The 72,089-nt window shown below is 43.9% G+C and overlaps 3 protein-coding genes across 3 annotated transcripts in view; 2 read left to right on the top strand and 1 right to left on the bottom strand.

The window, feature by feature from the left end:
• LOC129813240 (epithelial cell-transforming sequence 2 oncogene-like) overlaps window positions 1–11,120 on the top strand; it is a 47,339-nt gene extending 36,219 nt beyond the window's left edge. Inside the window, exons 17-20 of the mRNA XM_055865532.1 lie at window positions 301–366; window positions 5,941–6,029; window positions 6,128–6,300; window positions 10,236–11,120. Coding sequence (XP_055721507.1) covers window positions 301–366; window positions 5,941–6,029; window positions 6,128–6,300; window positions 10,236–10,366 — 459 coding nt within the window. The 3' untranslated portion in view covers window positions 10,367–11,120. The remainder of the gene's footprint in view (window positions 1–300; window positions 367–5,940; window positions 6,030–6,127; window positions 6,301–10,235) is intronic.
• Window positions 11,121–23,761: 12,641 nt separating this feature from the next.
• On the top strand, window positions 23,762–28,193 carry LOC129813239 (adenosine receptor A2a-like). The gene is made up of 5 exons (XM_055865531.1): window positions 23,762–24,242; window positions 24,758–24,981; window positions 25,592–25,687; window positions 25,900–26,044; window positions 27,227–28,193. Exons 1-5 carry the CDS (start codon window positions 24,051–24,053, stop codon window positions 27,521–27,523), a joined length of 954 nt encoding a protein of 317 aa, XP_055721506.1. The 5' UTR covers window positions 23,762–24,050; the 3' UTR covers window positions 27,524–28,193.
• Window positions 28,194–43,157: 14,964 nt separating this feature from the next.
• si:ch211-132f19.7 (adenylate cyclase type 8) lies at window positions 43,158–71,546 on the bottom strand. The gene is given in 20 exon segments (XM_055865528.1): window positions 43,158–45,355; window positions 45,533–45,657; window positions 45,774–45,888; window positions 47,418–47,510; window positions 47,837–47,983; window positions 48,069–48,227; window positions 48,546–48,609; window positions 48,726–48,931; window positions 49,054–49,149; window positions 49,748–49,949; window positions 50,477–50,577; window positions 53,806–53,994; window positions 54,517–54,916; window positions 55,478–55,605; window positions 55,778–55,889; window positions 56,339–56,469; window positions 58,768–58,917; window positions 59,862–60,090; window positions 65,826–66,071; window positions 71,359–71,546. Coding segments are annotated over 20 exon segments (3,285 nt in total). The 5' UTR covers window positions 71,472–71,546; the 3' UTR covers window positions 43,158–45,076.
• Between the last annotated feature and the right edge of the window lie 543 nt (window positions 71,547–72,089).

Below are 72,089 nucleotides of genomic sequence, written 5' to 3'. Positions count from 1 at the left end.
GTCTCTCTCTCTGTCTCTCTCTCTCTGTCTCTCTCTCTCTGTCTCTCTCTCTGTCTCTGTGTCTCTATCTGTCTCTCTCTCTCTGTCTCTCTCTCTGTCTCTGTGTCTCTCTCTGTCTCTGTGTCTCTCTCTGTCTCTCTCTCTCTCTCTCTCTCTGTCTCTGTCTCTGTCTCTCTCTCTCTCTCTCTCTCTGTCTCTGTGTCTCTCTCTGTGTCTCTCTCTGTGTCTCTCTCTGTCTCTCTCTGTCTCTCTCTCTCTCTCTCTCTCTCTCTCTCTGTCTCTGTCTGTCTCTTTTCTCAGCTGAAGAGGAACTCAGAGAAAGCTACGAGGATGCAGGAGACCCAGCAAAAGATCCGGGGCTGTCCAGTAAGACCAAAGATAGCACAATGAGGCAGATATTTCACTGGATGTATAAATGTGAGACATACCGGTTGGCGTTTCCACTCACTACCAAATATGGTGGGAGAAGATGTAACGAGATGGATTTTGGACCGACATTCTGCAAATTTTCTCATCAATTTAACATTTTATCTCAGTACAGTTTTCTGTTGCCAAAACTAGAATATGTTACGAATAGTGGATTAAGTGGACTAAGTTTTTAGAATTTACCCTTTGCAAAAGTTTTTAAAAATCGTGTTGTTTATGTAACAGTATAACTTTAAACCGTCCCCTCGCCCGATACGGGCGCGAACCAGGGACCCTCTGCACACATCAACAACAGTCACCCACGAAGCGTCGTTACCCATCACTCCACAAAAGCCGCGGCCCTTGCTAAGCAAGGTGCAACACTACTTCTAGGTTTCAGAGCAAGTGACGTAACTGATTGAAACGCTAGTAGCGCGTACCCGCTAACTAGCTAGCCATTTCACATCCGTTACATTTAGAAGGAGTGGAAAGGCAAATTGAGTTATTCCACATATGCACTTCCCAGAGTAGGTTTCCCTAACGGAAATATGCAGATGTATACTAGTACGCACCAATAGGATATCGGTAGCTTGTCTCTGCCCACCTGCTTGCTTGTTTTACCCACTATGACTCATTTGTTCCCATTGTAAACAACAAGTTGTGATCTATCTTGGTTTAGTTATAAAAATCTTTGGTAAGACTCCAACACTCGTCCCTCTTACAACCATAATTGTCCTAATAAACTAAACTGAAGAAAAATATAAACGCAACATATAAAGTGTTGGTCCCATGTTTCATGAGCTGAAATAAAAGATCCCAGAAATTTTCCATATGTACAAAAACTTTATTTCTCTCAAATGTTCTGCACAAATTTGTTTACATCACTGTTAGTGAGCATTTCTCATTTTCCAAGATAATACATCCACCTGACAGGTGTGTTATATCAAGAAGCTGATAAAACAGCATGATCATTACACAGGTGCACCTTGTGCTGGGGACGATAAAAGGCCGCTCTAAAATGTGCAGTTTTGTCACACAACACAATACCACAGATGTCTCAAGTTTTGAGGGAGCGTGCAGTTGGCATGCTGACTGCGGGAATGTCCACCAGAGCTGTTGCCAGAGAATTTAATGTTCATTTCTCTACCATAAACCAACGTTGATTTTAGTGAATTTGGCAGTACTTCCAACCGGCCTCACAACCTCAGACCAGGTGTAACCACGACAGCCCAGGACCTCCACATCCGGCTTCTTCACCTGCGGGATCATCTGATGAAACTGTGGGTTTGCACAACCGAAGAATTTCTGCACAAGCTGTCCAGAAATCATCTCAGGGAAGCTCATCTGCGTGCTCATCGTCCTCACCAGGTTCTTGACCTGACTGTAGTTCGGTGTCGTAACCGACTTCAGTGGGCAAATGCTCACCTTTGATGGCCACTGGCACTCTGGAGGTGTGCTCTTTACAGATGAATCACGGTTTCAAGTGCACCGGGCAGATGGCATGGTGTCGTGTGGGTGAGTGGTTTGCTGATGTCAACGTTGTGAACAGAGTGCCCCATGGTGGTGGTGGGGTTATGGTATGGGCAGGCATAAGCTATAGACAACAAATACAATTGCATTTTATCGATGGCAATTTGAATGCATAGAGATACCGTGACGAGATCCTGAGGTCCAGTGTCGTGTCATTCATCCGCCACCATCACCTCATGTTTCAGCATGATAATGCACAGCCCGAATGTCACAAGAATCTGTACACAATTCCTGGAAGCTGAAAATGTCCCAGTTCTTCCATGGCCTGCATATTCACCAGACATGTCACCTAATGAGCATGTTTGGGATGCTCTGGAACAACTTGTACAATAGCGTGGTCCAGTTCCCGCCAACATCCAGCATCTTCGCACAGCCGTTGAAGAGGAGTGGGACAACATTCCACAGGCCACAATCAACAGCCTGATCAACTCTATGTGAAGGAGATGTGGATCATTAGCTTCTTTGAAAAAAATAAGCTGTGAATTGTTTGAAATTTGGGCAGCCTGAAGGGGAAAATACCAAATAGATGATTGGTAAGTAGTGACTGTTGAATGTCAGTGAAAAGTAGAGACTTCCAGCCAGGCTTTATCATGATATTTCAAAATACAATCGCGGAAAAACATTGTTTGGAAATCAAAATGCCTCTTGCTGTAAAGAGAAGACAAAATACTCAAAGCGGTCTTTTAGTTTTCCAAAATTCTCATCTTAATTGAGAGTTTATTATTATTATTATTTTATTTATTAAAGTTTATCTTATTGGCACCAGCGCAAAGCATTGGCCAATTTTCCCTTGCAAAGAAAGGAGAAGAATCGTATCTAATATAACATTTACATCGATTTAAAAAAAAAAATTGTATTTGTCACTTCGTAAACAACAGATGAAGACTAACAGTCTCCGGTCTATTATCGTTGTCATTGTTGAAAGTTTGTTTTTGAACCATAATTGCCTCCCTCCGGTTAGATGGACTTCCTGTTGTATTTGTGTCTCTCCATCTGGTTTTATATGGATCAGACAACGGCGTTTTCATTGTCTGTGCCAGCAGAGTTACCCTGACATATTTTACCCTGACATATTTTACCCTGACACATATTTTACCCTGACACATATTTTACCCTGACATATTTTACCCTGACATATTTTACCCTGACATATTTTACCCTGACATATTTTACCCTGACATATATTTTACCCTGACATATATTACCCTGACATATTTTACCCTGACATATTTTACCCTGACATATTTTACCCTGACATATTTTACCCTGACATATTTTACCCTGACATATTTTACCCTGACATATTTTACCCTGACATATTTTACCCTGACATATTTTACCCTGACATATATTTTACCCTGACATATTTTACCCTGACACATATTTTACCCTGACATATTTTACCCTGACATATATTTTACCCTGACACATATTTTACTCTGACACATATTTTACCCTGACATATTTTACCCTGACATATATTTTACCCTGACACATATTTTACCCTGACACATATTTTACCCTGACATATTTTACCCTGACATATATTTTACCCTGACACATATTTTACCCTGACATATTTTACCCTGACATATTTTACCCTGACACATATTTTACCCTGACATATATTTTACCCTGACACATATTTTACCCTGACATATTTTACCCTGACATATTTTACCCTGACATATTTTACCCTGACATATTTTACCCTGACATATATTTTACCCTGACATATATTTTACCCTGACACATATTTTACCCTGACACATATTTTACCCTGACATATTTTACCCTGACATATTTTACCCTGACACATATTTTACCCTGACATATATTTTACCCTGACACATATTTTACCCTGACATATTTTACCCTGACATATATTTTACCCTGACACATATTTTACCCTGACACATATTTTACCCTGACATATTTTACCCTGACACATATTTTACCCTGACACATATTTTACCCTGACACATATTTTACCCTGACACATATTTTACCCTGACACATATTTTACCCTGACACATATTTTACCCTGACACATATTTTACCCTGACACATATTTTACCCTGACATATTTTACCCTGACATATTTTACCCTGACATATTTTACCCTGACATATATTACCCTGACACATATTTTACCCTGACACATATTTTACCCTGACACATATTTTACCCTGACACATATTTTACCCTGACACATATTTTACCCTGACACATATTTTACCCTGACATATTTTACCCTGACATATATTACCCTGACATATTTTACCCTGACATATTTTACCCTGACATATATTACCCTGACATATATTACCCTGACATATTTTACCCTGACATATTTTACCCTGACATATTTTACCCTGACATATTTTACCCTGACATATTTTACCCTGACATATTTTACCCTGACATATTTTACCCTGACATATTTTACCCTGACATATTTTACCCTGACATATTTTACCCTGACATATTTTACCCTGACACATATTTTACCCTGACATATTTTACCCTGACATATTTTACCCTGACATATTTTACCCTGACATATTTTACCCTGACACATATTTTACCCTGACACATATTTTACCCTGACACATATTTTACCCTGACACATATTTTACCCTGACACATATTTTACCCTGACATATTTTACCCTGACATATATTTTACCCTGACACATATTTTACCCTGACACATATTTTACCCTGACACATATTTTACCCTGACATATATTTTACCCTGACATATATTTTACCCTGACATATATTTTACCCTGACATATATTTTACCCTGACACATATTTTACCCTGACACATATTTTACCCTGACATTTTGATCGTATTAAAAAAATATTCTGCTAATGTCTCCGCATATAAAGTGCAGTAGAATTACAAAGAAATATGTTGCTAAAAGACCAACATTTTCCCTTGCAAAGAAAAGGAGAAGAAACGTATCGGATATAAAATAATAAATCTATGTAAATGTTATTTTGTTACATGCTTTGTAAACAACAGGTGAAGACTGACGGTGAAGTGCTTACGGGTCCTTTTCCAACAATGTCGAGTTAAAAATACAAATTATTATCAAATAAAAATTGAAATAGTGACACGAGGAATAAATACACAATGAACGACAATAACGAGTAAAAAACTAACATGGCTATACACAGACCTATAGCCTAAGGCTACTTACTCTAACGCATAGTGCTCAGGTCTTTTTTGCGAACAGTGATTGAGTTATATTTAAGCAATAACGCACGAGGGGGTGTGGTATATGGCCAATATACCACGGCTAACGGCTGTTTTTAAGCATGACGCAACACGGAGTGCCAGGACACAGCCCTTAGCCGTGGTATATTGGCCATATACCACAAACCCCCAGAGGTGCCTTCTTGCTATTATAAACTGGTTACCAACGTAATTAGAGCAGGACAAATACATGTTTTGTCATACCGGTGGTATACGGTCTGATATACCACGGCTGTCAGCCAATCAGCATTCAGGGTAACGAACCACCCAGTTTATAATTTTAGCCTAAATAATGACTATCCAATCTACTCATCACATTAAGTCTGCAAATGCGATGATGGTGCGTTTTTATGGTGAACAATTAGCTTTCCCCAAATGTGAAACTCACAGCCTATGATAGAAGAGAATCTGCATGTATCTAGTTATAGACAAGTTGACTAACAAATAGCCTCCCAAAATGTTGGATATTCTAATCAGAAACACGATCTCAGAAGTCCAAAAATCCCTCCACCACGTCTGGCTGCACAGAACAGTTTCTATATTAGTGGGTCAGATTTTCACTTTAATCACATATAGGGGGGTCCCGAGGGGCTGCATTTTGGGAAACCATGCTCCACTGTCTCAGTAAACCAAACAGTTGTGATTTGATCATGTTTTGTCTAGATATTCATGTGTGTGTGTGTGTGTGTGTGTGTGTGTGTGTGTGTGTGTGCGTGTGTGTGTGTGTGTGTGTGTGTAGAACTTGTGTGAGGGGGGCAGACAGCTAATCACCACTCAGGATGCGGCGCTGCTTAAATGCCCCAGTGATGACATCACAGCCTCACTCAGGTAAGACCACTCGATAGCCTTTGATGTGAATATTCTCATCTGTGTGTGATACTAACAGTGTGTGTGTGTGTGTGTGTGTGTGTGTGTGTGTGTGACAGGATGTATGAACACGTTTCTGACGTGGGACTGTTCTTGTTCAACGACGCAATGGTTCTGACCGAGAGGAGTGTGTGTCACCGACCCTTCACACACACACACTGCGACACACACACCTTCCTGGCCTCTGTCGCCTTGCACAGCCTCACCCTCAGAGAGATCACAGACACGCGCTGTGAGTACACACACACACACACACACACACACACACACACACACACACACACACACACACACACACACACACACACACACACACACACACACACACACACACACTCATCCACACAAATACAGTACCAGTCAAAGTATTATTGTAGAATAATAGTGAAGACATCAAAACTATGAAATAACACATATGGAATCAAGTAGTAACCAAAAAAATTGTTAAACAAATCAAAATATATTTTATATTTGAGATTCTTCAATTAGCCACCCTTTGCCTTGATAACAGCTTTGCACACTCTTGGCATTCTCTCAACCAGGTTCACCTGGAATGCTTTTCCAACAGTCTTGAAGGAGTTCCCACATATGCTGAGCACTTGTTGGCTGCTTTTCCTTCACTCTGCGGTCCAACTCATCCCAAACCATCTCCATTGGCTTGAGGTCGGGTGATTTTGGAGGCCAGATCATCTGATGCAGCACTCCATCACTCTCCTTCTTGGTCAAACAGCCTTTACACAGCCTGGAGATTTGTAGGCTCATTGACCTGTTGAAAAACAAATGGTAGTCCCACTAAGTGCAAACCAGATGAGATGGCGTATCGCTGCAGAATGCTGTGGTAGCAATGCTGGTTAAGTGTGCCTTGAATTCTAAATAAATCACTGACAGTATCACCAGCAAAGCACCATCACACCTCCTCCTCCATGCTTCACGGTGGGAACCACACATAGGGAGATCATCCATTCACCTACTCTGCGTCTCACAAAAGACACAACGGTTGGAACCAAAGATCTCAAATTTGGACTCAAAGGACAGATCTCCCCCGGTCTAATGTCCATTGTTCATGTTTCTTGGCCCAAGCAAGTCTCTTCTTATTATTGGTGTCCTTTAGTAGTGGTTTCTTTGCAGAAAGTTGACCATAAAGGCATGATTCACGCAGTCTCCTCTGAACATTTGATGTTGAGATGTGTCTGTTACTTGAACTCTGTGAAGCATTTCTTTGGGCTGCAATTTCTGAGGCTGGTAACTCTAATGAACTTATCCTCTGCAGCAGAGGGAACTCTGGGTCTTTCTTTCCTGTGGTGGTCCTCATGAGAGACAGTTTCATCATAGCGCTTGATGGTTTTTTATGACTGCACTGGAAGAAACTTTCAAAGTTTTCCCGATTAACTGACCTTCATGTCTTACAGTAATGATTGTCGTTTCTTATTTGTTCTTGCCATAATATGGACTTGGTATTTTACCAAATAGGGCTATCTTCTGTATACCACCCCTTCCTTGTCACAACACAACTGATTGGCTCAAACTCATTAAGAAAGAAAGAAATTCCACAAATTAACTTTTAAGAAGGCAACTGTTCATTGAAATGTATTCCAGGTGTCTTCCTCATGAAGCTGGTTGAGAGAATGCAAAGACCGTTCAAAGCTGTGTGGCTACTTTAAAGAATCTCAAAAATATCAAATATATTTTGATTGGTTTAACACTTTTTTGGTTACTACATGATTCCATATGTGTTATTTCATAGTTTTGATATCTTCACTACTATTTTACAATGTAGAAAATAGTAAAAATAATGAAAAACCCTTGAATGAATAGGTGTGTCCAAACTTTTGACTGTTACTGTACATACAGTGGCAAGAAAAAGTATGTGAACCCTTTCGAAATAGCTGGATTTCTGCATAAATTGGTCATAAAATTTGATCTGATCTTCATCTAAGTCACAACAATAGACAAACGCAGTCTGCTTAAACTAATAACACACACACAATTATACGTTTTCATGTCTTTATTGAACACACGTGTAAACATTCACAGTGCAGGGTGGGAGAAGTATGTGAACCCTTGGATTTAATAACTGGTTGACCCTCCTTTGGCAGCAATAACCTCAACCAAACATTTCCTGTAGTTGTGGATCAGACCTGCACAACGGTCAGGAGGAACTTTGGACCATTCCTCTTTACAAAACTGTTTCTGTTCAGCAATATTCTTGGGATGTCTGGTGTGAACCGCTCTCAAGGTCATGCCACAGCATTTTAAATCTGGTTGAGGTCAGGACTCTGACTGGGCCACGCTAGAAGGCGTATTTTCTTCTGTTGAAGCCATTCTGTTGTTGATTTACTTCTGTGTTTTGGGTAGTTGTCCTGTTGCATCACCCAACTTCTTTAGAGCTTCAATTGGCAGACAGATAGCCTTACATTCTCCTGCAAAATGTCTTGATAAACTTGGGAATTCGTTTTTCCGTCTGATAGCGAGCTGTCCAGGTCCTGAGGCAGCAAAGCAGCCCCAAACCATGATGCTCCCTCCACCATACTTTACAGTTGGGATGAGGTTTCTATGTTGGTGTGCTGTGCCTTTTCTCTCCACATAGTGTTGTGTGTTCCTTCCAAACAACTCAACTGTAGTTTCATCTGTCCACAGAATATGTTGCCAGTAGCGCTGTGGAACATCCAGGTGCACTTTTGCAAACTTCAGACGTGCAGCAATGTTTTTTTTGGACAGCAGTGGCTTCTTCCGTGGTGTCCTCCCATGAACACCATTCTTGTTTAGTGTTTTACGTATCGTAGACTCGTCAACAGAGATGTTAACATGTTCCAGAGATTTCTGTAAGTCTTTAGCTGACACTGTAGGATTCTTCTAAACCTCATTGAGCATTATGCTCTATGCTCTTGCAGTCAGCTTTGCAGGACGGCCACTCCTAGGGTGAGTAGCAACAGTGCTGAACTTTCTCCATTTATAGACAATTTGTCTTACCGAGGACTGACAAACATCAAGGCTAATGAGATACTTTTGTAACCCTTTCCAGCGTTATGCAAGTCAACAATTCTTAATCGTAGGTCTTCTGAGATGTCTTTTGTTTGAGGCATGGTTCACATCAGGCAATGCTTCTTGTGAATAGCAAACTCAAATTTTGTGAGTGTTTTTTATAGGGCAAGGCAGCTCTAACCAACATCTCCAATCTTGTCTCATTGATTGGACTCCAGGTTAGTTGACCCCTGACTCCAATTAGCTTTTGGAGAAGTCATTAGCCTAGGGGTTCACATACTGTATCCAACCTACTCTGTGAATGTTTAAATTATGTATTCAATATAGACAAGAAAAATACAATAATTTGTGTGTCATTAGTTTTAAGCACACTGCGTTTGTCTATTGTGTGACTTAGATGAATATCAGATCAAATTGTATGACCAATTTATGCAGAAATGCAGGTAATTCCAAAGGGTTCACATACTTTTTCTTGCCACTGTACATACAGACGTGCTCACAATGAATGCATTAGATTCATTTATCTTTCTCTTCATTCCTCCCTTTCTTCGCATTCCCTCTCCCTCTCTGCTCCCTCTCCCTCTCTGCTCCCTCTCCCTCTGTCCTACCTCTCTCTCTCTGCTCCCTCTCCCTCTCTCCTACCTCTCTCTCTCTGCTCCCTCTCCCTCTCTCCTACCCCTCTCTCTCTCCCACCTCTCTCTCTGCTCCCTCTCCCTCTCTCCCACCTCTCTCTCTGCTCCCTCTCCCTCTCCTACCTCTCCCTCTCCTACCTCTCCGTCTCTCCTACCTCTCCCTCTCTCCTACCTCTCTCTGCTCCCTCCTCCCTCTCTCTCTCTCTGCTCCCTCCTCCCTCTCCTCCCTTCGTCTCTCTCCTTCCTCCCTCTCTCTCTCCTCCCTTCGTCTCTCTCCCCTCCACCCTCGCTCCACCCTCCATTTCTCCCCTCTCTCTCTATCTCTCTCTTCCCTCCTCCCTCTCCACCCTCCCTTTCTCCCCTCTCCCCCTCTCTCTCACTTCCTCCTTCTCTCCCCTCTCCCCCTCTCGCTCTCTCCCTCCCTCCCTCTCTCTCCCCCTCTATCTCAATCTCTCTCTCCCTCCCTCTCCCACTCTCTCCCTCCCACTCTCTCTCCCTCCCTCTCTCTCCCCCTCCATCTCTATCCCCCCCCCCCCCCCCTCTCTCACTGTAGATGTGTGTCATGGGTTTGTCCTGGAGGGTCCTAGTCGTGTGTGGGTGTGTGCTATAGAGAGAGAGGAGGACAAGGAGAGGTTCCTCTGCACCCTGCGTTCAGCCATACACTCTGCCATCACAGAAAGTTAGAGAGAACCTTCACCATAGACAAGGGAAGTTCTCTCTCTCTCTCGTTCTCTCTCTCTCTCTCTCTCTCTCTCTCTCTCTCTCTCGTTCTCTCTCTCTCTTTCTCGTTCTCTCTCTTTCTCGTTTTCTCTCTCTCTCTCGCTCTCTCTCTCTCGTTCTCTCTCTTTCTCTCTCGCTCTCTCTCTCTCGTTCTCTCTCTTTCTCTCTATCTCTCTCTCGTTCTCTCTCTCGTTCTCTCTCGTTCTCTCTCTCTCGTTCTCTCTCTCTCGTTCTCTCTCTCGTTCTCTCTCTCGTTCTCTCTCGTTCTCTCTCGTTCTCTCTCTCGTTCTCTCTCTCGTTTTCTCTCTCTCTCTCTCGTTCTCTCTCTCTCTCTCTCTCTCTCTCTCTCGTTCTCTCTCTCTCTGTCTCTTTCTCTCACAAAGAACAGTTTAGCTAGATCATTCTTGAAAAAGAGGGTTTTGACCTCATTGGGGACTTCCTGGTTTGACACAATCCGTCATTCTTCAATCAACCACTAGGTGGCAGGAAAGAGGATTTCTGCAACCAGATAGTATGAGTCCCATAGATGGCCAAGCTCCAAGGTTAAATTTGACTGTATCGTATAAAATGTATAAAACATGTTCTTGATTTAAGGTTAGGCATAAGGTTAGCAGTGTGGTTAGGGGTAAGGTTAAAATCACATTTTAAGAACATATTGTAGAACTACACAGAGTTTCTGACTAGACAGGGTTCTGAAATATAGGGACGACCTGAGAGTAACTTGGCCAGATAGTGACGACCTGAGAGTAACTTGGCCAGATAGTGACGAGCTGAGAGTAACTTGGCCAGATAGTGACGACCTGAGAGTAACTTGGCCAGATAGTGACGACCTGAGAGTAACTTGGCCAGATAGTGACGACCTGAGAGTAACTTGGCCAGATAGTGACAACCTGAGAGTAACTTGGCCAGATAGTGACAACCTGAGAGTAACTTGGCCAGATAGTGACAACCTGAGAGTAACTTGGCCAGATAGTGACGACCTGAGAGTAACTTGGCCAGATAGTGACGACCTGAGAGTAACTTGTCCAGATGGGGACGACCTGAGAGTGACTTGGCCAGATAGTGACGACCTGAGAGTAACTTGGCCAGATAGTGACGACCTGAGAGTAACTTGGCAAGATAGTGACGACCTGAGAATAATTTGGCCAGATAGTGACAACCTGAGAGTACTAACTTGGCCAGATAGTGACGACCTGAGAGTACTACCTTGGCCAGATAGTGACGACCTGAGAGTACTACCTTGGCCAGATAGTGACGACCTGAGAGTACTACCTTGGCCAGATAGTGACGACCTGAGAGTAACTTGGCCAGATAGTGACGACCTGAGAGTAACTTGGCCAGATAGTGACGACCTGAGAGTAACTTGGCCAGATAGTGACGACCTGAGAGTAACTTGGCCAGATAGTGACGACCTGAGAGTAACTTGTCCAGATGGGGACGACCTGAGAGTGACTTGGCCAGATAGTGACGACCTGAGAGTAACTTGGCCAGATAGTGACGACCTGAGAGTAACTTGGCAAGATAGTGACGACCTGAGAATAATTTGGCCAGATAGTGACAACCTGAGAGTACTAACTTGGCCAGATAGTGACGACCTGAGAGTACTACCTTGGCCAGATAGTGACGACCTGAGAGTACTACCTTGGCCAGATAGTGACGACCTGAGAGTACTACCTTGGCCAGATAGTGACGACCTGAGAGTAACTTGGCCAGATAGTGACGACCTGAGAGTAACTTGGCCAGATAGTGACGACCTGAGAGTAACTTGGCCAGATAGTGACGACCTGAGAGTAACTTGGCCAGATAGTGACGACCTGAGAGTAACTTGTCCAGATGGGGACGACCTGAGAGTGACTTGGCCAGATAGTGACGACCTGAGAGTAACTTGGCCAGATAGTGACGACCTGAGAGTAACTTGGCAAGATAGTGACGACCTGAGAATAATTTGGCCAGATAGTGACAACCTGAGAGTACTAACTTGGCCAGATAGTGACGACCTGAGAGTACTACCTTGGCCAGATAGTGACGACCTGAGAGTACTACCTTGGCCAGATAGTGACGACCTGAGAGTACTACCTTGGCCAGATGGGGACGACCTGAGAGTGACTTGGCCAGATAGTGACGACCTGAGAGTAACTTGGCCAGATAGTGACGACCTGACAGTAACTTGGCCAGATAGTGACGACCTGAGAGTAACTTGTCCAGATGGGGACGACCTGAGAGTGACTTGGCCAGATAGTGACGACCTGAGAGTAACTTGGCCAGATAGTGACGACCTGAGAGTAACTTGGCAAGATAGTGACGACCTGAGAATAATTTGGCCAGATAGTGACAACCTGAGAGTACTAACTTGGCCAGATAGTGACGACCTGAGAGTACTACCTTGGCCAGATAGTGACGACCTGAGAGTACTACCTTGGCCAGATAGTGACGACCTGAGAGTACTACCTTGGCCAGATGGGGACGACCTGAGAGTGACTTGGCCAGATAGTGACGACCTGAGAGTAACTTGGCCAGATAGTGACGACCTGACAGTAACTTGGCCAGATAGTGACGACCTGAGAGTAACTTGGCCAGATAGTGACGACCTGACAGTAACTTGGCCAGATAGTGACGACCTGAGAGTAACTTGGCCAGATAGTGACAACCTGAGAGTAACTTGGCCAGATAGTGACGACCTGAGAGTAACTTGGCCAGATAGTGACGACCTGAGAGTAACTTGGCCAGATAGTGACGACCTGAGAGTAACTTGGCCAGATAGTGACGACCTGAGAGTAACTTGGCCAGATAGTGACGACCTGAGAGTAACTTGGCCAGATAGTGACGACCTGAGAGTAACTTGGCCAGATAGTGACGACCTGAGAGTAGTCCCTAACAGTCCTCCTGTATTCTATGTATGGTTCATATTTCTTCTGTATCACTAGTTAACATTAAACATGTCATAACTTGTCTGCCTTGTTCATTTCTTTTGTGATGATATTGAATGTGACCAATTATGTTCTATTAAAGAGTGTTTTTATTCACTGGGGACATGTATACAGTAAATATATAAATAAATTAGAAATGAATCAGCTGTCCCAAAAGTCTCTTTGTTCCTCCAACATCCATTGGACTGAGAGTTTGATCTCTTACTCTCTCTCTCTGTCCCCCCTCTCAATTCAATTCTCTCTCTCTGCTCCCCCCTTTGTCCCTCTGCCTCTTCCCACTCTCTGCCCCTCCCCCCTCCATCTATCGCTCTCTGCCCCTCCCCACTCCCTCTATCGCCCTCTGCCCCTCCCCCCTCCATCTATCACTCTCTGCCCCTCCCCCCTCCATCTATCGCTCTCTGCCCCTCCCCCCTCCATCTATCGCTCTCTGCCCCTCCCCCCTCCATCTATCGCTCTCTGCCCCTCCCCACTCCCTCTATCGCCCTCTGCCCCTCGCTCGCTCTCTCTCTCTCTCTGCCCCTCCCCCCTCCATCTCTCTCTCCCCCCTCCCTCTCTCTCTCTCTCCCCCTCCCTCTCTACCCCCCCCCCCCCCCCCCCTCTCTCAGTTCTCCCAGGTGCAGCAAGTGATAGGGTTGTTAGGACTATACAGAGGAAGTAGTCATTGTGATGGAGTGTGCTTTGTGATTTATCTCTAATCACACACACACACAGAGAGAGAGAGAGACATACACCAGGCATGTGGACATACTGATTCTCAGGTGATATCTGCTAGTTCCCAATTAGTGTCCAGTGTTCCATCCCGAGTGTTCTGCAGTCATCTTTGAGATCCAGTCTGAGTGTTCTCGAGTTGCCTTAGTGTTTTTGAGTGTTCTAGAGTTGCCTTAGTGTTCTAGTGTTGCCTTAGTGTTTTTGAGTGTTCTAGAGTTGCCTTAGTGTTCTAGTGTTGCCTTAGTGTTTTTGAGTGTTCGAGAGTTGCCTTAGTATTTTTGAGTGTTTTTGAGTGTTCTAGAGGTGCCTTAGTATTTTTGAGTGTTTTTGAGTGTTCTAGAGTTGCCTTAGTGTTTTTGAGTGGTCTGAGTGTTCTAGAATGGTCTTCACCCCACACTGGAAAGACGGGAGGGGACTGGACAGTGCCCAGCTCCTGCCGTGATGACACCTCTAGGTGACTCAAGTAAGTACATTTCATTTTCTTGTATATTGTATGATTGATTTTCTCTTTCCTATCCTCCTTGTCATGTGTGAAGTATAGGCATGGTGAAAAACGCCCAAATACACATTAATTGTGCTGACTTGCTGCACCCTCGACAACTACTGCGATTATTATTATTTGACCATGCTGGTCATTTATGAACATTTGAACATCTTGGCCATGTTCCGTTATAATCTCCACCCGGCACAGCCAGAAGAGGACTGGCCACCCCTCATAGCCTGGTTCCTCTCTAGGTTTCTTCCTAGGTTTTGGCCTTTCTAGGGAGTTTTTCCTAACCACCGTGCTTCTACACCTGCATTGCTTGCTGTTTGGGGGTTTTAGGCTGGGTTGCTGTACAGCACTTTGAGATATCAGCTGATGTAAGAAGGGCTATATAAATTTGATTTGATTTGAATTGAAATGTGAAAAAAATATAAAATAATTATAATATACAGTACCAGTAAAAGTTTGGACAGCTACTCATTTGCGACTTTAGAGAATTCATTACAACAAAGGATTTAAGAAACAAACTTTCAAACTAAAGGAAACTTGTTGGCAGGGAAAAAAACACGTTTGAAAAAAAAAAAGGGGGTTTTGTCCCACTTGTGTAGGTGTCATAATCAGCCCAAAACACTACGTAAATACTAAAGTATAGTAGTGAATACAGTAGTAAAACTATTAGAATGAGCTTACAGTACCAGTCAAAAGTTTGGACACACCTACTCATTCCAGGGTTTTTCTTTATTTTTTACTATATTCTAGTAGTGAAGACATCAAAATGATGAAAAAAGACAGGTATGGAATCATGTAGCAACCAAAGAAGTGTTAAACAATTCAAAATACATTTTATATTTGAGATTTTTCAAAGTATCCACTCTTTGCCTTGATGACAGCTTTGCACACTCTTGGAAGAGTTGGTCATATAGTACACTAAGGACCCTGGGAATAGTTGATAATATCGTACAAAAGTTTTGAGAATGACACAAATATACATTTTCACAAAGTCTGCTGCCTCAGTTTGTATGATGGCAATTTGCATATACTCCAGAATGTTAAGAAGAGTGATCAGATGAATTGCAATTCATTGCAAAGTCCATCTTTGCCATGCAAATTAACTGAATCTCAACAACAACAAAAAATCCACTGCATTTCAGCCCTGCCACAAAAGGACCAGCTGACATCATGTCTGTCACGTTCCTGACCTATTTCTGTTAGTTTGTTGTATGTGTTAGTTGGTCAGGACGTGAGTTTGGGTGGGCATTCTATGTTGTCTGTTTCTATGTTGGTTTAAGGGTTGCCTGGTATGGCTCTCAATTAGAGGCAGGTGTTTGGCGTTCCTCTAATTGAGAGTCATATTTAGGTAGGTTGTTTCACAGTGTTCGTTGTGGGTGGTTGTCTCCTGTGTCAGTGTTTGTCACACCATACGGGACTGTTCGGTTTGTTTGTAAGTTCGGTCTTTTGTGTAGTCATTTTCCTGTTCGTGAGTTCTGCGTTTTATGTAAGTTCGCATGTCCAGGTTTGTCTACTCCGTTTTGTTGTTTTGTTAGTTTATAGTGAAGTTCGTGTTTTCGTCTTTTCTTTAAATAAATTATGTATTCACAACCCGCTGCGCCTTGGTTCAATCACTACTCCTCCTCTTCGGTTGAAGAGGAGGAGGACTACCGTTACAATGTCAGTGATTCTCTCGTTAACACAGTTGTGAGTGTTGACGAGGACAAGGCTGGAGATCACTCTGTCATGCTGATTGAGTTCGAATAACAGCCTGGAAGTTTCAAAAGGAGGGTGGTGCTTGGAATCATTGATCTTCTTCTGTCAACCATGGTTGCTTGCAAGGAAAAGGAAACACGTGCCGTCGTCATTGCTTTGCACAAAAAGGGCTTCACAGGCAAGGATATTGCTGCCAGTAAGATTGCAACTAAATCAACCATTTATCAGATCATCAAGAACTTCAAGGAGAGCGGTTCAATTTTTGTGAAGAAGGCTTCAGGGCGCCCAAGAAAGTCCAGCAAGCACCAGGACCATCTCCTAAAGTTGATTCAGCTGTGGGACCGGGGCACCACCAGTACAGAGCTTGCTCAGGAATGGCAACAGGGAGAGTGCATTTGCACGCACAGTGAGGCGAAGACTTTTGGAGGATGGCCTGGTGTCAAGAAGGGCAGCAAAGAAGCCACTTCTCTCCAGGAAAACATCAGGGACAGACTGATATTCTTCAAAAGGTACAGGGATTGGAATGCTGAGGACTGGGGTAAAGGTCTTGAAAAAGAAGGGTCAACACTACAAATATTGACTCTTTGCATCAACTTCATGTAATTGTCAATAAAAGCCTTTGACCCTTATGAAATGCTTGTAAATATACTTCAGTATTCCATAGTAACATCTGACAAAAATATCTAAAGGCAAATTAATATTTGTGTCTTTCTCAAAACTTTTGGCCAGAGTTGACTATATAGTACACTAAGGACCCAGGAGAGTTGACTATATAGTACACTAAGGACCCTGGGAAGAGTTGACTATATAGTACACTAAGGACCCTGGAAGAGTTGACTATATAGTACACTAAGGACCCTGGAAGAGTTGACTATATAGTACACTAAGGACCCTGGGAAGAGTTGACTATATAGTACACTAAGGACCCTGGAAGAGTTGACTATATAGTACACTAAGGACCCTGGAAGAGTTGACTATATAGTACACTAAGGACCCTGGAAGAGTTGACTATATAGTACACTGAGGACCCTGGAAGAGTTGACTATATAGTACACTAAGGACCCAGGAAGAGTTGACTATATAGTACACTAAGGACCCTGGAAGAGTTGACTATATAGTACACTAAGGACCCTGGTTATTAGTTGCAGGGAAGAAGAGAAGAATGTGCCTATTTGAAAGCTAGAAAAAAATGACTAGCTCACGTTTAATTTTTTTAAAGTAGCTCCCATGCTAGAAATGGTTGGAGTATGTTTTACATATTTTTTTTTTATTTTTTTACAGTTAATCTAAATTCTGCATTTCTGACTAGATTTGTAAATCTGGATTAAATAAAGATTCCCCACCCCCCACAAAAATACACCTTCAATCTTCAGATCTACAACCAGATCATGAACCCTCTGCTCTACCAGGGGATAGATGTGGCCTTGCAGGGGTGTTTCAGTCTTCAGATTATTAACCCTCTGCTCTACCAGGGGATAGATGTGGCCTTGTAGGGGTGTTTCAGTCTTCAGATCATTAACCCTCTGCTCTACCAGGGGATAGATGTGGCCTTGCAGGGGTGTTTCAGTCTTAAGTGGTGAATCAGGAGGCCGAACACAGTTTTCAGAGTTATTAAAGTGTTCCCATCCTCTTCATATGCTGTGGTACGGTATAACACTGTATTTTGGGATTTTGCTCTTTGTTATTGTTGTTGACAATTTCAATTGAAAACAATCACAGTGAGGTACTTCTTCATTTTTACCCAGAAATCATTTCATATTGATATAAAAACAGCTGCATTGGACATTTTTTTTAAATCAATAAAATACTTTTGCATTTTGCCTGGAATTTAGATGTTGTATATTTATTATTTATCATCCTTTTTCAGAAGGTGTATTGCATGTGTGTTGTATGTGTGCAAATGCAGAATTTAGACAAACTATTAAAAACGTAAAAAAACTTTAAAACATATATTTTTTTTTAACACAATATAAATCCTACTTTGAGACGCTTGATATGATCCCCTGTGTGTTATTTTTCGTGATCTGAATAGCAGAGGTCATCCTAGATCAGCACTCAATAGTTTTGGATACCTTTTTAAATATGGGCCCAGGAATACGCAGCATATAAAGATGGTGAATAACCCAGTTACCAGTATTTCTCTGGGTTAGTTATGTCTGAGAAGGCTAAAAAAGGAAGCATGGGATTCCTGATTGACAACATGACTATATACTGAACAAATAAGCTGTAAGTGAGCTTCCCTGGTGGCGCGGAGGATAAAAGACTTGAGAACAAAACATTTCAAGTTCAAACCACACATGTACAAATTGTCAACATATATATATATATATTGTTGTGTTTGTATGATGAAATGCTGTTCAAATTTCCTATGAATTAAATTAAAATACAAAGTGTCTCTATCACCTGCACATGTGAATTACCATTAAATCTGCAGAGAAACATAATGGGGATGTATTCTAATCTATAGAGAAACATAATGGGGATGTATTCTAATCTATAGAGAAACATAATGGGGATGTATTCCAGTCTATAGAGAAACATAATGGGGATGTATTCCAGTCTATAGAGAAACATAATGGGGATGTATTCCAGTCTATAGAGAAACATAATGGGGATGTATTCCAGTCTATAGAGAAACATAATGGGGATGTATTCCAGTCTATAGAGAAACATAATGGGGATGTATTCCAGTCTATAGAGAAACATAATGGGGATGTATTCCAGTCTATAGAGAAACATAATGGGGATGTATTCCAGTCTATAGAGAAACATAATGGGGATGTATTCCAGTCTATAGAGAAACATAATGGGGAGGTATTCCAGTCTATAGAGAAACATAATGGGGATGTATTCCAGTCTATAGAGAAACATAATGGGGATGTATTCCAGTCTATAGAGAAACATAATGGGGATGTATTCCAGTCTATAGAGAAACATAATGGGGATGTATTCCAGTCTATAGAGAAACATAATGGGGATGTAGTCCAGTCTATAGAGAAACATAATGGGGATGTATTCCAGTCTATAGAGAAACATAATGGGGATGTATTCCAGTCTATAGAGAAACATAATGGGGATGTATTCCAATCTATAGAGAAACATAATGGGGATGTATTCCAATCTATAGAGAAACATAATGGGGATGTATTCCAATCTATAGAGAAACATAATGGGGATGTATTCCAATCTATAGAGAAACATAATGGGGATGTAGTCCAATCTGGAGGGAAACATAATGGGGATGTATTCCAGTCTATAGAGAAACATAATGGGGATGTATTCCAATCTATAGAGAAACATAATGGGGATGTAGTCCAGTCTATAGAGAAACATAATGGGGATGTATTCCAATCTATAGAGAAACATAATGGGGATGTAGTCCAGTCTATAGAGAAACATAATGGGGATGTATTCCAGTCTATAGAGAAACATAATGGGGATGTATTCCAATCTATAGAGAAACATAATGGGGATGTATTCCAATCTATAGAGAAACATAATGGGGATGTATTCCAATCTATAGAGAAACATAATGGGGATGTATTCCAATCTATAGAGAAACATAATGGGGATGTATTCCAGTCTATAGAGAAACATAATGGGGATGTATTCCAGTCTATAGAGAAACATAATGGGGATGTATTCCAGTCTATAGAGAAACATAATGGGGATGTATTCCAGTCTATAGAGAAACATAATGGGGATGTATTCCAGTCTATAGAGAAACATAATGGGGATGTATTCCAGTCTATAGAGAAACATAATGGGGATGTATTCCAGTCTATAGAGAAACATAATGGGGATGTATTCCAGTCTATAGAGAAACATAATGGGGATGTATTCCAGTCTATAGAGAAACATAATGGGGATGTATTCCAGTCTATAGAGAAACATAATGGGGATGTATTCCAATCTATAGAGAAACATAATGGGGATGTATTCCAATCTATAGAGAAACATAATGGGGATGTATTCCAGTCTATAGAGAAACATAATGGGGATGTATTCCAATCTATAGAGAAACATAATGGGGATGTATTCCAGTCTATAGAGAAACATAATGGGGATGTAATCCAATTCTATAGAGAAACATAATGGGGATGTATTCCAATCTGTAGAGAAACATAATGGGGATGTATTCCAGTCTGTAGAGAAACATAATGGGGATGTATTCCAGTCTATAGAGAAACATAATGGGGATGTATTCCAGTCTGCTTTAAGGAGCTATACATTTCCATACTGAGAATGTTGTGGTAATGTTAGGCAAAACTTACATATAACATTTTCGAAAGGTTCTGAGGACCTCCAAGACAAGGTGAAACGTATATTGCGTGAACATCATTGGAATATTATGTTAAACCTAAAACAAATGTGCTATGAACGTCATAAAAACGGACTTGTTTGGAAATTGTGGAACATTGTGCGAATAATCTTATTGCAACATCCAAGACAACTCCCGTAATTTATTTATATGTTCTGGGAACCTTTTAAATAACTTAGACCAGGTGTTCTGTGAAAATTTTTACATTATAGGAATGTCCTGTGCAATTTAACTTAAACATTGTATTAATGTCATCACAACTGAGTATATTTTGTGTTTTGCGAACCTATCTTTTGTGATGTACCCAAACTGTTCCCATAATCTAGTTAAATGTTAAGGGAACCTCTTAGGGATCCTCTTAGGGAATCCCGAATCCCGTTAACGGGATAGATTTGACAACGTCTGGTGAAATTGCAGCGCGCCAAATTAAAACGATATACATATAAATATTTCACATTCATATAAATACAAGTGTAATACATCAAAATAAAGCTTAACTTCTTGTTAATCCAGCTGCTGTGTCAGATTTAATAAAGGCTTTACGGCGAAAGCACACCATGCGATTATCTGAGGACAGCGCCCCGCATACAAAACATGAAAACCATTTTGCAAACCAGGCAGAAATAGCGATATCAGTCAGAAATAGCGATATAATAAATGCCTTACCTTTGAAGATCTTCATCTTTTTGCCATCCCAAATGTCTCAGTGACACAATGAATGGTCGTTTTGTTCAATAAATTCCTTCTTTATGTCCCCAAAATGTCAATTTATTTGGAGCGTTTGATTTAGAAATACACCGGTTCCAACTCCCCCAACATGACTACAAAGTATCTAATAAGTTACCTGTAAACTTGGTCCAAACATTTCAAACAACGTTTCTAATCCAACCTCAGGTATCCTAAAACGTAAATAGTCAATCAAATTTAAGACGGGATAAACTGTTTCCAATACCGAAGAAAAATAACGAGGAGCGCGCTCCTGTTCACGCGCACCAAAAACTTGAGTCTATCTGAGTGACACATAGAAAGAATAGGACTACTTCTTAATTTCTCAAAAGAAAAACATTGAACAATTTCTAAAGACTGTTGACATCTAGTGGAAGCCATAGGAACTGCAATCTGGGCCCTAATAAATCAGGTTTCCCATAGAAAAGCATTGGAAAACACAATGACCTCAATCAAATTTCCCTGGATGGATTGTGCTCGGGGTTTCGCCTGTCAAATCCGTTCTGTTATACTCACAGACATTATTCTAACAGTTTTAGAAACTTTAGAGTGTTTTCTATCTAATACCGCCATGCATATGCATATCCTAGCTTCTGGGCTTGAGTAACAGGCAGTTTACTTTCGGCACGCTTTTCATCCGTACGTGAAAATACTGCCCCCTAGCCCAAAGAGGTTTTAAATGTTCTGGGGAATCTATAAAGAAGTGAAAGGTTGTTCTGTCAACGTTCTAGCAACATCAAAGAAATGGTTTGTGCACCCTGATAAAAATATTATCTGAATGTCAGCAGGACTTGAATGTTTTTGTGTTTTAGGAACATATCTCTTGTCATATCTCCACAATCTTCCCAAAACCTAAATAATGTTTCTGGGAACGTTCTTGTAACATCAGGTGACTGGACAGTTGTTGTGTTTAGGGAACATATCTTTTGTGATGTCCCCACAATGTTCCCGTCAGACTGTTCCCACGACCTAATGAAATATTCTGGGAACCTTTAAATAACAGATTAAATGTGTTCTAGGAACATTCTATACAAACAGTCTATGATCATAAGCACAACTAGACAGTTTTTGTGTTATGAGAACATTTGCCGCGACCTTACAAATGTTCTGTGAACTTTCACAGAACCAATTTTGGTTTTCTGGGATGTTATTAGAGGGATTGTTTTCAATGAATGTTCTGTGTCCATACTGTACATACAATCGACCGTTGAAGGAAAATTAATCTATTCATCACCAGCTGCTGTTTGAATGAACTTACATCCACTATCAGACTGGTTAAATAGAAATGCACACAATGTCTGTGTGTGTCTGTGTGTGTGTCTGTGTGTGTGTCTGTGTGTGTGTCTGTGTGTGTGTCTGTGTGTGTGTCTGTGTGTGTGCTTGTCAATAGTCAGGGTCGATTTCACGGCTTAGCAGGTGAGCACAAGGAATAGGCAGATAAAAGAATGAGTGAACAATTCGTATTTTTTTAAATCATGAGAGGGTGTTTTCAGTCTGTAGACTTACAGGTCAGAAGACAACTGAGTGACAGGGGGAGGAAGTGTTTTCACTCTGTAGAGATACAGGTGAGAAGACAGCTGAGTGGCAGTGGGAGGAAGTGTTTTCACTCTGTAGAGATACAGGTCAGAAGACAGCTGAGTGACGGTGGGAGGAAGTGTTTTCACTCTGTAGAGATACAGGTGAGAAGACAGCTGAGTGACGGTGGGAGGAAGTGTTTTCACTCTGTAGAGATACAGGTCAGAAGACAGCTGAGTGACGATGGGAGGAAGTGTTTTCACTCTGTAGAGATACAGGTCAGAAGACAACTGAGTGACGGTGGGAGGAAGTGTTTTCACTCTGTAGAGATACAGGTCAGAAGACAGCTGAGTGACGGTGGGAGGAAGTGTTTTCACTCTGTAGAGATACAGGTCATAAGACAGCTGAGTGGCGGTGGGAGGAAGTGTTTTCAGTCTGTAGAGATACAGGTCAGAAGACAGCTGAGTGGCGGTGGGAGGAAGTGTTTTCACTCTGTAGAGATACAGGTCAGAAGACAGCTGAGTGACGATGGGAGGAAGTGTTTTCACTCTGTAGAGATACAGGTCAGAAGACAACTGAGTGACGGTGGGAGGAAGTGTTTTCACTCTGTAGAGATACAGGTCAGAAGACAGCTGAGTGACGGTGGGAGGAAGTGTTTTCACTCTGTAGAGATACAGGTCATAAGACAGCTGAGTGGCGGTGGGAGGAAGTGTTTTCAGTCTGTAGAGATACAGGTCAGAAGACAGCTGAGTGGCGGTGGGAGGAAGTGTTTTCACTCTGTAGAGATACAGGTCAGAAGACAGCTGAGTGGCGGTGGGAGGAAGTGTTTTCACTCTGTAGACTACAGATCAGAAGACAGCTGAGTGGCGGTGGGAGGAAGTGTTTTCACTCTGTAGACTACAGGTCAGAAGACAGCTGAGTGACGGTGGGAGGAAGTGTTTTCACTCTGTAGACTACAGGTGAGAAGACAGCTGAGTGACGGTGGGAGGAAGTGTTTTCAGTCTGTAGAGATACAGGTGAGAAGACAGCTGAGTGACGGTGGGAGGAGGATGGTCTATCTTAAGTCAGGTACCATTGTCTCTCAATTCTATCCTCTTTAACAAAGCTCCAGGTAAATGTAAGCCTGCTAGCTGAAAGAAAAAGTATAATAATAAAATGCTTTGAACATGAACGGTATTTGTGTGTGTGTGTGTGTGTGCATGTGTGGTGTGTGTGTGTTGTGTGTGTGCGTGTGCGTGTGTATCAGCAGGTAGTATTCTCAGTATGAACATCAGCACCAGGGATAGTTGTGATGCATTCCAACTGTCCAGTAGCCACGTCCCCGTCCCCGCTATTACTTGGCCCTACATCGCCGCTGAGCTGCTCATCGCTCTCCTCGCTATCGCTGGGAATTTCCTGGTCTGTCTGGCCGTGAACCGAAACCGGAAGCTACGCACCGTCACCAACTACTTCCTGGTGAGAGGCTGAGAAACGTGTTACACTGTTAAATAGGTTCCTATGGGAAGCAGGAAGATCATAGAGATAGATGACTCTGGATGGATAAAACCTGTTTTAGCATGGGCATTGCCATTCAGGACTTCCACCATTTTAAAGTAGTCAACTTGGTGGGGATTCCTATGGTTGGGAGCGATCAACCAATGTTCTGAGGATTGTCTTCGTCAAATTGGATTGTTTATGGTTAGTAAAATGGCTTGACGCTATATCACCGCCACCTAGTGGCCACAATAAATTAACGACAAGATTTGGTTCAGTACTCCAGCACTGCAGGTGGCGGTTAATCACCAATATTAACCGTACGCTTTTTTTCAAACACGAGAACAAAATGTACTACTTTACAAATACCATAATGACACACATACAAATATGAATCCTCTATCTAACTCTGTGGAGAAGATGAGCAAATAGGAACCAAAAAGAACCCAGGAAGAAACTTCAAAAGGAACTTATCTCTCCTCGATCCCCTTTCCCAGGTGTCGCTTGCGGTGGCCGACATCTTTGTGGGCGTGCTGGCGATCCCGTGTGCCGTGTTGACCGACCTGGGCTACCCGCGCCACAACCTGCCTCTGTGTCTGCTCCTCCTGAGCGTGCTCATCGTGCTAACCCAGAGCTCCATCCTCAGCCTGCTAGCGGTAGCCGCAGAGCGCTACGTGGCCATCCTGCTGCCGCTCCAGTACCAGAGGATCGTGAGCCCCAGGTAGGTCAACCAGGTGAATGAGGCCAGTTAGCTGCTGATCATAGTCCACCCAGGTGGATGTAGACTAGTTAGCTGCTGATCATAGTCCACCCAGGTGGATGTAGACTAGTTAGCTGCTGATCATAGTCCACCCAGGTGAATGAGGCTAGTTAGCTGCTGATCATAGTCCACCCAGGTGGATAGGACTAGTTAGCTGCTGATCATAGTCCACCCAGGTGAATGTAGACTAGTTAGCTGCTGATCATAGTCCACCCAGGTGGATAGGACTAGTTAGCTGCTGATCATAGTCCACCCAGGTGGATGTAGACTAGTTAGCTGCTGATCATAGTCCACCTAGGTGGATGTAGACTAGTTAGCTGCTGATCATAGTCCACCTAGGTGGATGTAGACTAGTTAGCTGCTGATCATAGTCCACCCAGGTGGGTGAGGCTAGTTAGCTGCTAGCCATGTATTTTGCTGTGTAATGTCCTGCGTTGGCCGACACCCAGGACCACATTGTAAATACATGTTTTTACGCTTTCATGTGTCATCCTCTGGGCTCCTTTTGTACTTTCAAAACGGTTATTTAAACCATTCTAAATGTTTTACCCCCAAAATAAAAATCTATCAGGAACGCCCGGCTGGCCCTGGTCCTCACCTGGTGTCTGGCCCTACTCTCTGGTTCCATCCCTCTGATGGGCTGGCACGGATCACTGCCACCTTCTGGGTACGTATCATAACATTACATTGTTGAACCTTTTTCATCTTTTAAATCTGTATTTAAATGTTCATCTTATCATCTGTAACTACCTGGTTGTCACCAGTATATAGTTTACTTGAACTTTCAAATTTTAATTATACGCTAACTAATTTCTATCAAAAATAATGCCGTATTAAATTTTAATTATACGTGTAATCTCTTCACTTTTTAATTTGCAGGGCTTGTCTCTTCCCCTGTGTGGTCGATTTGAGTTATATGGTCTACTTCAACTTCTTGGGCTGCGTGCTGGTTCCTCTGGTGGTCATGTTTATCATCTACGGTCACATCTTCCTCACGGTCCGACAGCAGCTCAGACGTATCGCAGCCGGGAGGGGACCAGACAGATCTGATACCAGGGAGGGAGAGAGGGGACCAGACAGATCTGATACCAGGGAGGGAGAGAGGGGACCAGACAGATCTGATACCAGGGAGGGAGAGAGGGGACCAGACAGATCTGATACCAGGGAGGGAGAGAGGGGACCAGACAGATCTGATACCAGGGAGGGAGAGAGGGGACCAGACAGATCTGATACCAGGGAGGGAGAGAGGGGACCAGACAGACCTGATACCAGGGAGGGAGAGAGGGGACCAGACAGACCTGATACCAGGGAGGGAGGGAGGGGACCAGACAGACCTGATACCAGGGAGGGAGAGAGGGGACCAGACAGACCTGATACCAGGGAGGGAGAGAGGGGACCAGACAGACCTGATACCAGGGAGGGAGGGAGGGGACCAGACAGACCTGATACCAGGGAGGGAGAGAGGGGACCAGACAGACCTGATACCAGGGAGGGAGAGAGGGGACCAGACAGACCTGATACCAGGGAGGGAGAGAGGGGACCTGCCAGACCGGATACCAGGGAGGGAGAGAGGGGACCTGCCAGACCGGATACCAGGGAGGGAGAGAGGGGACCTGCCAGACCGGATACCAGGGAGGGAGAGAGGGGACCAGACAGACCTGATACCAGGGAGGGAGAGAGGGGACCAGCTAGACCTGATACCAGGGAGGGAGAGAGGGGACCAGACAGACCTGATACCAGGGATGGAGAGAGGGGACCAGACAGACCTGATACCAGGGAGGGAGAGAGGGGACCAGACAGACCTGATACCAGGGAGGGAGAGAGTGGACCAGCCAGACCGGATATCGGGGATTGTGGGTCTGGGGCTGGGAGCAGAGAGGATGAGGCTGGAAAGAGGACTAGGGTTGAGGCTGGGGCTGGAAAGAGGACTAGGGTTGAGGCTGGGGCTGGAAAGAGGACTAGGGTTGAGGCTGGGGCTGGAAAGAGGACTAGGGTTGAGGCTGGGGCTGGAAAGAGGACTAGGGTTGAGGCTTGGGGTGTTAGTGGGGTAGCAGTGTGGGGAGGAGCTGGAAATAAATGGTCAGAAGGTGAGAGTTGGAGTGGAAATGCTGGGGAAATGACTAGCCATGCTAGTAGGTGTGTTAGAACAGATTCTGGGTCTGTGGTAACCAGTGAATCCAAGTCTAAGTCTAGAGGTCCAGTAAAGGCCAGGTGTGGTTCCGGCGGCAGCGAGTATAAACGAGCGGCGCGTATGCGTCGTGAGGTGAGGAAGGCCACCTCTCTGTTCCTGGTGTTGTTCATGTTCATCCTGTGTTGGCTGCCTCTCCACATCCTGAACTGTGTTACGTTGATGTGCCCGCGCTGCCACGTTCCCCTGCCGCTGTCCCTGGCAGCCATACTGCTCTCCCACGCCAACTCTGCCCTTAACCCGCTGCTCTATGCCTATCGCATGAGGTCCTTCAGACACACACTGAGGGCTCTCTGCTGCACACACACTGCATGATACACACACACTGCATGATACACACACACACACACTGCATGACACACACACACACACACACACACACTGCATGACACACACACACACACACACTGCATGATACACACACACACACACACACTGAGGGCGCCCTGCTGCACACCCACTGCATGATACACACACACTGCATGATACACACACACACACACACACACACACACACACACACACACACACACACACACACACACACACACACACTGAGGGCGCCCTGCTGCACACCCACTGCATGACACACACACTTAATGACACACACACACACACTGCATGACACAATATGGGCTCCCGAGTGACGCAGTGGTCTGGGATACTGCATCTCAGTGCATGAGGCGTCACTGCAGTATCTGGTTTGAATCCAGCCTGAATCACAACCGGCCGTGATTGGGAGCCCCATAGGGCGATACACATTTGGCCCAGCGTCGTCCGGGTTTGGTCGGGGTAGGCCGTCATTGTAAATAATAATTTGTTCTTAACTGACTTGCCTAGTTAATTAAAGATTAAATAAAATGACATACACACACACACTGCATGACACACACACATGCTTAATCACACACACACACTTAATGACACACACACACACACACGACACACACAGGCAGATATCTCATCCAGAGGATTGCAATGTTTATTTAGCAGACAAACAAAATAAAAGCAAATTCTTCAATAACAACAACAACTCTCTAGTTTCTGTGTCTCTAGTTGAATTATTCTGGGTCGGTCAAGTCTCTCGTTGCCATGCCGCCAAAATCCCGTCGTTGTCACGACTGGTTCTCGGTGACGCTAGTCAAGTAGTAATAAACAAGTAGTTGAATGATCTAAAAACAGTAGCACCGCAGACACAGTTCCCGGCCACCAGATGGTGCTGTTTTACTAAACCCTGAGATAAAATAATTGAAATGAATTATTCTGATAAAACTCACCATAACCACGAAGTAAAGTCACAAAACTGTTAGTAAGAGGCATATTAAATGAATATACAGAAAATATTGTGCATAAATAAAACTACATATAATTTTATATTCAATTAAACAATATTTTAGACACATACAAGATGTTGCCTTGATAGAACAGGCATCATTACAGACATTGAATTGATCATGTCAAATGTACATGATATACAGTGCATTCGGGAAAGTATTCAGACCCCTTGACTTTTTCCACACTTTGTTACGTTAAAGCCTTATTCTAAAATGTATTAAATTTAAAAAAAAATCCTCATCAACCCATACACAATACCCCATAATGACAAAGCAAAAACAGTATTTTAGATATTTTTGCAAATGTTTTTAAAAAAGTTTTCAGACCCTTTACTCAGTACTTTGTTGAAACACCTTTGGCAGCGATTACAGCCTCGAGTCTTCTTGGGTATGACGCTACAAGCTTGGCACACCTGTATTTGGGGAGTTTCTGCCATTCTTCTTTCAAGATCCTCTCAAGCTCTGTCAGGTTGGATGGGGAGCGTTGGTGCACAGCTATTTTCAGGTCTCCCGAGAGATGTTCAAGTCCGGGCTCTGGCTGGGCCACTCAAGGACATTCAGAGACTTGTCCCGAAGCCACTGTCGTGGCAATTTCCTGTATTACCAAATGAGGAGAGTTATAAACCACACACCAGTCAGAGTTATACTTAAATTACATCTTTAATATTATGAGCTTCAAAATCGCCCTTTGACTCTCAGATCAATTCAGTGTCTATAATGAATTCTGAGTCCCTACAAAAGAAAACCAAAGATCTTTTATAGCGAAGATACACCCCTCTCAACTCACATGACAAACCACAGATTTTAGGAACAGTTCACAAAGATAGACTTTTACTTGAGAGAGGAGTATCCAATAGCCAGATAGCATTAGCTATAAATTATCGTTCAGTTTGGTCTCTAAGACGAGGTTCTAATCTTGTTCCTGGTACTTCATAGTACCAAAACATTACCTCATCCAATGGCATAACTCAATTGTCAACTCTATATTCTCCCATCTCAAGTAAACCCCCTCTTCTCCCCACTCCTGGACAAGCTCACTGAAGGGAGTGACTTGCGCACAGACATTGTGGAGCCAAGAGATAATTGGTTCCCCCTTAACCATCCCTTCACATGGTTTAACAGATACATTCACATATGAAGACAAGCCTGACCTCTCCCCTCTCTGGGCCCCAAGTGACTTTTCCCTAGCTGAGAAGGGAAAAGTGCAACTGCCAACAGTATAGTCCAAAGGGAGACATTCTAATGACAAGTATCTCACATAAGCATATTATGTAAAGAAAACATCTTATTTATCTATGTTACCCAACTAATTCTGATTCATCCCCCACACCACTCCTGAGGTTTCTTGGCTGTGTGCTTAGGGTTGTTGTCAAGGTGAACCTTCGCCCCAGTCTGAGGTCCTGAGCGCTCTGGAGCAGGTTTTCATCAAGGATCTCTCTGTACTTTGTTCCGTTCATCGTGCCCTCGATCCTGACTAGTCTGACCAGTCCCTGCCACTGAAAAACATCCCCACAGCATGATGCTGCCATCACCGTGCTTCCCCATAGGGATGGTGCCAAGTTTACTCCAGACGTGACACTTGACATTCAGGCCAAAGAGTTCAATCTTGGTTTCGACCAACGCAACCGTTTGTGGTAGATGGTGGCAGATTGAGGTAAATTGCTTCATTCTGGCATCAATGGCTGACACTGAAATGACGTGCCATAGAATTCTGCGGCTCCGCAAGCTGTGCTACAGTACGCCACAACTTTTAAAGGAAGAACCACTGTAGGCAGCAGCCTCTCTGTGCTAGTGATGGCTATTTAACAGTCTGATGCCCTTGAGATAGAAGATATTTTTCAGTCTCTTGGTCCCAGCTTTGATGCACCTGTACTGACCTCGCCTTCTGGATGATAGTGGGGTGAACAGGCAGTGGCTCGGGTGGTTGTTGTCCTTGAGGATCTTTTTGGCCTTCCTGTGACATCGGGTGCTGAAGGTGTCCTTGAGGGCAGGTAGTTTGCCCCCGGTGATGCGTTAGGCAGACCGCACCACCCTCTGTAGAGCCCTGCGGTTGTGGGCGGTTCATTTGCCGTACCAGGCGGTGAGACAGTATGCTCTCAATTGTGCATCTGTAAAAGCTTGAGGGGTTTAGGTGACAAGCTACATTTCTTCAGCCTCCTGAGGTTGAAGAGGCGCTGTTGTGCCTTCTTCACCACACTGTCTGTGTGGGCGGACCATTTCAATTTGTCAGTGATGTGTACGCCGAGGAACTTAACTTTCCACCTTCTTCACTGCTGTCCCGTCGATGTGGATAAGGGGTTGTGTTACAGCCTAAATATAAAATGGATTAAAGTGAGATTTTGTGTCACTGGCCTACACACAATACACTATAATGTCAAAGTGGAATTTAGTTTTTAGAAATGTTTACAAAATGTATTAAAAATGAAAAGCTGAAATGTTTTGAGTCAATACGTTTTCAACCCTTTTGTTATGGCAAGCCTAAATAAGTTCATGAGTAAATATTTGCTTAACAAGCTACATAATAAGTTGCATGGACTCACTCTGTGTGCAATAAATAGTGTTTAACATGATTTTTGAATGACTACCTTATCGCTGTACCCCACACATACAATTATCTATAAGGTCCCTCAGTCGAGCAGTGAATTTCAAACAAATTAGGGAGGATTTCCAATGCCTTATTAAGAAGGGCACCTATTGGTAGATGGGTAAAAAATAAAAGCTGACATTGAGTATCCCTTTAATTATGGTGAAGTTATTAATTACACTTTGGATTGTGTATCAATACACCCAGTCACTACAAGATACAGGCGTACCTCCTAACTCAGTTGCCGGAGAGGAAGGAAACCGCTCAGGGATTTCACCACGAGGCCAGTTACAGAGTTTAATGGCTGTGATAGGAGAAAACTGAGGATGGATCAACAACATTGTAGTTACTCCACAGTACTAACCTAAGTGACAGAGTGAAAAAGAAGGAAGGCTGTACAGAATAAAAATATTACAAAACATGCATCCTGTTTGCAATAAGGCACTAAAGTAAAACTACAGAAAATGTTGCAAAGAAATTAACTTTATGTCCTGAAAACAAAGTGTTATATTTGGGGGGCTGCATCATGTTATGGGAATGCTTGTAATCGGCAAGGACTAGGGAGTTTTTTTAGGATGAAAATAAATAGAATAGTGCTAAGCACAGGAAAAATCCTTGATGAAAACCTGGTTCAGTCTGCTTTCCAACAGACACTGTGAGATTAATTCACCTTTCAGCAGGACAATAACCTAAAACACAAGGCCAAATATACACTGGAGTTGCTTACCAAGAAAACAGAGAATGTTCCTGATTGGCCCAGTTACATTTTGAACATAAATCAGCTTGAAAATCTATGGCAAGACTTGAAAATAGCTGTCTTGCAATGATCAACAACCAACTTGACAGAGCATAAAGAATAACTAAAAAATCGTGTACGAATATCATACAATCCAGATGTGCAAAGTTCTTAAAAACATACCCAGAAAGATTCACAGCTGTAATCGCTAACAAAGGTGACTCAGGGATGTGATTTTTGTTTTATTTTCAAGAATGTCACTTTTACGCAGGGAGTCGGGAAGCAGGTGCAGAAGGAGAGTTTAATAACAATGATGCAAATGAACAAAATAGCAGATGCGTACTGAACATGAAATAAAACCAATACTGTCTGATGACTGGGGAGGGTGACAGTAACCAGGCCTCTCTCTCCCCCACAGAGGGCAGAGGGGGAGCTGCTGGATGATCGACCGTTCACACCCTATCGTAAATTACAAGTGAGGGAGACTTTCTCTCTTTACCCTCCAGTATTGGCTCAAGGAATGTCCCATTGCCTCCAGAGAGTTTTGCCCGGCCAAAACTCTAACGTACAAAAAGTGGATAATGGAACAATAATTCTAACATAAAGAATGTATATATAATATTTATTTTCATTTTGTGATGTCATTAATAACTGTATGGATGAAATACTGTAACTTTGAAAGGAAACCCTCTTGTCTGTCAAGTTTCCATCGAATACATTGTGCATAGGATATGAAAAATAATTCAAGCATTTTCATTAAGATAGGAATGTGATTTGATCAAGTATAAGAGAATCCATCTTCTATGAACTGTTCGTAAGTAAGTAGCCACGCCCCTAGTGAGGTCGGAGAGCGTGTCAGACGGACGGAGCCATCCCCTTTGACGAGAGTGCATGAAAAGAATTGCCAACGAAATTAACATTAGACCAGGAAATATGAGGCGGAGAGCTGCACATTTAGAATGGTTGATGCTTTGAACCTCAACACGAGGTGAATAAATGAACTCACGTTCCTTTGGACCAGAGAGACGAAGAGCTTCAGCTCATGTCCATCGTGTTCCGAATCCTGAATGCCAACACGAGGAGGAAGAGGCGAGAAGCTCACCTCAGACAACCACTGGTACAGCTGATTGGCTGTTCTGAGGAATGAAACACCCATGGAGACCAGACAACTAAGGAGGAGGACATTGTGACCTCTTGTGGACAATCAGAGTCTTACACCTCTGCAGGAAAACCCACCAAAACCCTTTTCCAAGAAGGATTGGTTCCTGAAAGTGATAAACGACGAACAAAGGCATTTCACACGTAAATACATTCATGATTTATTACACCAAACGGGCGGTGGTTTGTGTGCAAAGTATATGATTCATGGGAGAATAGTTATAGAATGTGTCCATAGTAAGTGTACACTTTTCTCCCTCTCTTAATCACAAACACTGCGGGATGACTCATTTATATAGTGTCAAAAGACACACAGGTGTCTGTAATCATGGCCAAGTGTGGCCTAATATCATTGGTTAATTCTCAAATATTAAAATGGCATACAAAGAACAGCATACAAAAAACAAATGGATAGCATACGATCATAGATTCATTTTAGACCACAAGATTACAAACAATTACAATGGCAAAGTCACAATAATCACAAGAATGGCTTCAGATCAAAGTCTACGTTGAGACCGAAGGGAGCAAGGGTCTTTAAATTAAAGATCCAGGCAGCCTCTCGTTTTAACAATAAATTATCAAGGTCACCCCCTCTCCTAGGGAGGGTGACATGTTCGATGCCAATATAACGCAGAGACGAAATCGAGTGGCCTGCCCCCAAAAAGTGGGCCGCAACTGGGTAAGTCAAGTTTTTGCACCTAATGGTGTTACGATGCTCTGAGATACGTACTTTTAATTTGCGCTTTGTTTTACCCGCATCATTTTAAGCACAAGGACAAGTTATAAGATAAATAACTGCCTTAGTGGAGCACGTAATAACACCTTTGATTGGGATCGATTTCCCTGATTTCCCCATTTATAAGTGCCATTGCATTGAGCACAGCCATTACACTTGTAGTTTCCATCCAGTAGGGGTGCAAATAGATGTTGTTCAGGAATATCTTGGGGTGGTAAATCAGAGTGTACCAATTGGTCTCTGAGATTTCTGCCCCGCGAAAAAACGACCAAGGGAAGGTCCGAAAACACATTACCTAGATTATCATTGGATTTTAGAATGTGCCAATGTTTGTGAACGATTCCCTTAATTTTGTTCAGAGCACTTTGAATAGCGGGTAGTTAGAATGCAAGAATGCGTCTTTGAGTGTGTGGCTCTCCTTTATTTTCAAAAGGTAATGATTAATCAGACTGTTCAGAATGATATGATAAGAGGTAATGATTAATCAGATTACTGTTCAGAATGATATGATAAGAGGTAATGATTAATCAGATTACTCTTCAGAATGATATGATAAGAGGTAATGATTAATCAGATGACTGTTCAGAGTGATGATAAGAGGTAATGATTCATCAGATGACTGTTCAGAGTGATGATAAGAGGTAATGATTAATCAGATGACTGTTTATCGATGTAATCGATATACACCTTCTAGAGCTTAATTCAGGAGACGGTAACTCGTTAAACAACTTCTTCCGTGGTGCCCCCAAATCCAAATGTATTTGTATTTTATTTATTTTTATTTAACCTTTATTTAACCAGGTAGGCTAGTTGAGAACAAGTTCTCATTTACAACTGTGACCTGGCCAAGATAAAGCAAAGCAGTGTGACACAAACAACAACACAGTTACACATGGAATAAACAAACATACAGTCAATAACACAATAGAGAAAAAAGTCTATATACAGTGAGTGCAAATGATGTAAAATAAGGGAGGTAAGGCAATGAATAGGCCTTAATGGTGAAATAATTACAATTTAGCAATTAAACACTGGAGTGATAGATGTGCAGAAGATGAACATGCAAGTAGAGATACTGGGGTGCAAAGGAGCAAAAAAATAAATAACAGTATGGGGATGAGGCAGTTGGATGGGCTATTTACAGATGGGCTATGTACAGGTGCAGTGACTGTGAGCTGCCTAAAGTTAGTGAGGGAGATATGGGTCTCCAGCTTCAGGGATTTTGCAATTCATTCCAGTCATTGGCAGCAGAGAACTGGAAGGAAAGGCGGCCAAAGGATGAATTGGCTTCGTGGGTGACCAGTGAAATATACCTACTGGAGCGCGTGCTACAGGTGGGTGCTGCTATGGTGACCAGCAAGCTGAGATAAGGGGGGACTTTACCTAGCAGGGTCTTGTAGATGACCTGGAGCCAGTGGGTTTGGTGATGAATATGAAGCGAGGGCCAGCCAACGAGAGCATAGAGGTCGCAGTGGTGGGTAGTATATGTGGCTTTGGTGACAAAACGGATGGTACTGTGATAGACTGCATACAGGTCACAGTGGTGGGTAGTATATGGGGCTTTGGTGACAGAACGGATGGCACTGTGATAGACTGCATCCAATTTGCTGAGTAGAGTGTTGGAGGCTATTTTGTAAATGACATCACCGAAGTCAAGGATCGGCAGGATAGTCAGTTTAACGAGGGTATGTTTGGCAGCATGAGCAAAGGATTCTTTGTTGCAAAATAGGAAGCCGATTCTAGATTTAATTTTGGATTGGAGATGCTTAATGTGAGTCTGGAAGGAGAGTTTACAGTCTAACCAGACACTTAGGTATTTGTAGTTGTCCACATATTCTAAGTCAGAACCGTCCAGAGTAGTGATGCTGGATGGGCGGGCAGGTGCGGGCAGTGATCGGTTGAAGCGCATGCATTTAGTTTTATTTGCATTTAAGAGCAGTTGGAGGCCACGGAAGGAGAGTTGTATGGCATTGAAGCTCGTCTGGAGGTTAGTTAACACAGTGTCCAAAGAAGGGCCAGAAGTATACAGATCGTGTCGCCTGTGTAGAGGTGGATCAGAGAATCACCAGCAGCAAGAGCGACATCATTGATGTATACAGAGAAAAGAGTCGGCCTGAGAATTGAACCCTGTGGCACTCCCATAGAGACTGCCAGAGGCCCGGACAATAGGCCCTCCGATGTGACACACTGAACTCTGTCAGAAGTAGTTGGTGAACCAGGCGAGGCAGGCATTTGAGAATCCAAGGCTGTTGAGTCTGCCGATAAGAATGTGGTGATTGACAGAAACAAAAGCTTTGGCCAGGTCGATGAATACAGCTGCACAGTATTGTCTCTTATCGATGGCGGTTATGTTATCGTTTAGGACCTTGAGCGTGGCTGAGGTGCATCCATGACCAGTTCGGAAACCAGATTGCATAGCGGAGAAGGTACGGTGGGATTTGAAATGGTCGGTGATCTGTTAACTTGGCTTTCGAAGACCTTAGAAAGGCAGGGTAGGATGGATATAGGTCTGTAGCAGTTTGGGTCTAGAGTGTCTCCCCTTTTGAAGAGGGGGATGACCGTGGCAGCTTTCCAATCTTTGGGTATCTCAGACAATACGAAAGAGAGGTTGAACAGGCTAGAAATAGGGGTTGCAACAATTTCAGCTGATCATTTTAGAAAGAGAGGGTCCAGATTGTCTCGCCCTGCTGATTTGTTGGGGTCCAGATTTTGCAGCTCTTTCAGAACATCAGCTATCTGGATTTGGGTGAGGGAGGAATGGGGGAGGCTTGGGCAAGTTTCTGTGGGGGGTGCAGGGCTGTTGACCAGGGAAGGAGTGGCCAGGTGGAAAGCATGGCCAGCCGTAGAAAAATGCTTATTGAAATTCTCAATTATTGTGGATTTATCGGTGGTGACAGTGATTCCTAGCCTCAGTGCAGTGGGCAGCTGGGAGGAGGTGCTCTTATTCTCCATGGACTTTCCAGTGTCCTAGAACCTTTTGGAGTTTATGCTGCAGGATGCAAATTTCTGTTTGAAAAAGCTAGCCTTTGCTTTCCTAACTGCCTGTGTATATTGGTTCCTGACTTCCCTGAAAAGTTGCATATCGCGGGGGCTATTTGATGCTAATGCCGTACGCCACAGGATGTTTTTGTGCTGGTCAAGGGCAGTCAGGTCTGGAGTGAACCACAGGCTGTATCTGTTGCTGGTTCTACATTTTTGGAATGGGGCATACTTATTTAAGATTGTGAGGAAAGCACTTTTAAAGAATAACCAGGCGTCTTCTACTGACGGAATGAGGTCAATGTCCTTCCAGGATACACGGGACAGGTCGATTAGAAAGGCATGCTCGCTGAAGTGTTTCAGGGAGTGTTTGACAGTGATGAGGGGTGGTCGTTTGACCACAGACCCATTACGGATGCAAGCAATGAGACAGTGATCGCTGAGATCCTGGTTGAAGACAGCAGACGTGTGTTTGGAGTGCAGGTTGGTTAGGATGATATCTATGAGGGTGCCTGTGCTTACGGATTTGGAGTTGTACCTGGTAGGTTCATTGATCATTTGTGTGAGATTGAGGACAACAAGCCCTCAAAGGAGGAGGCTTCTAATGTTAACATGCATGAAACAAAGGCTTTTATGATTACAGAAGTCTACCAATGAGAGCACCTGGGGAGTAGGAGTGGAGCTAGGCACTGCAGGGCCTGGATCTCTACATCACCAGAGGAACAGAGGAGGAGTAGGATGAGGGTATGGTTAAGGGCTATAAGAACTGGTCGTCTAGTACTTTCGGAACAGAGAGTAAAAGGAGCAGGTTTCTGGGCGTGGTAGAATAGATTCAATGCATAATGTACAGACAAATGTATGGTAGAATGTGAATACAGTTGAGCTAAACCTAGGTATTGAGTGACGGTGAGAGAGGTTTTGTCTCTATTGACATCAATTAAACCAGGTGAGGTCACTGCATGTGTGGGAGGTTGGACAAGAGGGTTAGTTGAGGCATATTGAGCAGGGCTGTGGTCTCTACAGTGAAATAAGACAATAATCACAAACCAAAACAGCAATGGACGAGGCATATTGACATTAGGGAGAGGCATGCGTAGCCGAATGATCATAAGGTCCAATGAGTAGCTGGACGGGCTCGGGACACGCGGCGATTCAGACAGCTAGCGGGCCAGAGCAGGCTAGCAGAAGGGCTTTAGAGGGACGTAGCAACGGACGAAGTCTGTTGTTGTATCCCCCTCATGCGGTTACGTCGGCAGACCAGTCGTGATGGATCAGCAGGGGTCCGTGTAGTGAAAGGGTCCAGGCCAATTGTCCAAATAGGTATAGTAGCCCAAGAAATTGACTGATGGACCACTTCAGCTAACAGTCCGGTATGATCTAGACAGCTAGCGGGCTGTGGCTAGCAGGCGGGCATTCAGGGGACGTCGCGACGAAGGAGCCTGTTGAGAAACCCCCTCGGGCGGATTACGTCGGTAGTCCAGTCGTGATGGATCGGCGGGGCTCCGTATCGGCAATAAAAGGGGTCCAGGCCAATTTGCGAAATAAGTATTGTAGCCCAAGGAGTGGCTGATGGACCTAGCATAGACTAGCTCCAGGCTAATTGGTGCTTGCTTCGGGACAGAGACGCTAGCCAGGAGTAGACACTCGGATAGCAGCTAGCTAGCTGCTATGATCCAGGTGAAGAGGTCCAGAGCTTGCGGTAGGAATCCGGTGATATGGAGAAAAAGGGGTCCGATAAGCTCTGGGTTGAAACGCTGTACATACTGGCAGGAGTTGTCCTGGCTAAAGGTTAGCTGATGACCGCTAGCAGTGGCTAGCTGACTACTAGCTAGTTAGCTGGCTAGCTTCTGTTGGGGGTCCGGTTCTAAAGTAAAGAAAATAGCAGATCCATGCCACATTGGGTGAGGCGGGTTGCAGGAGAGTATGTTGAAGTTGGGGTTAAGAAAAATATTTTTAAAACATTTGCGAAGAAAAAATATATATATACACGCGACACGACGAAGACAAAAGACGCAGCCCCTAGAAGAGAGCATCGATTTCAGATTTTCCACTTCCTGTCAGGAAGTTTGCTGCAAAATGAGTTCTGTTTTACTCACAGATATAATTCAAACGGTTTTAGAAACTAGAGAGTGTTTTCTATCCAATAGTAATAATAATATGCATATTGTACGAGCAAGAATTGAGTACGATATCTTTTGCTGGTTTATTCGCTATCGCTAACGTGCCTATTGCTATCGCTAACGTACCTTGATGAATGAATGCGGTAGTGTGGTAGGCTATTGTAGTAAGCTAATATAATGCTATATTGTGTTTTCGCTGTAAAACACTTAAGAAATCGGAAATATTGGCTGGAATCACAAGATGCCTGTCTTTCATTTGCTGTACACCATGTATTTTTCAGAAATGTTTTATGATGAGTATTTAGGTATTTGACGTTGGTGTCTGTAATTACTCTGGCTGCTTCGGTGCCATTTCTGATGGTAGCTGCAATGTAAAACTGATTTATAGCTCAAATATGCACATTTTTCGAACAAAACATAGATTTATTGAATAACATCTTATAAGACTGTCATCTGATGAAGTTGTTTCTTGGTTAGTTTGGTTGGTTCTTGGTTAGTTAGGTTGGTTTTGTGCATGCTACCTGTGCTGTGAAAAATGTCTGTCCTTTTTTGTATTTGGTGGTGAGCTAACATAAACATATGTGGTGTTTTTGCTGTAAAACATTTTAAAAATCGGACATGTTGGCTGGATTCACAAGATGTTTATCTTTCAAATGCTGTATTGGACTTGTTAATGTGTGAAAGTTAAATATTTCAAAAAAATATATTTTGAATTTCGCGCCCTGCACTTGAAGTGGCTGTTGTCATATTGTGCCCGGCTTCGGGCTTGCAGCCATAAGAAGTTAATGAATGAGTGAGTGAATGAGTTAATGAATGAGTGAGTGAATGAGTTAATGAATGAGTGAGTGAATGAGTTAATGAATGAATAAGTGAATGAATGAGTGAGTGAATGAGTTAATGAATGACTGAGTGAATGAATGAGTGAATGAGTGAATGAATGAGTGAATGGATGAGTGAGTGAATGGATGAGTGAATGAGTGAGTGAATGGATGAATGAATGGATGAGTGAATGAGTGAGTGAATGAGTGAATGAATGAATTAATGAGTGAATGAATGGATGAGTGAGTGAGTGCATGGATGAGTGCATGGATGAGTGAATGAATGAGTTAATGAATGGATGAGTGAATGAATGGATGAGTGAATGAATGAGTTAATGAGTGAATGAATGAGTGAATGAATGAGTGAATGAATGAGTTAATGAGTGAATGAATTAGTGAATTAATGAGTGAATGAATGAATGAGTGAGTGAATGAATGAGTGAATGAATGAGTGAATGAATGAGTTAATGAGTGAATGAATGAGTGAATGAGTGAGTGAATGAATGAGTGAACGAGTGAATGAATGAGTGAATGAGTGAGTGAGTGAATGAGTGAATGAGTGAATGAATGAGTTAATGAGTGGGTGAATGAATGAGTGAATGAGTGAGTGAATGAGTGAATGAATGAGTCATATGCCAAAAGAGAGAGAGAGAGAGTCAGCGACACCAACATCATTAGTCAGGACAGAGTGTGATAGGTTTAACATTGTATTTAATAGATTTGTAGTTGTATCAAGAGTTACTGTTCATATGTACAAAAACATACATGTAAATAAGTATACAGATCTTAATTTGACCAGTTTCTCACAGCAGGGAAATAATCCTGCAGCACCAGGAAATGTGCATTATAATGCAGAGGTTGATACATTTTATTGTTAGGACAAATCAAGTCTGATATTTTAAATTGGATAATACAAACTTAATTATCATTTTTAAACCTTAAATACACAACAACAAAAAAAGAGCATTACTGCTGTGTAGGACATTTCCTGCAACAACAGGGTCATCAAATTAAGATTACATTTACCTAAAATCCCTCTCAGGCAATGCAATTCCACTTGTTATTCAAAAGACAGAGGTCTAGGATCAGGGACCATATCCACAAAGCATCTCCGAGTAAGACTGCTGATCTAGGATCAGTTTAGCCTTTTAATTATTAACAAAAAGGATTATAGACAGATCCTAGATCAGAATGAATGAGAGGTATATGGACAGATCCTAGATCAGAATGAATGAGGGGTATATGGACAGATCCTAGATCATAATGAATGAGGGTATATGGACAGATCCTAGATCAGAATGAATGAGCGTATATGGACAGATCCTAGATCATAATGAATGAGGGTATATGGACAGATCCTAGATCAGAATGAATGAGGGGTATATGGACAGATCCTAGATCAATAATGAATGAGGGTGTATGGACAGATCCTAGATCAATAATGAATGAGGGTATATGGACAGATCCTAGATCAGAATGAATGAGGGTATATGGACAGATCCTAGATCAGAATGAATGAGGGGTATATGGACAGATCCTAGATCATAATGAATGAGGGTATATGGACAGATCCTAGATCAGAATGAATGAGCGTATATGGACAGATCCTAGATCAGAATGAATGAGGGGTATATGGACAGATCCTAGATCAGAATGAATGAGGGTATATGGACAGATCCTAGATCAGAATGAATGAGGGTATATGGACAGATCCTAGATCAGAATGAATGAGGGTATATGGACAGATCCTAGATCAGAATGAATGAACAAACCCGAAAGACATACACAGTAAAGAGACATACACAGTAAAGCTCTGACTGTAACCGTTAAAGGGGGGGGGGGGGGGGGGGAAGCAACAAACCCGAAAGCAGAAGTGCTTTAGAATGTTCTGGATAGATATGTCCCATCAGCCCCTCTGAGCTATTAAAGTCCATGCAGAGTAAATGTCCCATCAGCCCCTCTGAGCTATTAAAGTCCATGCAGAGTAAATGTCCCATCAGCCCCTCTGAGCTATTAAAGTCCATGCAGAGTAAATGTCCCATCAGCCCCTCTGAGCTATTAAAGTCCATAAAGAGTAAATGTCCCATCAGCCCCTCTGAGTTATTAAAGTCCATGCAGAGTAAATGTCCCATCAGCCCCTCTGAGCTATTAAAGTCCATGCAGAGTAAATGTCCCATCAGCCCCTCTGAGCTATTAAAGTCCATGCAGAGTAATGTCCCATCAGCCCCTCTGAGCTATTAAAGTCCATGCAGAGTAAATGTCCCATCAGCCCCTCTGAGCTATTAAAGTCCATGCAGAGTAAATGTCCCATCAGCCCCTCTGAGCTATTAAAGTCCATGCAGAGTAAATGTCCCATCAGCCCCTCTGAGCTATAAAGTCCATAAAGAGTAAATGTCCCATCAGCCCCTCTGAGTTATTAAAGTCCATGCAGAGTAAATGTCCCATCAGCCCCTCTGAGCTATTAAAGTCCATGCAGAGTAAATGTCCCATCAGCCCCTCTGAGCTATTAAAGTCCATGCAGAGTAATGTCCCATCAGCCCCTCTGAGCTATTAAAGTCCATGCAGAGTAAATGTCCCATCAGCCCCTCTGAGCTATTAAAGTCCATGCAGAGTAAATGTCCCATCAGCCCCTCTGAGCTATTAAAGTCCATGCAGAGTAAATGTCCCATCAGCCCCTCTGAGCTATTAAAGTCCATGCAGAGTAAATGTCCCATCAGCCCCTCTGAGCTATTAAAGTCCATGCAGAGTAAATGTCCCATCAGCCCCTCTGAGCTATTAAAGTCCATGCAGAGTAAATGTCCCATCAGCCCCTCTGAGCTATTAAAGTCCATGCAGAGTAAATGTCCCATCAGCCCCTCTGAGCTATTAAAGTCCATGCAGAGTAAATGTCCCATCAGCCTCTCTGAGCTATTAAAGTCCATGCAGAGTAAATGTCCCATCAGCCCCTCTGAGTTATTAAAGTCCATGCAGAGTAAATGTCCCATCAGCCCCTTTGAGTTATTAAAGTCCATGCAGAGTAAATGTCCCATCAGCCCTCTCAGTTTATGAATGTTGAGGTTAATTAAAGGTCAATTCAATCAGTATTCCTGTTGGTGGCAGACCGTGGTATATAACCCACAGTATTCCTGTTGGTGGCAGACCGTGGTATATAACCCACAGTATTCCTGTTGGTGGCAGACCGTGGTATATAACCCACAGTATTCCTGTTGGTGGCAGACCGTGGTATATAACCCACAGTATTCCTGTTGGTGGCAGACCGTGGTATATAACCCACAGTATTCCTGTTGGTGGCAGACCGTGGTATATAACCCACAGTATTCCTGTTGGTGGCAGACCGTGGTATATAACCCACAGTATTCCTGTTGGTGGCAGACCGTGGTATATAACCCACAGTATTCCTGTTGGTGGCAGACCGTGGTATATAACCCACAGTATTCCTGTTGGTGGCAGACCGTGGTATATAACCCACAGTATTCCTGTTGGTGGCAGACTGTGGTATATAACCCACAGTATTCCTGTTGGTGGCAGACTGTGGTATATAACCCACAGTAGTCCTGTTGGTGTACAAAACATTAAGAACACCTTGTTAATATTGAGTTTGCCCTCAGAACTGCCTCAATTCATCAGGACATGGACTCTACAAGGTGTGGAAAGCGTTCCACAGGGATGCTGGCCCAGTTCCACAGGGATGCTGGCCCATGTTGACTCCAATGCTTCCCACAGTTGTATCAAGTTGTCTGGATGTCCTTTGGGTGGTGGATCATTCTTGATACACACGGGAAACCGTTGAGCATGAAAAACCCAGCAGCGTTGCAGTTCTTGACACAAACCGGTGCGCCTGTCACCTACTACTATACCCCGTTCAAAGGCACTTAAATAATTTGTCTTCCCCATTCAGCCTCTGAATGGCACAGATGCACAATCCATGTCTCAATTGTCTCAATGTTGGGTGGCAGACAGAGGTATATAATCCACTGTATTTCTGTTGGGTGGCAGACAGCAGTATTGTTACGGGATTTTTGTGTTTAATGACTAAAATACGTATACATTTGACTTAGAATTATAACTAAACAGAATACTACTATATTACTGTAAGAATGAATAATCATAAATGTTGAATGTTATGTGTTCCTTGATTAGAAAGAATGGGTTTATCTTCAGACAGGCTAGAATGATGTCTCTACCCAGGGAGTGGAAAGACCTTGGGTTGGCTAGAATGATGTCTCTACCCAGGGAGGGGAAAGACCTTGGGTTGGCTAGAATGATGTCTCTACCCAGGGAGGGGAAAGACCTTGAGTTGGCTAGAATGATGTCTCTACCCAGGGAGGGGAAAGACCTTGGGTTGGCTAGAATGATGTCTCTACCCAGGGAGGGGAAAGACCTTGAGTTGGCTAGAATGATGTCTCTACCCAGGGAGGGGAAAGACCTTGAGTTGGCTAGAATGATGTCTCTACCCAGGGAGGGGAAAGACCTTGGGTTGGCTAGAATGATGTCTCTACCCAGGGAGGGGAAAGACCTTGGGTTGGCTAGAATGATGTCTCTACCCAGGGAGGGGAAAGACCTTGGGTTGGCTAGAATGATGTCTCTACCCAGGGAGGGGAAAGACCTTGAGTTGGCTAGAATGATGTCTCTACCCAGGGAGGGGAAAGACCTTGGGTTGGCTAGAATGATGTCTCTACCCAGGGAGGGGAAAGACCTTGAGGTTGGTTGCAGATAGTTTAACAGGTGGCAGACAGTAATGAGAACTCGAACTATACTGCCATTGTATCCGAGAGGAGGTTGGACATTAAAACCTATGACATCATCTGTATTATATAACCTGATGTAAAATGTATTATGATCAGTACTCTCGAGAATAAACGCTATTGATTGATTGATTTTAAGACTGGTATCTGTCCATTTTATGCTGATAATTATCTTACAAATTCTTATTCATGGGCAGAGTGTTTTAATTGAATTGGTTAATAAACAGGAATCAAAATTCCTTTAACAAGTATATAATCCACTGTATTTCTGTTGGGTGGCAGACAGCAGTATATCCAACTGGTCAGTTTTCTGCTCTGTGCTGTCGTCCATGTGATTCCCAACCAGGGGGAACTTGGCCAATCCACTGAGGGTACTTGAGAAGACCCATGACGTACTATAGGGGTACTTCGGGCTGAGCAAAATACAGTTGACCCGGTACTGTAACCAAAAAAGGTTGGGAACCACTGCTATAGAGTACTCTGCTCTGTCCTGCAGTCCAGAAGAGGAGCTTCCGTTCCCCTCCTCTAGTGTCTCTCTTGTAGCCTGTACCCCCCTTCTCCATTTTAGGTAATCCACCATAGAAAGCAGTTTTAATCCAACAAACGAGGAGAGGATATGCTGAATTCTCTCCCGATAGGATCTACAGCCCCAGGTCTATGAGACCTCCAGCAGGTGGAACCCTCCGTTAGCCTCTCGTTGTGTCTCTCTCTTCCTGGTCTGGACCAGAGTAAAGACCAGAGCAGACAGAGTGTTCCTCCCCAGACCCCCGCGGTTCACACTGCGCTCCACGTAGCTGGTACACGACTCGCGGCTCCTCACGAAGTACGTCTTGACGTTCCCCTGCCGCTCGCTCACACCTTTCACATAGATCTCCCCCCTCAGCTCGCGAACGAAGCCGCGCTCCAACAGGACATGACTGGTACTCTCTGGGACCTGGGATACACGCACACACGCAAACACGCAAACACACACACACACACACACACACACACACACACACACACACACACACACACACACACACACACACACACACACAGCGCAGCACATTAACCCACATATTAACATGCCAAAGCCAAGCCTCTGTTACCCGCCCACCCACAGTCCTACCTGTATGCGTCCACTGACCCCGGTGCTGTCCATACGGCTGGCCAGGTTCACGGTCATTCCCCAGATGTCATACTGAGGTTTAGTGGCTCCTATCACCCCGGCAACCACTGGACCATGGGCTATGCCTACACAAACAGGTCAGAGGTCAAGGTGTGTGTGTGTGTGTGTGTGTGTGTGTGTGTGTGTGTGTGTGTGTGTGTGGAGAGAGAGTCTGTGAGTCTGAGTGTGTGTGTGTTCTCACCAACACGGAGCTGAAAGCTGTTTCCAGAGTGTGTGTTGATTCGTTTGAGCGTCGCCTGCATTTCCAGGGCAAACAGCACCAGCTCACTGAGGTGACGCCACTCATCACCACACTCCTACAACACACACACATCATTTTACTATTCATACTAAATTCAACTCAAATGTAAAGTCAAAGTCATAAGTTGAACAGGATGAAGCCAGATGAATAGAAGACACTAAACAGGGTCGAATTGAAGGCAGTCAATTCAAGAAGTAAACTGAAATTCTAATTCAATAATTGAAAAAAGGGCATTTATGTTCAATGTCTTTTCGATAAACTGAAAACTAAACTCTAATGTTGCATTTTAAATTCAATCACTTTGAACCCAACCCAAAGTAGCCCAGCCCAAAGTAACCCAACCCAACGTAACCCAACCCAACGTAACCCAACCCAACGTAACCCAACCCAATGTAACCCAACCCAACGGAGCCCAACCCAAAGTAACCCAACCCAAAGTAGCCCAACCCAACGGAGCCCAACCCAAAGGAGCCCAACCCAAAGTAGCCCAACCCAAAGTAACCCAACGTAACCCAACCCAAAGTAACCCAACCCAAAGTAACCCAACGTAACCCAACCCAAAGTAACCCAGCCCAAAGTAACCCAACCCAAAGTAACCCAACGTAACCCAACCCAAAGTAACCCAACCCCAAAGTAGCCCAACCCAAAGTAGCCCCACCCAAAGTAGCCCAACCCAAAGTAACCCAACCCAAAGTAGCCCAACCCAAAGTAGCCCAACCCAAAGTAGCCCAGCCCAAAGTAACCCAACGTAACCCAACCCAAAGTAACCCAGCCCAAAGTAACCCAACGTAACCCAACCCAAAGTAACCCAACCCAAAGTAACCCAGCCCAAAGTAACCCAAAGTAACCCAACCCAAAGTAGCCCAGCCCAAAGTAACCCAACCCAAAGTAGCCCAGCCCAAAGTAACCCAACCCAACGTAACCCAACCCAACGTAACCCAACCCAACGTAACCCAACCCAACGGAGCCCAACCCAAAGTAGCCCAACCCAACGGAGCCCAACCCAAAGGAGCCCAACCCAAAGTAACCCAACCCAAAGTAGCCCAACCCAAAGTAACCCAACCCAAAGTAGCCCAACCCAAAGTAACCCAACGTAACCCAACCCAAAGTAACCCAACGTAACCCAACCCAACGGAGCCCAACCCAAAGTAACCCAGCCCAAAGTAACCCAACCCAAAGTAACCCAACCCAAAGTAACCCAACGTAACCCAACCCAAAGTAACCCAACCCCAAAGTAGCCCAACCCAAAGTAGCCCAACCCAAAGTAGCCCAACCCAAAGTAACCCAACCCAAAGTAGCCCAACCCAAAGTAGCCCAACCCAAAGTAGCCCAGCCCAAAGTAACCCAACGTAACCCAACCCAAAGTAACCCAGCCCAAAGTAACCCAACGTAACCCAACCCAAAGTAACCCAACCCAAAGTAACCCAGCCCAAAGTAACCCAAAGTAACCCAACCCAAAGTAACCCAACCCAAAGGAGCCCAACCCAACGTAGCCCAACCCAAAGTAACCCAACCCAAAGTAACCCAACCCCAAAGTAGCCCAACCCCAAAGTAACCCAACTCTGAGACACTAAGAGGGCTGACCTGTTGATCAGGGGAGAGGCCAGAAGCAGCCATGTAACAGCTGCCAATGGTTTTGATTTTCTCAATGTCCTGGAAATATGTCTCATCTAATAACTAGATACAGAGAGAGACAGAGAGACAGAGAGAGAGACAGAGAGAGAGACAGAGAGAGAGAGAGACAGAGAGAGAGAGAGACAGAGAGAGAGAGAGACAGAGAGAGAGAGACAGAGAGAGAGAGAGACAGAGAGAGAGAGAGACAGAGAGAGAGAGAGACAGAGAGAGAGAGAGACAGAGAGAAGAGAGACAGAGAGAAGAGAGACAGAGAGAAGAGAGACAGCGAGAGAGAGAGAGAGAGAGAGAGAGGTGGATATTAGAAAACAAAGTAATTGTACGCTGGTAACATATCACAGGGAAATGGCGCGTGTAGATTTGTTTCTAACCTCGTCGAAGTCAGCTATGATCTCATTGAGAAGCCGGAGACACTCCACATCCTGATGGATCAACTCTTTCTGTTCATAGTAGTCTGTAAACCCGGGGATGGACGCAAACAACACCCCCACACGCTCATAGGACTGGGAGTACAGATCCTACACACACACACACACGTTAACATCAAGATGACCTGCTCTAGAACTGAAAACAGAGACCCAAACAAAACACACACACGCACACCTCATTGTGGCGGTCTCTCTCTAGGAAGTGCTGTGCGACGTGTGAAGGCAGAATGTTAAAGAGTAAACACTCATTATGTTCCCTCAGCTCCTTCATGTCCTCCACTTCCTGTCTGGCCTGCAGACGCCACAGGAAGTCCAGCCGCGCCGTCGCCTCCAACTGGACAGGAGGGGAACAACAACCCTCACATGCAGTAGGGTAGGTGAAGGGAGGGGTATGGAGGAGAGAGGAAGCGTAGGGAGGAGAGAAGAGGAGTGTAGAGGAAAGAAGAGGAGTAGGAAGAGAGAAGAGGAGTAGGGAGGAGAGAGGAGGAGTAGTAGGGAGGAGGGATGAAGAGTAGGGAGGAGAGAGTAGGTGTAGGGAGGAGAAGAGAGGAGGAGGAGAGAGGAGGGACGAGTAGGGAGGAGTAGCAGGGAGGAGAGAAGAGGCGTAGGGAGGAGAGAGGGAAGATAGAGGAGGAGAGAGCCCATGTCCTACCTGTCTACTGTTGTAAATTACAGCCACCACAAACATGGCCATGAGCAGGACACACACATCCTTCCTCCTCAGGTACTGCTGCCTACAAGGGACAGACACAACCAGACAGTCACCACACACACTACACACTACACACACACACACACACTACACACACACACTACACACTACACACTACACACACCCAGACGGTCACCAGTGTGTGTGTTTATTCAGTACCTGGTGTTTTCAGAGGTCTGGCGTATAAACAGTGTGTGGAAACTGACTTCTATTAGGTACGTGTAGACAGTTATGGCCAGAAGTAACACAGCTAGCTTCAGTAGACAGTGCAGCCTGAAGAACACAGCACACGACACCATGGCCACCACCCCACTGAAAACCAGGAACTACAGAAGACAGAGACAGAAATGGATCAAAAGCTTCTTGACCAATCTAAATGTGTAGTGTGTGTGTGTGTGTGTGTGTGTGTGTGTGTGTGTGTGTGTGTGTGTGTGTGTGTGTGTGTTACCTCAGGGTGTGTACAGATGTTGACAGGCCAGGACCAGGTGTGCTGCTGAGAGCTGCTTCTGTTGTTAGGGTCCATCTCAGACTCTACACACCACAGCTAGAACACACACACACACACACGCACATGCACACACACACACACACAATCAATCAAACTGCAGCTACTTCAAAACAAGTTTATAGTGCAGCAGAGAGGAAAACCTTCATGAAAGAACAGATCGGATAATGATTTGAAGGTACATAACATACTGGTCATTGTGTGTTATCGTTGAGGGTACATAACATATTGGTCATTGTGTGTTATCGTTGAGGGTACATAACATATTGGTCATTGTGTGTTATCGTTGAGGGTACATAACATACTGGTCATTGTGTGTTATCGTTGAGGGTACATAACATACTGGTCATTGTGTGTTATCGTTGAGGGTACATAACATATTGGTCATTGTGTGTTATCGTTGAGGGTACATAACATACTGGTCATTGTGTGTTATCGTTGAGGGTACATAACATACTGGTCATTGAGTGTTATCGTTGAGGGTACATAACATATTGGTCATTGTGTGTTATCGTTGAGGGTACATAATATATTGGTCATTGTGTGTTATCGTTGAGGGTACATAACATACTGGTCATTGAGTGTTATCGTTGAGGGTACATAATATATTGGTCATTGTGTATAACAATAGACTCACTATATCAGATGAGGCCACTCCAAAGTTGATGATAATGGCGGTGAGCGTGAGCAGTGTTCTGACAGTCTTGTTCTCGTTGATCCAGCAGCACAGGAACTGCAGCGCGAGAGGACTCTGTTTAAACTCTTCAGCTAGGACCACCACCAGCAGCAACACATACACACACACACACACTCCAAACTGGACCAGCATAGGACACAGTCTGAGAGGGGAGTGGGTGTGTGTGTCGGTCGATCGGAGAGATTGAGGATGGAGAGGGGAAGAGAGAAACAGGGAGGAGGAGGAGGAGAGGATCAGACGATGAAGAGAGAGAGAAACAGGGAGGAGAGGATCAGACGATGAAGAGAGAGAAACAGGGAGGAGGAGGAGGAGGAGGAGGAGAGGATCAGACGATGAAGAGAGAGAGAAACAGGGAGGAGGAGGAGGAGAGGATCAGACGATGAAGAGAGAGAAACAAGGAGGAGAGGATCAGACGATGAAGAGAGAGAGAAACAGGAAGGAGGAGGAGGAGGAGACGATCAGACGATGAAGAGAGAGAGAAACAAGGAGGAGGAGGAGGAGGAGACGATCAGACGATGAAGAGAGAGAGAAACAGGGAGGAGGAGGAGGAGAGGATCAGATGAAGAAGAGAGAGAGAAGCATGTGAGCGGTTGAGAAAGATTACTCTAAAGATCTTTAATAAATGAGGTAAAAGATAATATCATACTTCTAATGAAATAAAGAACACACCTTGTGGCGGGGACGAGGGTCTGTGCACCCATGAGGCAGAGGAGCATGATGAAGGAGCAGACCAGGTTTGACTTGAACATCTCATCACGCATCTGGGAAAACTAAGAAGAGAGATACATTCCTCATTTATACCACCCTGCATAAATTGGTAATCAAATTTGATCTTGATCTGACACAAATGATTGTATTCTTCTTGTCTATATTGAATACATCATTTAAACATTCACAGTGTAGGTTGGATACAGTATGTGAACTCCTAGGCTAATGACTTCTCCAAAAGCTAATTGGAGTCAGGAGTCAGCTAACCTGGAGTCCAATCAATGAGAAGAGATTGGAGATGTTGGTTAGAGCTGCCTTGCCCTATAAAAAACTCACAAAATTTGAGTTTGCTATTCACAAGAAGCATTGCCTGATGTGAACCATGCCTCAAACAAAAGACATCTCAGAAGACCTAAGATTAAGAATTGTTGACTTGCATAACGCTGGAAAGGGTTACAAATGTATCTCTAAAAGCCTTGATGTTCACCAGTCCACAGTAAGACAAAGTGTCTGTAAATGGAGAAAATTCAGCACTGTTGCTACTCTCCATAGGAGTGGCCGTCCTGCAAAGATGACTGCAAGAGCACAGCGCAGAATGCTCAATGAGGTTTAGAAGAATCCTAGAGTGTCAGCTAAAGACTTACAGAAATCTCTGGAACATGTTAACATCTCTGTTGACGAGTCTACGATACGTAAAACACTAAACAAGAATGGTATTCATGGGAGGACACCGCGGAAGAAGCAACTGCTGTCCACAAATAATAACATTGCTGCACGTCTGAAGTTTGCAAAAGTGCACCTGGATGTTCCACAGCGCTACTGGTAAAATACTCTGTGGACAGATGAAACTACAGTTGAGTTGTTTTGGAAGGAACACACAACACTATGTGGAGAGAAAAGGCACAGCACACCAACATCAAAACCTCATCCCAACAGTAAAGTTATAGATGGGGGAAAATGAATTCCCAAGTTTATCAAGACATTTTGCAGGAGAATGTAAGGCTATCTGTCTGCCAATTGAAGCTTAACAGAAGTTGGGTGATGCAACAGGACAACGACCCAAAACACAGAAGTAAATCAACAACAGAATGGCTTCAACAGAAGAAAATACGCCTTCTGGTGTGGCCCAGTCAGAGTCCTGACCTCAACCTGATTTAAAATGCTGTGGCATGACCTTGAGAGAGCAGTTCACACCAGACATCCCAAGAATATTGCTGAACTGAAACAGTTTTGTATAGATGAATGGTCCACAATTCCTCCTGACCGTTGTGCAGGTCTGATCCACAACTACAGGACATGTTTGGTTGAGGTTATTGCTGCCAAAGGAGGGTCAACCAGTTATTAAATTCAAGGGTTCACATACTTTTCCCACCCTGCACTGAGAATGTTTACACGGTGTGTTCAATAAAGACATGAAAACGTATAATTGTTTGTGTTATTAGTTTAAGCAGACTGTGTTTGTCTATTGTTGTGACCTAAATGACCTACCTTGTCCTCTGTGTGTGGTTCTGTTGCGGGCCCCTACCTTGTCCTCTGTGTGTGTTTCTGTTGCGGGCCCCTACCTTGTCCTCTGTGTGTGGTTCTGTTGCGGGCCCCTACCTTGTCCTCTGTGTGTGTTTCTGTTGCGGGCCCCTACCTTGTCCTCTGTGTGTGTTTCTGTTGCGGGCCCCTACCTTGTCCTCTGTGTGTGGTTCTGTTGTGGGCCCCTACCTTGTCCTCCGTGTGTGTTTCTGTTGCGGGCCCCTACCTTGTCCTCTGTGTGTGGTTCTGTTGCGGGCCCCTACCTTGCCCTCTGTATGTGCTTCTGTTGCGGGCCCCTACAGTGGTTCCCCCTTTAAAAGTTGCATCATAGTGCAGCAGACCTTGCGGGCTGCCGCAGAATTCTATGGCAAGTTATTTAATTGTCAGCCATTGTTACCTTTAATGCTAGTTAGTGCTAGTTTGACCACCTTTGAGAAGCATTTGATAGCCTTCAATAGTGTCTGTACTAGAGAATTTAAAACCGTTTTTTGTAAGAACATAGTATATGGGATTGATTTTGCTTAATTCATTTGATTAATATTATGTTTCTATTCCAAGAAAAACGACACCCTCAGGGTTACCGTCAGGATGGAACGGAAAATATGGAGCTGTACAACGTGACGGTCGGGAGCGGGCTACAGTACTAAAAGCATAACATTTCTACACCATAATTGTAGTCTAACCAATACCCAAACGGAGATTCAGTGAAAATAAAAATCTCATTGATTTATCAAGACCAGTCCCCGTGCTTGTCTCAGAGCAGTGTGAAACGGTGCTAAAATAGTTGCAGGCTACTGCTTCAAATCCTATTGCTTCTAACTTCAATATGCTCTTTAAATAAATAAGACCTACACCATTTTTAACAGCACATTACTCAACACTAGTGAAACTCATGTCTCCTACAGTATGTAAAAACTTTTTTTTTTCAATTACGTTTTTCAAGAAACCAAAAGCCAACTCATGGGTCTCCCGGTGGTGGCCGGTACGGGTATCGAACCGGCATCTGTAGTTTGCACTGCGATGCAGTGTCTTAGACCGCTACACAACGTATCCGATCGGGAGTAGGCTACAGTAAGAGCAAAATAATCCTAACATTTCCACACCCTAATTGCAGTCTACGTTTCTCTTAGAATAAAAACCTTAGTGGAACAACAGTTTTAGTAAGTAATACGGAAGTTGTGCACAATTATCAGTCCTATTTGGTTTATGTCGCCCATTCACTGTCAGTTAGAGACACATTAGCGCCTTTGGACCCAAAAGCACAATCAGTGGTCTAACTCCCCCTTGTGGTGGTCTGGAGAAATGAAGTAGTGACGCAGGGTACCGTACTACACCACACATTACCTCTAAGTCCTGCAGCGTAATCGCAAAACTTTTAGTGGAGAAACCACTGTACCCTTCCCTCTGTATGTGTTTCTGTTGTGGGCCCCTACCTTGTCCTCGATGTGTGTGTTTCTGTTGTAGGCCCCTACCTTGTCCTCTGTGTTTCTGTTGTAGGTCCCTACCTTGTCCTCTGTGTTTCTGTTGTAGGCCCCTACCTTGTCCTCTGTGTTTCTGTTGTAGGCCCCTACCTTGTCCTCTGTGTTTCTGTTGTAGGCCCCTACCTTGTCCTCTGTGTTTCTGTTGTAGGTCCCTACCTTGTCCTCTGTGTTTCTGTTGTGGGTCCTTACCTTGTCCTCTGTGTTTCTGTTGTAAGCCCCTACCTTGTCCTCTGTGTTTCTGTTGTAGGCCCCTACCTTGTCCTCTGTGTTTCTGTTGTAGGTCCCTACCTTGTCCTCGATGTGTGTGTCCTTGAACTCCTGTGTGAAGGTGGTGATGTGTTCCTTTCTCATGCGTTCGCTGCTCCGGACCTCGATGGCCCGGCGGATCCTCTTGTTGACTTCACGCGTCCCCGTCCGCTGAGCCGCCAGCTGGTTAGGTAACTGGGCCAGAGAGCCGTTGCTGAAGGTCGCCAGGATCTGGTCAGGGGTGAGAGGTTAGGGGTCAAAGGTTAGGTAACTGGTCCAGAGAGCCGTTGTTGAAGGTCGCCAGGATCTGGTCAGGGCCAGACAAAGAGGTTCTATAACTGACAATAGACTCTCTAACAATGAGAATAAATGTCAGCAAAGGCGGAAGGCAGGTGGGAGGAGGCGGGAAAATTCTAGCCAAAGAGCATCCAGGCACAAAATCGCTTTTCTCAAAGTTGCCAGGATGCCACATGCGTCCACGTACAGTATATCAGTACAGTCGCCATAAACGAAGAATGATAAAACTTCTATTTGATCAAATAAGCATCACGTAGCTTAATTAGCAATTAGAGTATATGTTGACCAAATTCGACACTCTCATTGTTCTCCATACCAACAATCCCCACTTCAAACTTCTTAGCTCTTAATTTTGGCACTGACAGATTTTGGGGTCGCACTCAGCCCTCTCGCTTCGTCTCTTCCTCTCTGAGGTAGAGGGTAAAGGTTAGGAGGCAGGGGTTAGAGGTCACCTACACAGTTCATTCCGATGATGTTTCCAAACGGCAGCTCAGTACTCCAGCCAGCATGAATTGTGTCATCTCGACTGGGCCGGCGAACCTTCTTGGCAGGAGCGTTCTCCATGGGCGTGTGGCGAATCAGGAACGTGTCGATTTTGTGTTTCCGTAGAAACTCGTTCCTCTCGTGGCCACGCCCCTCTTCCGTCTCGTAGACCCCGCCCAGACAGTCCAGCGTTGCCCGGGAGATGTGGATACGGCCCGGCACCCCTCCTACCTCCAGCATGTTAGCGATGTCTACATCCCAGGACCACACGTCAAACTGCCACTTCTGCAGCCCCAGCACCCCACACAGCACTGAGCCAGAGTGGACACCGATCCGCATGTCCACCTCGTGTTTCAGCTCCCTTCGTACATACCTACAGGTCAGCAAGGAGAGACAGACTGTTGAAAACCTAATCTACTAGGAACAATATATTATAACAATATGGATGATTTTTACAGATTAACGTTGGGGTGAAAAGTTTTGATCATGACTAGTATGTGTGTGTGTTTGTGTGTATACATAGTTATTTGTGTGTGTGTGTGTGTGTGTGTGTGTGTGTGTACATAGTTAGTAGTGTGTGTGATTGTGTGTTTGTGTGTATACATAGTTATTTGTGTGTGTGTGTGTGTATACATAGTTAGTAGTGTGTGTGATTGTGTGTGTGTGTGTGTGTGTGTGCGTGTGTGTGTGTGTGTGTGCGTGTGTGTGTATACATAGTTTTGTGTGTGTGTGTGTGTGTGTGTGTGTGTGTGTATACATAGTTATGTGTGTGTGTGTGTGTGTGTGTGTGTGTGTGTGTGCGTGTGTGTGTGTATACATAGTTATGTGTGTGTGTGTGTGTGTGTGTATACATAGATATTTGTGTGTGTGTGTGTGTGTGTATACATAGTTATGTGTGTGTGTGTGTGTGTGTGTGTGTGTGTGTGTATAGTACTTTATGGTGCTGATCATGGAGAGGCCCATCTCCACACAACAGCGAGCGTGAGCCGTCTCTGGCTCTGGGACTCCTGACACACAGTAGTAACAGTCCCCAAGGATCTTGATACGCATGCAGTGGTGCTCCTACACACACACACACACACACACACACACACACACACACACACACACACACACACACACACACACACACACACACACACACACACACACACACACACACAAAAAATGAAACATACTCTGATTGAATTTCATGAATTGCTGAGTCCAGGATAACATGACCACACAGTCTCACCTCAGCCAGGCGGTCGAAGCGTCCAAACAGCTCATTGAGTGTCCGGACCAATTCCTGAGCCGACAGGACCATGGACAGAGACGTGAAGCCTTTTATATCAGCAAACAGAATACTGCAGAGAAAGAGAGAAATATATTACACAGGGCAGACACAACACAGACTAGGTCTAGTACTGGAATGACAACAGCTTTCAATGGAGAAGCTACTTTTCAGTCCAGGACTTGAAAACCAGCTTCCTGGACCTGGATCAAGCCTGTGTGTTCTGTAGATACGTGTGTGTGTGCTGTAGATGTGTGTGTGTACTGTAGATGTGTGTGTGTGTGTGTGTGTGTGTGTGTGTGTGTGTGTGTGTGTGTGTGTGTGTGTGTGTGTGTGTGTGTGTGTGTGTGTGTGTGTGTGTACTGTAGATGTGTGTGTGTGTTCTGTAGACATGTGTGTGTGTGTGTGTGTGTGTGTGTGTGTGTGTGTGTGTGTGTGTGTGTGTGTGTGTGTGTGTGTGTGTGTGTGTGTGTGTGTGTGTGTGTGTGTGTGTGTGTACTGTAGATGTGTGTGTGTGTTTACCTGACGTCTTTGTACTGGTGAATATAAATCTTGTGGAACTGCTGTGACAACAGGTCATCATCCATGTTGGACATGTCAGCGATCATCTCCAAGGCAACGAACCGCGGAATGATAGAGTTCACCAAGCGCTCCTGAGGAGGACAGGTACCGTGTGACTCTCTCACACGCTTGGTAAACAACAGGTGTAGAGACTAACAGTGAAATGCTTACTAACGGGCCCTACCCAACAATCAGTCAGTCACCCTGTGATATTGTTTGTCTGTCTGTCAGTCACACGGTCTCTCTCCACCTGTCTCTCTCCACCTGTCTCTCTCCACCTGTCTCTCCACCTCTCTCTCTCCACCTCTCTCTCTCCACCTCTCTCTCTCCACCTGTCTCTCTCTACCTGTCTCTCTACCTGTCTCTCTACCTGTCTCTCTACCTGTCTCTCTCCACCTGTCTCTCTCTACCTGTCTCTCTACCTGTCTCTCCACCTGTCTCTCTCCACCTGTCTCTCTCCACCTCTCTCTCTCCACCTCTCTCTCTCCACCTCTCTCTCTCCACCTGTCTCTCTCTACCTGTCTCTCCACCTGTCTCTCTCCACCTGTCTCTCTCCACCTCTCTCTCTCCACCTGTCTCTCCACCTGTCTCTCTACCTGTCTCTCTCCACCTGTCTCTCTCCACCTGTCTCTCTCCACCTGTCTCTCTCCACCTCTCTCTCTCCACCTCTCTCTCTCCACCTCTCTCTCTCCACCTCTCTCTCTCCACCTGTCTCTCTCTACCTGTCTCTCTACCTGTCTCTCTCCACCTGTCTCTCTCCACCTCTCTCTCTCCACCTCTCTCTCTCCACCTCTCTCTCTCCACCTGTCTCTCTCTACCTGTCTCTCTACCTGTCTCTCTCCACCTGTCTCTCTCCACCTGTCTCTCTCCACCTGTCTCTCTCCACCTCTCTCTCTCCACCTGTCTCTCTCTACCTGTCTCTCTCTACCTGTCTCTCTACCTGTCTCTCCGACTGTCTCTCTCTACCTGTCTCTCTCTACCTGTCTCTCTCCACCTGTCTCTCTCCACCTGTCTCTCTCCACCTGTCTCTCTCCACCTCTCTCTCTCCACCTGTCTCTCTCCACCTGTCTCTCTCCACCTGTCTCTCTCCACCTGTCTCTCTCTACCTGTCTCTCCACCTGTCTCTCTCCACCTGTCTCTCTCCACCTGTCTCTCTCCACCTGTCTCTCTCTACCTGTCTCTCCACCTGTCTCTCCACCTGTCTCTCCACCTGTCTCTCTACCTGTCTCTCTACCTGTCTCTCTACCTGTCTCTCCACCTGTCTCTCCACCTGTCTCTCCACCTGTCTCTCCACCTGTCTCTCTACCTGTCTCTCTACCTCTCTCTCTACCTGTCTCTCTCTACCTGTCTCTCCACCTGTCTCTCCACCTGTCTCTCTCCACCTCTCTCTCTCCACCTCTCTCTCTCCACCTCTCTCTCTCCACCTCTCTCTCTCCACCTGTCTCTCCACCTGTCTCTCTCTACCTGTCTCTCTCCACCTGTCTCTCTACCTGTCTCTCTACCTGTCTCTCTACCTGTCTCTCCACCTGTCTCTCCACCTGTCTCTCCACCTGTCTCTCCACCTGTCTCTCTACCTGTCTCTCTACCTGTCTCTCCACCTGTCTCTCCACCTGTCTCTCTACCTGTCTCTCTACCTGTCTCTCTACCTGTCTCTCTACCTGTCTCTCTACCTGTCTCTCTACCTGTCTCTCTCCACCTGTCTCTCTCCACCTGTCTCTCTACCTGTCTCTCTACCTGTCTCTCTACCTGTCTCTCTACCTGTCTCTCTACCTGTCTCTCCACCTGTCTCTCCACCTGTCTCTCTACCTGTCTGTCTCTCTACCTGTCTGTCTCTCTACCTGTCTCTCCACCTGTCTGTCTCTCTACCTGTCTGTCTCTCTACCTGTCTCTCCACCTGTCTCTCTACCTGTCTCTCTACCTGTCTCTCTACCTGTCTCTCTACCTGTCTCTCCACCTGTCTCTCTACCTGTCTCTCCACCTGTCTCTCTCCACCTGTCTCTCTCTACCTGTCTGTCTCTCTACCTGTCTGTCTCCACCTGTCTGTCTCCACCTGTCTCTCTCCACCTGTCTCTCTCCACCTGTCTCTCTCCACCTGTCTGTCTCCACCTGTCTGTCTCCACCTGTCTCTCTCCACCTCTCTCTCCACCTGTCTCTCCACCTGTCTCTCTACCTGTCTCTCTACCTGTCTCTCTACCTGTCTCTCTACCTGTCTCTCTACCTGTCTCTCTCCACCTGTCTCTCTACCTGTCTCTCTACCTGTCTCTCTACCTGTCTCTCTACCTGTCTCTCCACCTGTCTCTCTCCACCTGTCTCTCCACCTGTCTCTCCACCTGTCTCTCTACCTGTCTCTCTACCTGTCTCTCTACCTGTCTCTCTACCTGTCTCTCTACCTGTCTCTGGTTCTCCCTCTCCAGGCGTACTCGTCCCTCAATGCAGCGTCGTGTCTCCAGGAAGGCTTGTCTCTGTGTGTGGTCTGACAGGTAGTGGATGAACAACCCTGCTGTGTTCATACCCAGGTACAACAAGCCCTTCGCCAGAACCTACACACACACACACACACGGTTAGTACACACTAAACACACCTGAGACCAAACACACACACACACACACACGGTTAGTACACACTAAACACACCTGAGACCAAACACACACACACACACACACACACGGTTAGTACACACTAAACACACCTGAGACCAAACACACACACACACACACACGGTTAGTACACACTAAACACACCTGAGACCAAACACACACACACACACACACGGTTAGTACACACTAAACACACCTGAGACCAAACACACACACACACACACACGGTTAGTACACACTAAACACACCTGAGACCAAACACACACACACACACACACACACACACACACACACACACACACACACACACACACACACACACACACACACACACACACACACACACACACACACACACACACACACACACACACACACACACACGGTTAGTACACACTAAACACACCTGAGACCAAACACACACACACACACACACACACACACACACACACACACACACACACACACACACACACACACACACACACACACACACACACGGTTAGTACACACTAAACACACCTGAGACCAAACACACACACACACACACACACACACACACACACACAGACACACACACACACACACACACACACACACACACACACGGTTAGTACACACTAAACACACCTGAGACCAAACACACACACACACACACACACACACACACACACACACACACACACGGTTAGTACACACTAAACACACCTGAGACCAAACACACACACACACACACACACACACACACACACACACACACACACACACACACACACTACTCCTCCTCCTGTGTGTGTGTGTAAGAGGAAAATGAGGAGGAGAAGCATGAAAGAGAGTCAGGAAGAGAGAGGAAGGCAGAGGGAGGGAGTCTGAGTTGACCTCTGACCTTTCTGTAGAGCGCGGTGTCGTCGTAGTGATGAACGGTTTCCACCAGGAGATGCAGCGTGGCGGTGAGCAGACCGGTGGAGAGGGACCAGAGCAAAGGGAGGGGCAGGAGGGTGTAGGTGGAGAACAGCGTGAAGAGGACGTACCAGGCCTGGTCCTTCTCCAACCCGCCCACCACACCTCCCAACACCTGCGCTGTCTGGGACAACCAGCTGGCTAGAGCCATGTACCTGGGACCACATACAGTTGAAGTCAGAAGTTTACATACACGTAGTTTGGAGTCAGTTAGGACATCTACTTTGTGCATGACAAGTAATTTACCAACAATTGTCTACAGACAGATTATTTCACTTATAATTCACTGTATCACAATTCCAGTGGGTCAGAAGTTTACATACACTAAGTTGACCGTGCTTTTCAACAGCTTGGAAAATTCCAGAAAATTATGTCATGGCTTTAGAAGCTTCTGATAGGCTAATTGACATAATTTGAGTCAATTGGAGGTGTACCTGTGGATGTATTTCAAGGCCTACCTTCAAACTCAGTGCCTCTTTGCTTGACATCATGGGAAAATAAAAATAAAATCAGCCAAAACCTCAGAAAAAGAATTGTAGACCTCCACAAGTCTGGTTCATCCTTGGGAGCAATTTCCAAACGCCTGAAGGTACCACGTTCATCTGTACAAACAATAGTATGCTAGTATAAACAACATGGGACCACGCAGCTGTCATACCGCTCAGGAAGGAGACGCGTTCTGTCTCCTAGAGATGAACGTACTTTTGTGCGAAAAGTGCAAATCAATCCCAGAACAACAGCAAAGGACCTTGTGAAGATGCTGGAGGAAACAGGTACGCAATTATCTATATCTACAGTAAAAACTAGACCTATATCGACATAACCTGGAAGGCCGCTCAGCAAGGAAGAAGCCACTGCTCCAAAACCACCATAAAAAAGCCAGACTACGGTTTGCAACTGCACAGAGGTACAAAGATCATGCTTTTTGGAGAAATGTCCTCTGGTCTGATGAAACAAAAATAGAACTGTTTGGCCATAATGACCATCGTCATGTTTGGAGGATAAAGGGGGAGGCTTGCAAGCCAAAGAACACCATCCCAACCGTGAAGCATGGGGTGGCAGCATCATGTTGTGGGGGTGCTTTGCTGCATGAGGGACTGGTGCACTTCACAAAATAGATGGCATCATGAAGACGGAAAATTATGTGGATATATTGAAGCAACATCTCACGACATCAGTCAGGAAGTTAAAGCTTGGTTGCAAATGGGTCTTCCAAATGGACAATGACCCCAAGCATACTTCCAAAGTTGTGGCAAAATGGCTTAAGGACAACAAAGTCAAGGTACTGGAGTGGCCATCACAAAGCCCAGACCTCAATCCTATAGAACAGGGGTGTCAAACTCATTCCACGGAGGGCCTAGTGTCTGCAGGTTTTTGGTTTTTCCTTTCAATAAAGCCCTAGACAACCAGGTGTGGGGAGTCCCTAACTAATTAGTGATGTTAATTCATCAATCAAGTACAAGGGAGGAGCGAAAACCTGCAGACACTCGGCCCTCCGTGGAATGAGTTTGACACCTGTGCTATAGAACATTTGTGGGCAGAACTGAAAAAGCGTGTGTGAGCAAGGAGGCCTACAAACCTGACTCAGTTACACCAGCTCTGTCAGGAGGAATGGGTCAAAATTCACCCAACTTCTTGTGGTAAGGTTGTGGAAGGCTACCCAAAACGTTTAACCCAAGTTAAACAATTTGAAGGCAATGCTACCAAATACTAATTGAGTGTATGTAAACTTCTGACCCACTGGGAATGTGATAAAAGAAACAAAAGCTGAAACAAATCAATCTCTCTACTATTATTCTGTCATTTCATATTCTTAAAATAAAGTGGTGATCCTAACTGACCTAAGACAGGGAATTTTTACTAGGATTAACCTGTTGGGGATGGGGGCGCTGTTTAGACTATTTATGCTAATGTGGCTAATTTTTTAAACGGCTTCCCACAAAATCCTTGATCGTACAATATGCATATTATTATTATTATTGGATAGAAAACAGTCTATAGTTTCTATAGGAGTTGAAATTTTGTCTCTAAGTGGAACAGAGCCCATTCTACAGCAATTTCCCTGACATGGAGTCAGATTTGAGAAACGTTGGCCACTTTTCTGAAGTCATTTAAACGGGCACTGTCGTTGCTATGACTATACGGACACTTCTTACGTCTTCCCCTGGATGCCCTTACGTGATGACGATTCCAACGGGCTCGATTGCTCGTTCACAGGCCCTACAAATGAAAAAAACCTTTAGCTAGCAAGTCTTTTCTTGCTGCGTAACGCGCGTGGAAGACACCGACCCTCTCCTGTTCCAAGCGTTAGTTTAGCCTGTTATATTTCTCCGGTCATCTTTTCACTCGTTATAGGAGTTACAAACATCACAAAGTAGTTAATTTAAAGCGTTTTATAGCAATTTATATCCGTTTAGTGCGATTTTGGGACATTTATTTTTGCAACGATGTGAAAAGTTGGGAACGCTTTTCAGTTCATCCCGAACGTAGTTGACATTTCCACATGGCAAGAGGACAGCTTTCCACCAAAAGACGATTTCTCCCAAGAAAGGATCCTTTGCCCAAGATACTGATGGAAGAACAGCTCAAGGTAGGACATTTTTATTATGATAAATCGTGTTTCTGTCGAAACATTTTAGTGGCTTAGGACGCCATGTTTTTTGACGTAGCTTCGCTTGGCGCAAACTGTATTGAAAAGTAAGGATAAATTAAAAAATGTAATAACGCAATTGTATTAAGAATTAAATTGTCTATCAATCCCTGTCCACCCTATATTTTTTAGTCACGTTTATGAGTATTTATGTATAAGAGTAGATCACTGTCTAAGTGGCGCAAGGACAAATTCTGACCAGCCGAGTTACATTTCACATTGTCTAACCATGATTTTGGTGGCGAAATATAAACATTTTCGATCAAACTGTATATGCATGTTGTAATGTGATGTTACAGGAGTGTCATCGGAAGAATTCTGAGAAGGTTAGTGAAAAAATTAATATCTTTTGGCGATGTTGACTTTTATCGCTCACTTTGGCTAGAATCAATGCTGGGCTGCTAATTGCTATGTGCTAAGCTAATATAACGATTTATTGTGTTTTCGCTGTAAGACACTTAGAAAATCTGAAATATTGTCTGTATTCACAGGATCTGTGTCTTTCGATTCGTGTATGCTGTGTATTTTTACGAAATGTTTGATGATTAGTAGTTAGGTAAACACGTTGCTCATTGTAATTATTCTAGTCCATTTGTGATGGTGGGTGCAATTGTAAACTATGCCATATACCTGAAATATGCACTTTTTTCTAACAAAACCTATCCCATACCATAAATATGTTATCAGACTGTCATCTAATGAGTTTTTTTGTTGGTTAGGGGCTATAAATATCTTAGTTTAGCCGAATTGGTGATGGCTACTGGTGTTGGTGGACAAATAAAAGATGGTGGATTATGCTAATGTGTTTTTAGGTAATAGATGTACATCTTTACATATTGTGTCTTCCCTGTAAAACATTTTAAAAATCGGAAATGTTGACTGGATTCATAAGATCTGTGTCTTTCATTAGCTGTATTGGACTTTAATGTGTGAAAGTTAAATATTTTAAAAAAATATTTTTTTTGAATTTCGCGGCACTGGTTTTTCAGTGGGGGGGGGGGGGGTGTGCCGCTAGCGCCACGCTGATCCTAGACAGGTTAAATGTCAGGAATTGTGAAAGTCTGAGAATAAATGTATTTGGCTGTATGTAAACTTCCGACTTCAACTGTACCATACATACAGTGCCTTGCAAAAGTATTTGAGTAAATGAGATGTTCGACGAGCAGTGTCCTCATACTTTTGGTTATGTGGTGTAAATTGTCTGTGACTTAACACAAAAGTATTCACCCCCTGGCATTTTTCCTATTTTGTTATATTACAACCTGTCATTTAAAGTGATTTTTATTTGGATTTCATCTAATGGACAAACACAAAATAGTCAAAATTGTTGAAGTGAAATAAAAAATACAAAAAATGTTTAAGTGATGAAGCCCCTAAATAAGATCTGGTGCAACCAATTACCAAATGCCACAAAATTGGTTAAATAAAGTCCACAGAGTCTACAATACCACTAAGCAAGGGGACACCACCAAGCAAGCGGCACTATGAAGACCAAGGAGCTCTCCAAACAGGTCAGGGACAAAGCTGTGGAGAAGTACAGATCAGGGTTGGATTATAAAAAAATATCTGAAACTTTGAACATCCCATGGAGCACCATTAAATCCATTATTAAAAAATGGAAAGATATAGCACCACAGCAAACCTGCCAAGAGAGGACCGCCCACCAAAACTCACAGACCAGGCATTAATCAGAGAGGCAACGGAGAGACCAAAGATAACCCTGAAGGAGCTGCAAAGCTCCACAGCGGAGATTGGAGTATCTGTCCATGGGATCAGTTTAAGCCGTACAATCCACAGAGCTGGGCTTTACGGAAGAGTGGCCAGAAAAAAAGCCATTGCTTAAAGAAAAAAATGCCAAAAGACATGATTCCCCAATCATATGGAAGAAGGTACTCTCGTCAGATGAGACTAAAATTGATATTTTTAGCCATCAAGGAAAAGGCTATGTCTGGCGCAAACCCAACACCTCTCATCACCCCGAGAACACCATCCCCACAGTGAAGCATTGTGGTGGCAGCATCATGCTGTGGGGATGTTTTTCATCTGCAGGGACTGGGAAACTGGTCAGAATTGAAGGAATGATGAATGGCGCTAAATACAGGGAGATTCTTGAGGGAAACTTGTTTTAGTCTTCCAGAGATTTGAGACTGGATTCACCTTCCAGCAGGACAATGACCCTAGGAATACTGCTAAAGCAACACTCTAACGGTTTAAGGGGAAACATTTAAATGTCTTGGAATGGCCTAGTCAAAGCCCAGACCACAATCCAATTGAGAATCTGTGGTATGACTTAAAGACTGCTGTACACCAGCGGAACCCATCCTACTTTAAGGAGCTGGAGCAGTTTTGCCTTGAAGAATGGGCAAAAATCCCAGTGGCTAGATGTGCCAAGCTTATAGAGACATACCCCAAGAGACTTGGTGGCTCTACAAAGTATTGACTTTGGGGGGGGGGGGTGAATAGTTACGCACACTCAGTTTTTTTGTCTTATTTCTTGTTTGTTTCACAATAAAACATATTTTACATCTTCAAAGTGGTAGGCATGTTGTGTAAATCAAATGATGCAAACCTCCCAAAAAATCTATTTTAATTCCAGGTTGTAAGGCAACAATATAAGAAAAATGCCAAGGGGGTTGAATACTTTCGCAAGCCACTGTACATACATACATGAACACAAAGCATGGTTGCAAAATCACATTTTCCCAACATTCAAAAGAGATCCCAACAGATCCATATATTTAGAGAGTTGGGACATTGAGCTTAAAATTATGCATTTATATGACACTACAACATTCTATTGCAGCCATGTTGTCTCCTCATTAACATGACACTACAACATTCTGTGGCAGCCATGTTGGCTCCTCATTAACATGACACTACAACATTCTATGGCAGCCATGTTGGCTCCTCATTAACATGACACTACAACATTCTATGACAGCCATGTTGGCTCCTCATTAACATGACACTACAACATTCTATGCCAGCCATGTTGGCTCCTCATTAACATGACACTACAACATGCTATGGCAGCCATGTTGGCTCCTCATTAACATGACACTACAACATGCTATGGCAGCCATGTTGGCTCCTCATTAACATGACACTACAACATTCTATGGCAGCCATGTTGGCTCCTCATTAACATGACATGGGGAATATTTAAACAATGCTATGTAACTGAATATCTGGAATTAGAACAATACTGGAGTAGACGACCATCCTAAACACCTGTCGCACCTCAACCACTCTGGCGATGACATCATCCCCTTAGAACAGAGCACCAGCACGCAGAGTCCAGCCCCCAGAGCGATGAACAGGCCGACCAGCCAACCATTGGCTGTGTCCAGGCTCTGAGGCCCCGCCCATAGGGTCAGACCCAGGATGTGTAGTTTGGTGATGATGTCGATAACATTAGTGAAAACCAGAGAGGTTATCCTCTGGCTTGATGCATGCTGCTGGTACAACTTCTCCAGGTCGGGAGACCTACACACACACAGACAAACGTAAGTAGGCACACATCAAACAAATCATCATACAATCGAATCCACCGGCTCTGACGCTCGTCCGATTTGGCAGGGCTTGCAAAACTATCACAGACTACAAAAGGGAAACCCAGCCCTGAACTGTCCAGCCTACCAGACGAGCTAAACACCTTCTATGCGCGATCCGAGGCTAGCAACACTGAACCATGCATTAGAGCACCAGTTGTTCCGGACGGCTGTGTGAGAAAGGCTATAACGTAACAATATGTGTGAAAAGTCAAGGGGTCTGAATACTTTCCGAATGTACTGTACATACCTACCTCACACTCCTGCACATATAATCGGTACTGGTACACTGTGTATATAGCCATCTCATTGTGTATCTAATCCTTGTGTTATTTTTTCTATTTGTTGTGACAAGGGCCCACGAGGAGGCCATGCGCAATGGGGGTAATTTACAATTACACATTAAAACGGGATCCAGGGCCACCCGTCCCGCCCTTGAGTGTGTTACAAGAGCCACTGGAATGTGCTTCATTATATGACGGGGCCATAAAGGCCACCAGAGACCAAAGCTCATCTGTTCACCCTGTTTCTTTAAAGACCCCCGAGTTGCCCACCTGGGAAGAGAACGAGATAAAAGGCAGAGTCAAAAACATCTCTGTGTGAACAAAGAGATAAAAGGCAGCCAGGACACATTGACGATGTTTCTTATTAAACTGAAAAGCTCACAACATCTTCTGGTTTTGAACCCAATATACATTGTGATATTTTTCCTCTGTTTTTAAGAAAGTATAATATGTATTTCACGATAACATAAAATCTATTTTATTCAAGTCATGTTTAGAATCTATGGATTGCTTGTTTCCTTTGAAGATTGTGAAATTATTCTCTGTACAGGAAAAAAAAAATCTGAACACTTATGAGGAAATCTCAGGTTTATCTCATATAGGTTTGTCTCATATAGGTTTATCTCATACAGGTTATAGGTTTATCTCATATAAGTTTATCTCATACAGGTTCATCTCATACAGGTTTATCTCATACAGGCTATAGGTTTATCTCATACAGGTTTATCTCATATAGGTTAATCTCATACAGGTTTATCTCATATAGGTTAATCTCATACAGGTTTATCTCATACAGGTTTATCTCATATAGGTTATAGGTTTATCTCATATAAGTTTATCTCATACAGGTTTATCTCATACAGGTTATAGGTTTATCTCATACAGGTTTATCTCATATAGGTTAATCTCATACAGGTTTATCTCATATAGGTTAATCTCATACAGGTTTTTCTCATACAGGTTTATCTCATTTGGTTATAGGTTTATCTCATATAGGTTTATCTCATACAGGTTTATCTCATATAGGTTATAGGTTTATCTCATATAGGTTATAGGTTTATCACATATAGGTTATAGGTTTATCTCATATAGGTTTATCTCATACAGGTTAATCTCATACAGGTTTATCTCATATAGGTTATAGGTTTATCTCATACAGGTTTATCTCATATAAGTTTATATCATATAGGTTATAGGTTTATCTCATACAGGTTTATATCATACAGGTTTATCTCATACAGGTTATAGGTTTATCTCATACAGGTTTATCTCATACAGGTTTATCTCATATAGGTTTATCTCATATAGGTTTACCTCATACAGGTTTACCTCATACAGGTTTATCTCTTACAGGTTTATCTCATACAGGTTTATCTCATATAGGTTTATCTCATATAGGTTATAGGTTTATCTCATATAGGTTTATCTCATACAGGTTTATCTCATATAGGTTATAGGTTTATCTCATACAGGTTTATATCATACAGGTTTATCTCATACAGGTTATAGGTTTATCTCATACAGGTTTATCTCATACAGGTTTATCTCATATAGGTTTATCTCATATAGGTTATAGGTTTATCTCATACAGGTTTATCTCATACAGGTTTATCTCATACAGGTTTATCTCATATAGGTTTATCTCATACAGGTTTATCTCATACAGGTTTATCTCATACAGTTTTATCTCATACAGGTTTATCTCATATAGGTTTATCTCATACAGGTTTATCTCATATAGGTGCATCTCATACAGGTTTATCTCATACAGGTTTATCTCATACAGGTTTATCTCATATGAACATTAAATCAACAGGGCGTTCCCAATGTCACACTGTCCAGCCATTAGAGCCCGCCTTCTGTGAGTTTCCCTATAAATTAGAGAATTTACTAAACAGGAATTAGAGGGAGTGTCACGTTCCTGACCTGTTTTCTGTTGTTTTGTTTGTGTTTGACGGTCAGGGCGTGAGTTTGGGTGGGTAGTCTATGTTATGTGTTTCTATGTTGGTTTAAAGGGTGACCTGATATGGCTCTCAATTAGAGGCAGGTGGTTTTCATTTCCTCTGATTGAGAGTCATATTAAGGTAGGTGTTTTCACTTTGATTGTTGTGGGTGGTTGTTTCCTGTGTCAGTGTTTGTTGCACCATACGGGACTGTATCGTGAGTTCGTTTTGTTTGTAGTCAGTTCTTGTTTGTTCGTTCTTTGTTACGTGTAAGTTCGTAGTCCAGGTCTGTCTACTTCGTTTGTTGTTTTGGTATTTGTTCAAGAGTTTTCCGTCTTCGTCTGGTTCCTTGTAATAAATAATATGTATAACTCCAACGCTGCATTTTGGTCTAATCCTTGCTACTCCTTTTCGGATGAAGAGAAAGAGGAGATCCGTTACAGGGAGGAGAATCAAAGGAGTTCAAATTCCACTAGGCGAGGCCATGCCTCGAGCATGGCGCTTGCAACGCCAGGGTTGTGGGTTCAATTCCCACGGGGGGACCAGGGTTCAATTCCCATGGGGGGACCAGGATGAATATGTATGAACTTTCCAATTTGTAAGTCGCTCTGGATAAGAGCGTCTGCTAAATGACTTAAATGTAAAATGTAAATGTATGCCCATTGGACGAATGATCCCATCTCCTTGGAAACGCAGTTTAAAACTCAGCCGAGAGACAGACAGGAGAATGGGAAAAGACCGGTCTAAGTTGGGTCCCCAACTACACAGACGTATGGAAAATGTAATCGACTTGGGAGGAGAAAGAGACTTGTCTTGCAGGAGGGAGAGAGGCGAGTATCTTGGACTGAAACAGAGAGGCGAGTATCTTGGACTGAAACAGAGAGGCGAGTATCTTGGACTGAAACAGAGAGGCGAGTATCTTGGACTGAAACAGAGAGGCGAGTATCTTGGACTGAAACAGAGAGGCGAGTATCTTGGACTGAAACAGAGAGGCGAGTATCTTGGACTGAAACAGAGAGGCGAGTATCTTGGACTGAAACAGAGAGGCGAGTATCTTGGACTGAAACAGAGAGGCGAGTATCTTGGACTGAAACAGAGAGGCGAGTATCTTGGACTGAAACAGAGAGGCGAGTATCTTGGACTGAAACAGAGAGGCGAGTATCTTGGACTGAAACAGAGAGGCGAGTATCTTGGACTGAAACAGAGAGGCGAGTATCTTGGACTGAAACAGAGAGGCGAGTATCTTGGACTGAAACAGAGAGGCGAGTATCTTGGACTGAAACAGAGAGGCGAGTATCTTGGACTGAAACAGAGAGGCGAGTATCTTGGACTGAAACAGAGAGGCGAGTATCTTGGACTGAAACAGAGAGGCGAGTATCTTGGAAAATCTTGGACTGAAACTGAACTTTAGTAAATGACCTCTGAACTCAGAGAGACACGTCTTCCTCACCGAGATGAAACACTGACAAGGTACGAAGAAAAATGGACAGCCACTTTGCTGAAGAATCAACGGCCCACAAGAGGTGGGGTCTTGGACAACTTTATACTGTGTGCTGCAACACAAAGCTGACTGCACCAATAGATGGTCTGACTGCACCAATAGATTGTCTGACTGCACCAATAGATGGTCTGACTGCACCAATAGATGGTCTGACTGCACCAATAGATGGTCTGACTGCACCAATAGATGGTCTGACTGCACCAATAGATGGTCTGACTGCACCAATAGATGGTCTGACTGCACCAATAGATGGTCTGACTACACCAATAGATGGTCTGACTACACCAATAGATGGTCTGACTGCACCAATAGATGGTCTGACTGCACCACTAGATGGTCTGACTGCACCAATAGATGGTAACGACACGGGTTGAAGGGGAGAAGAGCGAGAGAGAAAGAGGAGAGAGACATCCTGACCAGTGACTCAGTAAATATGGCAGCATTCTCTGTGTTTCATCCTTGACTATTCAGCATCGCTAAATTATAATCTTAATAGATCCATAATCGTATTTATTTATATTGTGTGTTTTTTGGCATAATAATAAATCCTATAATAAATAAATACGTTTTCCCTTGTTTTGACAATTAAAGACCTTACGTTATCCTTTAACATTGTTGATATGAGACTTGATGAACGGAGGCTAAACTATTAGAGTTTCAAGTTAATTGTACTCCTTGAATACAAAATTATTATTGGTGCCCGTATACAATGTTATACTATTTGAAATAGTAGGCAGATTAACCAATTATTAGACCACTAAAGTCCCTACATATCTTGTTTTCTTTCTGCATTGTTGAGAAAGAGAGAGATACACACAGAGAGGGAGACACAGAGAGAGAGAGAAAAACAGAAAGAGAGACAGAGAGAGAGACAGAGAGAGAGAGAGACAGAGAGAAAGAGAGACAAAGAGAGAGAGAGACAGAGAGAGACAAAGAGAGAGAGAGAGAGAGAGAGAGAGAGACAGAGAGACAGAGAAAGAGAGAGAGAGAGGAGAGAGAGAGAGAGAAAGGAGAGAGAGAGAGAGACAGAGAAAGAGAGAGAGAGAGAGAGAGAGAGAGAGAGAGAGAGAGAGAGAGAGAGAGAGAGAGAGAGAGAGAGAGAGAGAGAGAGAGAGAGAGAGAGAGAGAGAGAGAGAGAGAGAGAGAGAGAGAGAGAGACAGAGAGAGAGAGACAGAGAAAGAGAGAGAGAGAGAGAGAGAGAGAGAGAGAGAGAGAGAGAGAGAGAGAGAGAGAGAGAGAGAGAGAGAGAGAGAGAGAGAAAATATCACAGGGTGTTTGTCTGATTGTTGGAAGGGCCCGTTCGTAAGCATTTCACCTGTTGTTTAACAAGCATGTGACAAATACAATTTAATTTTGTTTGACAAACACACACGAACGCACACACACACACACCTTAGTGTACCTGCGTACATGCGTGTGTGTGTGTCCTACCTGAAGGTGTGAGTGTATTTCCTACTAGAAAGTTTGTGTGTGTGTGTGATCGCGTGTCTTACTTGAAGGTGTGATGAAGGGCAGGCAGGAAGACCCCTCTGACTGTAGACCCCCAGGAAACAAAGTAGTCAGCGTCACTGAGGGAGTCGCTGCTCTTCTGGGTCACCGTGGACATCCGGTCCTGATTGGCTGGGTGGATACGAGCTACAGACGAACGCCGCTTATGTCCACCCCGAGACGCCTTGTTGCGGATCTGCCTGTTGATCAATCACTATATGATTATATGTATATTATAAGTAAGTACATAATAAATATTATATACTGTATATATATATATAAGTATTTCCTGAACGTGCTTCCTCCAAGTATATGAAACGCATGAGACACACAGTATATTGTATAAAAACTCGTCAAAAGAAGAAACGTCCTCTCACTGTCAACTGCGTTTATTTTCAGCAAAACTTAACATGTGTAAATATGTGTATGAACATAACAAGATTCAACAACTGAGACATAAACTGAACAAGTTCCAAAGACATGTGACTAACAGAAATGGAATAATGTGTCCCTGAACAAAGGGGGGGGTTAAAATCAAAGGAACAGTCAGTATCTGGTGTGGCCACCAGCTGCATTAAGTACTGCAGTGCATCTCCTCCTCATGCACTCCACCAGATTTGCCAGTTCTTGCTGTGAGATGTTACCCCACTCTTCCACCAAGGCACCTGCAAGTTCCCAGATATTTCTGGGGGGAATGGCCCTAGCCCTCACTCTCCGATCCAACAGGTCCCAGACG

Source organism: Salvelinus fontinalis, chromosome 16 (assembly GCF_029448725.1).
Source record: "Salvelinus fontinalis isolate EN_2023a chromosome 16, ASM2944872v1, whole genome shotgun sequence".
NCBI lineage: Eukaryota > Metazoa > Chordata > Actinopteri > Salmoniformes > Salmonidae > Salvelinus > Salvelinus fontinalis.
This window is presented reverse-complemented; position numbering and strand designations above follow the sequence as displayed.

Excerpts from the sequence above, each read along its gene's own strand:
- LOC129813239 (XM_055865531.1), top strand. The coding sequence starts at position 24,051 with ATGAACATCAGCACCAGGGATAGTTGTGATGCATTCCAACTGTCCAGT. Across the intron at positions 24,982-25,591 it reads CAGAGGATCGTGAGCCCCAG|GAACGCCCGGCTGGCCCTGG; the intron begins GTAGGTCAACCA and ends AAAATCTATCAG. Across the intron at positions 26,045-27,226 it reads AGCAGCTCAGACGTATCGCA|GCCAGGTGTGGTTCCGGCGG; the intron begins GCCGGGAGGGGA and ends GGTCCAGTAAAG.